Source organism: Nothobranchius furzeri, chromosome 17, assembly GCF_043380555.1.
Source record: "Nothobranchius furzeri strain GRZ-AD chromosome 17, NfurGRZ-RIMD1, whole genome shotgun sequence".
NCBI lineage: Eukaryota > Metazoa > Chordata > Actinopteri > Cyprinodontiformes > Nothobranchiidae > Nothobranchius > Nothobranchius furzeri.
The window spans coordinates 17416005-17486012 of NC_091757.1; positions in this window are offsets into that span (position 1 = coordinate 17416005).

The following is a 70008-nucleotide window of genomic DNA, read 5'->3' on the forward strand; positions in this document are numbered from 1 at the left end:
ACACATGTCAACCCTGGGTCTGACAGAGGGCCTCCAGGAGAGAGGCCCAAGCAAGACGCGCCCCGAGGAGTGTCTTGCCACATGTCACCACTGGGTCTGACTGAGCGCCTCCAGGAGAGAGGCCCAAGCAAGACGCGCCCCGAGGAACGTCAGGCCACATGTCACTACTCAGTCTGACTGAGCGCCTCCAGGAGAGAGGCCCAAGCAAGACGCGCCCCGAGGAGCGTCTTGCCACATGTCAGCACTGGGTCTGACTGAGCGCCTCCAGGAGAGAGGCCCCAGCAAGACGCGCCCCGAGGAGCGTCTTGCCTTATGTCAGCACTCGGTCTGACTGAGCGCCTCCAGGAGAGAGGCCCAAGCAAGACGCGCCCCGAGGAGCGTCTTGCCACATGTCAACAATGGGTCTGACTGAGGGCGTCCAGGAGAGAGGCCCAAGCAAGATGCGCCCGGAGGAGCGTCTTGCCACATGTCAACACTGGGTCTGACAGAGGGCCTCCAGGAGAGAGGCCCAAGCAAGACGTGCCCTGTGGAGCGTCTTGCCACATGTCACCTCTGGTTCTGACTGAGCGCCTCCAGGAGAGAGGCCCAAGCAAGACGCGCCCCGAGGAGCGTCTTGTCACATGTCAACAATGGGTCTTTCTGAGCGCCTCCAGGAGAGAAGCCCAAGCAAGACGCGCCCCGAGGAGCGTCTTGCCACATGTCAACAATGGGTCTGACTGAGGGCCTCCAGGAGAGAAGCCCAAGCAACACGCGGCCTGAGGAGCGTCTTGCCACATGTCAGCACTCGGTCTGACTGAGCGCCTCCAGGAGAGAGGCCCAAGCAAGACGCGCCCCGAGGAGCGTCTTGCCACATGTCAACAATGGGTCTGACTGAGGGCCTCCAGGAGAGAGGCCCAAGCAAGATGCGCCCGGAGGAGTGTCTTGCCACATGTCAACACTGGGTCTGACAGAGGGCCTCCAGGAGAGAGGCCCAAGCAAGAAGCGCCCCGAGGAGCGTCTTGACACATGTCAACACTGGGTCTGACAGAGGGCCTCCAGGAGAGAGGCCCAAGCAAGACGCGCCCCGAGGAGCGTCTTGACACATGTCAACACTGGGTCGGACTGAGGGCCTCCATGAGAGAAGCCCAAGCAAGACGCGCCCCGAGGAGAGTCTTGCCACATGTCAACACTCGGTCTGACCGAGGGCATTCAGGAGAGAGGCCCAAGCAATGCGCGCCCCGAGGAGCGTCTTGCCACATGTCACCACTGGGTCTGAATGAGCGCCTCCAGGAGAGAGGCCCAACAAAGACGCGCCCCGAGGAGTGTCTTGCCACATGCCAACACTGGGTCTGACTGAGCATCTCCAGGAGAGACGCCCAAGCAAGACGCGCCCCAAGGAGCGTCTTGCCACGTGTCAACACTGGGTCTGACTGAGCGCCTCCAGGAGAGAGGCCCAAGCAAGACGCGCCCCGAGGAGCGTCTTTCCACGTGTCACCACTGGGTCTGACTGAGCGCCTCCAGGAGAGAGGCCCAAGCAAGACGCGCCCCGAGGAGAGTCTTGCCACATGTCAACACTGGCTCTGACTGAGCGCCTCCAGGAGAGAGGCCCAAGCAAGACGCTCTCCGAGGAGCGTCTTGCCACATGTCAACAATGGGTCTGACTGAGGGCCTCCAGGAGAGAGGCCCAAGCAAGATGCGCCCGGAGGAGCGTCTTTCCACATGTCAACACTGGGTCTGACAGAGGGCCTCCAGTAGAGAGGCCCAAGCAAGACGCGCCCCGAGGAGCGTCTTTCCACATGACACCTCTGGTTCTGACTGAGCGCCTCCAGGAGAGAGGCCCAAGCAAGACGCGCCCCGAGGAGCATCTTGTCACATGTCAACACTGGGTCTGTCTGAGCGCCTCCAGGAGAGAAGCCCAAGCAAGACGCGCCCCGAGGAGCGTCTTGCACATGTCAACAATGGGTCTGACTGAGGGCCTCCAGGAGAGAAGCCCAAGCAAGACTGCGCCCCGAGGAGCGTCTTGACACATGTCAACACTGGGTCTGACAGAGGGCCTCCAGGAGAGAGGCCCAAGCAAGATGCGCCCGGAGGAGCATCTTGCCACATGTCAACACTGGGTCTGACAGAGGGACTCCAGGAGAGAGGCCCAAGCAAGACGCGCCCTGTGGAGCGTCTTGCCACATGTCACCTCTGGTTCTGACTGAGCGCCTCCAGGAGAGAGGCCCAAGCAAGACGCGCCCCGAGGAGCGTCTTGTAACGTGTCAACACTGGGTCTTTCTGAGCGCCTCCAGGAGAGAAGCCCAAGCAAGACGCGCCCCGAGGAGCGTCTTGCCACATGTCAGCACTCGGTCTGACTGAGCGCCTCCAGGAGAGAGGCCCAAGCAAGACGCGCCCCGAGGAGCGTCTTGCCACATGTCAACAATGGGTCTGACTGAGGGCCTCCAGGAGAGAAGCCCAAGCAACACGCGGCCCGAGGAGCGTCTTGCCACATGTCAGCACTCGGTCTGACTGAGCGCCTCCAGGAGAGAGGCCCAAGCAAGACGCGCCCCGAGGAGCGTCTTGCCACATGTCAACAATGGGTCTGACTGAGGGCCTCCAGGAGAGAGGCCCAAGCAAGATGCGCCCGGAGGAGCGTCTTGCCACATGTCAACACTGGGTCTGACAGAGGGCGTCCAGGAGAGAGGCCCAAGCAAGACGCGCCCCGAGGAGCGTCTTGTCACATGTCAACACTGGGTCTTTCTGAGCGCCTCCAGGAGAGAAGCCCAAGCAAGACGCGCCCCGAGGAGCGTCTTGCCACATGTCAGCACTCGGTCTGACTGAGCGCCTCCAGGAGAGAGGCCCAAGCAAGACGCGCCCCGAGGAGCGTGTTGCCACATGTCAACAATGGGTCTGAAAGAGGGCATCCAGGAGAGAAGCCCAAGCAACACGCGGCCCGAGGAGCGTCTTGCCACATGTCACACTCGGTCTGACTGAGCGCCTCCAGGAGAGAGGCCCAAGCAATACGCGCCCCGAGGAATGTCAGGCCACATGTCACTACTCAGTCTGACTGAGCGCCTCCAGGAGAGAGGCCCAAGCAAGACGCGGCCCGAGGAGCGTCTTGACACATGTCAACAATGGGTCTTACTGAGGGCCTCCAGGAGAGAAGCCCAAGCAAGACGCGTCCCGAGGAGCTTCTTTCCACATGTCAGCACTCGGTCTGACTGAGCGCCTCCAGGAGAGAGGCCAAAGCAAGACGCGCCCCGAGGAGCGTCTTGACACATGTCAACACTGGGTCTGACAGAGGGCCTCCATGAGAGAGGCCCAAGCAAGACGCGCCCCGAGGAGTGTCTTGCCACATGTCAACACTGGGTCTGACAGAGGGCCTCCATGAGAGAGGCCCAAGCAAGACGCGCCCCAAGGAGTGTCTTGCCACATGTCACCACTTGGTCTGACTGAGCGCCTCCAGGAGAGAGGCCCAAGCAACACGCGCCCCGAGGAGCGTCAGGCCACATGTCACCACTTGGTCTGACTGAGCGCCTCCAGGAGAGAGGCCCAAGTAAGATGTGCCCCGAGGAGCGTCTTGCCACGTGTCAACACTGGGTCTGATTGAGGGCCTTCTGGAGAGAGGCCCAAGCAAGACGCGCCCCGAGGAGCGTCTTTCCACATGTCAGCACTCGGTCTGACTGAGCGCCTCCAGGAGAGAGGCCCAAGCAAGACGCGCCCCGAGGAGCGTCTTGCCACATGTCAACAATGGGTCTGACTGAGGGCCTCCAGGAGAGAAGCCCAAGCAACACGCGGCCCGAGGAGCGTCTTGCCACATGTCAACACTGGGTCTGACTGAGGGCCTCCATGAGAGGAGCCCAAGCAAGACGCGCCCCGAGGAGAGTCTTGCCACATGTCAACACTCGGTCTGACAGAGGGCCTCCAGGAGAGAGGCCCAAGCAAGACGCGCCCCGAGGAGTGTCTTGCCACAGGTCACCACTGGTTCTGACTGAGCGCCTCCAGGAGAGAGGCCCAAGCAAGACGGGCCCGAGGAGCGTCTTGTCTCATGTCAACACTGGGTCTTTCTGAGCGCCTCCAGGAGAGAAGCCCAAGCAAGACGCGCCCCGAGGAGCGTCTTTCCACATGTCAGCACTCGGTCTGACTGAGCGCCTCCAGGAGAGAGGCCCAAGCAAGACGCGCCCCGAGGAGCGTCTTGCCACATGTGAACAATGGGTCTGACTGAGGGCCTCCAGGAGAGAAGCCCAAGAAACACGCGGCCCGAGGAGCGTCTTGCCACATGTCAGCACTCGGTCTGACTCAGCGCCTCCAGGAGAGAGGCCAAAGTAAGACGCGCCCTGAGGAGCGTCTTGCCACGTGTCAACACTGGGTCTTATTGAGGGCCTTCTGGAGAGAGGCCCAAGCAAGACGCGCCCCTAGGAGTGTCTTGCCAAATGTCAACACTGGGTCAGACTGAGCGCCTCAGGGAGAGAGGTCCAAGCACGACGCGCCCCGAGGAGCGTCTTGCCACATGTCACTACTCGGTCTGACTGAGCGCCTCAGTGAGAGAGGTCCAAGCAAGACTCGCCCCGAGGAGCGTCTTGCCACATGTCAACACTGGGTCTGACTGAGTGCCTCCAGGAGAGAAGCCCAAGCAACACGCGGCCTGAGGAGCGTCTTGCCACATGTCAGCACTCGGTCTGACTGAGCGCCTCCAGGAGAGAGGCCCAAGCAAGACGCGCCCCGAGGAGCGTCTTGCCACATGTCAACAATGGGTCTGACTGAGGGCCTCCAGGAGAGAGGCCCAAGCAAGATGCGCCCGGAGGAGCGTCTTGCCACATGTCAACACTGGGTCGGACAGAGGGCCTCCAGGAGAGAGGCCCAAGCAAGAAGCGCCCCGAGGAGCGTCTTGACACATGTCAACACTGGGTCTGACAGAGGGCCTCCAGGAGAGAGGCCCAAGCAAGACGCGCCCCGAGGAGCGTCTTGACACATGTCAACACTGGGTCGGACTGAGGGCCTCCATGAGAGAAGCCCAAGCAAGACGCGCCCCGAGGAGAGTCTTGCCACATGTCAACACTCGGTCTGACAGAGGGCATTCAGGAGAGAGGCCCAAGCAATACGCGCCCCGAGGAGCGTCTTGCCACATGTCACCACTGGGTCTGAATGAGCGCCTCCAGGAGAGAGGCCCAACAAAGACGCGCCCCGAGGAGTGTCTTGCCACATGCCAACACTGGGTCTGACTGAGCATCTCAAGGAGAGAGGCCCAAGCAAGACGCGCCCCAAGGAGCGTCTTGCCACGTGTCAACACTGGGTCTGACTGAGCGCCTCCAGGAGAGAGGCCCAAGCAAGACGCGCCCCGAGGAGCGTCTTTCCACGTGTCACCACTGGGTCTGACTGAGCGCCTCCAGGAGAGAGGCCCAAGCAAGACGCGCCCCGAGGAGAGTCTTGCCACATGTCAACACTGGCTCTGACTGAGCGCCTCCAGGAGAGAGGCCCAAGCAAGACGCGCCCCGAGGAGCGTCTTGCCACATGTCAACAATGGGTCTGACTGAGGGCCTCCAGGAGAGAGGCCCAAGCAAGATGCGCCCGGAGGAGCGTCTTTCCACATGTCAACACTGGGTCTGACAGAGGGCCTCCAGGAGAGAGGCCCAAGCAAGACGCGCCCCGAGGAGCGTCTTTCCACATGACACCTCTGGTTCTGACTGAGCGCCTCCAGGAGAGAGGCCCAAGCAAGACGCGCCCCGAGGAGCATCTTGTCACATGTCAACACTGGGTCTGTCTGAGCGCCTCCAGGAGAGAAGCCCAAGCAAGACGCGCCCCGAGGAGCGTCTTGCACATGTCAACAATGGGTCTGACTGAGGGCCTCCAGGAGAGAAGCCCAAGCAAGACTGCGCCCCGAGGAGCGTCTTGACACATGTCAACACTGGGTCTGACAGAGGGCCTCCAGGAGAGAGGCCCAAGCAAGACGCGCCCCGAGGAGTGTCTTGCCACATGTCACCTCTGGTTCTGACTGAGCGCCTCCAGGAGAGAGGCCCAAGCAAGACGCGCCCCGAGGAGCGTCTTGTCACATGTCAACACTGGGTCTTTCTGAGCGCCTCCAGGAGAGAAGCCCAAGCAACACGCGGCCCGAGGAGCGTCTTGCCACATGTCAACACTGGGTCTGACTGAGGGCCTCCATGAGAGGAGCCCAAGCAAGACGCGCCCCGAGGAGAGTCTTGCCACATGTCAACACTCGGTCTGACAGAGGGCCTCCAGGAGAGAGGCCCAAGCAAGACGCGCCCCGAGGAGTGTCTTGCCACAGGTCACCACTGGTTCTGACTGAGCGCCTCCAGGAGAGAGGCCCAAGCAAGACGGGCCCGAGGAGCGTCTTGTCTCATGTCAACACTGGGTCTTTCTGAGCGCCTCCAGGAGAGAAGCCCAAGCAAGACGCGCCCCGAGGAGCGTCTTTCCACATGTCAGCACTCGGTCTGACTGAGCGCCTCCAGGAGAGAGGCCCAAGCAAGACGCGCCCCGAGGAGCGTCTTGCCACATGTCAACAATGGGTCTGACTGAGGGCCTCCAGGAGAGAAGCCCAAGAAACACGCGGCCCGAGGAGCGTCTTGCCACATGTCAGCACTCGGTCTGACTCAGCGCCTCCAGGAGAGAGGCCAAAGCAAGACGCGCCCCGAGGAGCGTCTTGCCACATGTCAACAATGGGTCTGACTGAGGGCCTCCAGGAGAGAAGCCCAAGCAAGACGCGCCCTGAGGAGCGTCTTGCCACATGTCAACACTGGGTCTGACAGAGGGCCTCCATGAGAGAGGCCCAAGCAAGACGCGCCCCGAGGAGTGTCTTGCCACATGTCACCACTTGGTCTGACTGAGCGCCTCCAGGAGAGAGGCCCAAGTAAGACGCGCCCTGAGGAGCGTCTTGCCACGTGTCAACACTGGGTCTTATTGAGGGCCTTCTGGAGAGAGGCCCAAGCAAGACGCGCCCCTAGGAGTGTCTTGCCAAATGTCAACACTGGGTCAGACTGAGCGCCTCAGGGAGAGAGGTCCAAGCACGACGCGCCCCGAGGAGCGTCTTGCCACATGTCACTACTCGGTCTGACTGAGCGCCTCAGTGAGAGAGGTCCAAGCAAGACTCGCCCCGAGGAGCGTCTTGCCACATGTCAACACTGGGTCTGACTGAGTGCCTCCAGGAGAGAAGCCCAAGCAACACGCGGCCTGAGGAGCGTCTTGCCACATGTCAGCACTCGGTCTGACTGAGCGCCTCCAGGAGAGAGGCCCAAGCAAGACGCGCCCCGAGGAGCGTCTTGCCACATGTCAACAATGGGTCTGACTGAGGGCCTCCAGGAGAGAGGCCCAAGCAAGATGCGCCCGGAGGAGCGTCTTGCCACATGTCAACACTGGGTCGGACAGAGGGCCTCCAGGAGAGAGGCCCAAGCAAGAAGCGCCCCGAGGAGCGTCTTGACACATGTCAACACTGGGTCTGACAGAGGGCCTCCAGGAGAGAGGCCCAAGCAAGACGCGCCCCGAGGAGCGTCTTGACACATGTCAACACTGGGTCGGACTGAGGGCCTCCATGAGAGAAGCCCAAGCAAGACGCGCCCCGAGGAGAGTCTTGCCACATGTCAACACTCGGTCTGACAGAGGGCATTCAGGAGAGAGGCCCAAGCAATACGCGCCCCGAGGAGCGTCTTGCCACATGTCACCACTGGGTCTGAATGAGCGCCTCCAGGAGAGAGGCCCAACAAAGACGCGCCCCGAGGAGTGTCTTGCCACATGCCAACACTGGGTCTGACTGAGCATCTCAAGGAGAGAGGCCCAAGCAAGACGCGCCCCAAGGAGCGTCTTGCCACGTGTCAACACTGGGTCTGACTGAGCGCCTCCAGGAGAGAGGCCCAAGCAAGACGCGCCCCGAGGAGCGTCTTTCCACGTGTCACCACTGGGTCTGACTGAGCGCCTCCAGGAGAGAGGCCCAAGCAAGACGCGCCCCGAGGAGAGTCTTGCCACATGTCAACACTGGCTCTGACTGAGCGCCTCCAGGAGAGAGGCCCAAGCAAGACGCGCCCCGAGGAGCGTCTTGCCACATGTCAACAATGGGTCTGACTGAGGGCCTCCAGGAGAGAGGCCCAAGCAAGATGCGCCCGGAGGAGCGTCTTTCCACATGTCAACACTGGGTCTGACAGAGGGCCTCCAGGAGAGAGGCCCAAGCAAGACGCGCCCCGAGGAGCGTCTTTCCACATGACACCTCTGGTTCTGACTGAGCGCCTCCAGGAGAGAGGCCCAAGCAAGACGCGCCCCGAGGAGCGTCTTGTCACATGTCAACACTGGGTCTTTCTGAGCGCCTCCAGGAGAGAAGCCCAAGCAAGACGCGCCCCGAGGAGCGTCTTGCCACATGTCAGCACTCGGTCTGACTGAGCGCCTCCAGGAGAGAGGCCCAAGCAAGACGCGCCCCGAGGAGCGTCTTGCCACATGTCAACAATGGGTCTGACTGAGGGCCTCCAGGAGAGAAGCCCAAGCAACACGCGGCCCGAGGAGCGTCTTGCCACATGTCAGCACTCGGTCTGACTGAGCGCCTCCAGGAGAGAGGCCCAAGCAAGACCCGCCCCGAGGAGCGTCTTGCCACATGTCAACAATGGGTCTGACTGAGGGCCTCCAGGAGAGAGGCCCAAGCAAGACGCGCCCTGAGGAGCGTCTTGCCACATGTCAACAATGGGTCTGACTGAGGGCCTCCAGGAGAGAGGCCCAAGCAAGATGCGCCCGGAGGAGCGTCTTGCCACATGTCAACACTGGGTCTGACAGAGGGCGTCCAGGAGAGAGGCCCAAGCAAGACGCGCCCCGAGGAGCGTCTTGCCACATGTCAACAATGGGTCTGACTGAGGGCCTCCAGGAGAGAGGCCCAAGCAAGATGCGCCCCGAGGAGCGTCTTGTCACATGTCAACACTGGGTCTTTCTGAGCGCCTCCAGGAGAGAAGCCCAAGCAAGACGCGCCCCGAGGAGCGTCTTGCCACATGTCAGCACTCGGTCTGACTGAGCGCCTCCAGGAGAGAGGCCCAAGCAAGACGCGCCCCGAGGAGCGTGTTGCCACATGTCAACAATGGGTCTGACTGAGGGCCTCCAGGAGAGAAGCCCAAGCAACACGCGGCCCGAGGAGCGTCTTGCCACATGTCAGCACTCGGTCTGACTGAGCGCCTCCAAGAGAGAGGCCCAAGCAATACGCGCCCCGAGGAATGTCAGGCCACATGTCACTACTCAGTCTGACTGCGCGCCTCCAGGAGAGAGGCCCAAGCAAGACGCGGCCCGAGGAGCGTCTTGACACATGTCAACAATGGGTCTTACTGATGGCCTCCAGGAGAGAAGCCCAAGCAAGACGCGTCCCGAGGAGCTTCTTTCCACATGTCAGCACTCGGTCTGACTGAGCGCCTCCAGGAGAGAGGCCAAAGCAAGACGCGCCCCGAGGAGCGTCTTGACACATGTCAACACTGGGTCTGACAGAGGGCCTCCATGAGAGAGGCCCAAGCAAGACGCGCCCCGAGGAGTGTCTTGCCACATGTCAACACTGGGTCTGACAGAGGGCCTCCATTGGAGAGGCCCAAGCAAGACGCGCCCCAAGGAGTGTCTTGCCACATGTCACCACTAGGTCTGACTGAGCGCCTCCAGGAGAGAGGCCCAAGCAACACGCGCCCCGAGGAGCGTCAGGCCACATGTCACTACTCAGTCTGACTGAGCGCCTCCAGGAGAGAGGCCCAAGTAAGACGTGCCCCGAGGAGCGTCTTGCCACGTGTCAACACTGGGTCTGATTGAGGGCCTTCTGGAGAGAGGCCCAAGCAAGACGCGCCCCTAGGAGTGTCTTGCCAAATGTCAACACTGGGTCTGACTGAGCGCCTCAAGGAGAGAGGTCCAAGCAAGACGCGCCCCGAGGAGCGTCTTGCCACATGTCACTACTCGGTCTGACTGAGCGCCTCAGTGAGAGAGGTCCAAGCAAGACTCGCCCCGAGGAGCGTCTTGCCACATGTCAACACTGGGTCTGACTGAGTGCCTCGATGAGAGAAGCCCCAGCAAGACGCGCCCCGATGAGCGTCTTGCCACATGTCACTACTCGGTCTGTTTGAGCGCCTCCAGGAGAGAGACCCAAGCAAGACGTGCCCCGAGGAGCGTCTTGCCACATGTCAACAATGGGTCTGACTGAGGGCCTCCAGGAGAGAAGCCCAAGCAAGACGCGCCCCGAGGAGCGTGTTGCCACATGTCAACACTGGGTCTGACTGAGCGCCTCCAGGAGAGAGGCCCAAGCAAGACACGCCCCGAGGAGCGTCTTGACACATGTCAACACTGGGTCTGACTGAGGGCCTCCATGAGAGAAGCCCAAGCAAGACGCGCCCCGAGGAGAGTCTTGCCACATGTCAACACTCGGTCTGACAGAGGGCCTCCAGGAGAGAGGCCCAAGCAAGACGCGCCCCGAGGAGTGTCTTGCCACAGGTCACCACTGGGTCTGACTGAGCGCCTCCAGGAGAGAGGCCCAAGCAAGACGCGCCCCGAGGAGCGTCTTGTCTCATGTCAACACTGGGTCTTTCTGAGCGCCTCCAGGAGAGAAGCCCAAGCAAGACGCGCCCCGAGGAGCGTCTTTCCACATGTCAGCACTCGGTCTGACTGAGCGCCTCCAGGAGAGAGGCCCAAGCAAGACGCGCCCCGAGGAGCGTCTTGCCACATGTCAACAATGGGTCTGACTGAGGGCCTCCAGGAGAGAAGCCCAAGCAACACGCGGCCCGAGGAGCGTCTTGCCACATGTCAACACTGGGTCTGACTGAGGGCCTCCATGAGAGATGCCCAAGCAAGACGCGCCCCGAGGAGAGTCTTGCCACATGTCAACACTCGGTCTGACAGAGGGCCTCCAGGAGAGAGGCCCAAGCAAGACGCGCCCCGAGGAGTGTCTTGCCACAGGTCACCACTGGGTCTGAATGAGCGCCTCCAGGAGAGAGGCCCAAGCAAGACGCGCCCCGAGGAGCGTCTTGTCTCATGTCAACACTGGGTCTTTCTGAGCGCCTCCAGGAGAGAAGCACAAGCAAGACGCGCCCCGAGGAGCGTCTTTCCACATGTCAGCACTCGGTCTGACTGAGCGCCTCCAGGAGAGAGGCCCAAGCAAGACGCGCCCCGAGGAGCGTCTTGCCACATGTCAACAATGGGTCTGACTGAGGGCCTCCAGGAGAGAAGCCCAAGAAACACGCGGCCCGAGGAGCGTCTTGCCACATGTCAGCACTCGGTCTGACTGAGCGCCTCCAGGAGAGAGGCCAAAGCAAGACGCGCCCCGAGGAGCGTCTTGCCACATGTCAACAATGGGTCTGACTGAGGGCCTCCAGGAGAGAAGCCCAAGCAAGACGCGCCCCGAGGAGCGTCTTGCCACATGTCAACACTGGGTCTGACAGAGGGCCTCCATGAGAGAGGCCCAAGCAAGACGCGCCCCGAGGAGTGTCTTGCCACATGTCACCACTTGGTCTGACTGAGCGCCTCCAGGAGAGAGGCCCAAGTAAGACGCACCCTGAGGAGCGTCTTGCCACGTGTCAACACTGGGTCTTATTGAGGGCCTTCTGGAGAGAGGCCCAAGCAAGACGCGCCCCTAGGAGTGTCTTGCCAAATGTCAACACTAGGTCAGACTGAGCGCCTCAGGGAGAGAGGTCCAAGCACGACGCGCCCCGAGGAGCGTCTTGCCACATGTCACTACTCGGTCTGACTGAGCGCCTCAGTGAGAGAGGTCCAAGCAAGACTCGCCCCGAGGAGCGTCTTGCCACATGTCAACACTGGGTCTGACTGAGTGCCTCCAGGAGAGAAGCCCAAGCAACACGCGGCCTGAGGAGCATCTTGCCACATGTCAGCACTCGGTCTGACTGAGCGCCTCCAGGAGAGAGGCCCAAGCAAGACGCGCCCCGAGGAGCGTCTTGCCACATGTCAACAATGGGTCTGACTGAGGGCCTCCAGGAGAGAGGCCCAAGCAAGATGCGCCCGGAGGAGCGTCTTGCCACATGTCAACACTGGGTCTGACAGAGGGCCTCCAGGAGAGAGGCCCAAGCAAGAAGCGCCCCGAGGAGCGTCTTGACACATGTCAACACTGGGTCTGACAGAGGGCCTCCAGGAGAGAGGCCCAAGCAAGACGCGCCCCGAGGAGCGTCTTGACACATGTCAACACTGGGTCGGACTGAGGGCCTCCATGAGAGAAGCCCAAGCAAGACGCGCCCCGAGGAGAGTCTTGCCACATGTCAACACTTGGTCTGACAGAGGGCATTCAGGAGAGAGGCCCAAGCAATACGCGCCCCGAGGAGCGTCTTGCCACATGTCACCACTGGGTCTGAATGAGCGCCTCCAGGAGAGAGGCCCAACAAAGACGCGCCCCGAGGAGTGTCTTGCCACATGCCAACACTGGGTCTGACTGAGAATCTCCAGGAGAGAGGCCCAAGCAAGACGCGCCCCAAGGAGCGTCTTGCCACGTGTCAACACTGGGTCTGACTGAGCGCCTCCAGGAGAGAGGCCCAAGCAAGACGCGCCCCGAGGAGCGTCTTTCCACGTGTCACCACTGGGTCTGACTGAGCGCCTCCAGGAGAGAGGCCCAAGCAAGACGCGCCCCGAGGAGCGTCTTGCCACATGTCAACAATGGGTCTGACTGAGGGCCTCCAGGAGAGAGGCCCAAGCAAGATGCGCCCGGAGGAGCGTCTTGCCACATGTCAACACTGGGTCTGACAGAGGGCGTCCAGGAGAGAGGCCCAAGCAAGACGCGCCCCGAGGAGCGTCTTGCCACATGTCACCTCTGGTTCTGACTGAGCGCCTCCAGGAGAGAGGCCCAAGCAAGACGCGCCCCGAGGAGCGTCTTGTCACATGTCAACACTGGGTCTTTCTGAGCGCCTCCAGGAGAGAAGCCCAAGCAAGACGCGCCCCGAGGAGCGTCTTGCCACATGTCAGCACTCGGTCTGACTGAGCGCCTCCAGGAGAGAGGCCCAAGCAAGACGCTCCCCGAGGAGCGTGTTGCCACATGTCAACAATGGGTCTGACTGAGGGCCTCCAGGAGAGAAGCCCAAGCAACACGCGGCCCGAGGAGCGTCTTGCCACATGTCAGCACTCGGTCTGACTGAGCGCCTCCAGGAGAGAGGCCCAAGCAATACGCGCCCCGAGGAATGTCAGGCCACATGTCACTACTCAGTCTGACTGAGCGCCTCCAGGAGAGAGGCCCAAGCAAGACGCGGCCCGAGGAGCGTCTTGAAACATGTCAACAATGGGTCTTACTGATGGCCTCCAGGAGAGAAGCCCAAGCAAGACGCGTCCCGAGGAGCTTCTTTCCACATGTCAGCACTCGGTCTGACTGAGCGCCTCCAGGAGAGAGGCCAAAGCAAGACGCGCCCAGAGGAGCGTCTTGCCACGTGTCACCACTGGGTCTGACTGAGCGCCTCCAGGAGAGAGGCCCAAGCAAGACGTGCCCCGAGGAGCGTCTTGCCACATGTCAACAATGGATCTGACTGAGGGCCTCCAGGAGAGAATCCCAAGCAAGACACGCCCCGAGGAGCGTCTTGACACATGTCAACACTGGGTCGGACTGAGGGCCTCCATGAGAGAAGCCCAAGCAAGATGCGCCCCGAGGAGAGTCTTGCCACATGTCAACAGTCGGTCTGACAGAGGGCATTCAGGAGAGAGGCCCAAGCAAGACGCGCCCCGAGGAGCGTCTTGCCACATGTCAGCACTGGGTCTGACTGAGCGCCTCCAGGAGAGAGGCCCAAGCAAGACGCGCCCCGAGGAGAGACTTGTCACATGTCACTACTCGGTCTGTTTGAGCGCCTCCAGGAGAGAGGCCCAAGCAAGACGTGCCCCGAGGAGCGTCTTGCCACATGTCAACAATGGGTCTGACTGAGGGCTTGCCACATGTCACAATGGGTCTGACTGAGCGCCTCCAGGAGAGAGGCCCAACCAAGACGCGCCCTGAGGAGCGTCTTGCCACATGCCAACACTGGGTCTGACAGAGGGCCTCCAGGAGAGAGGCCCAAGCAAGACGCGCCCTGAGGAGCGTCTTGCCACATGTCAACACTGGGTCTGACAGAGGGCCTCCAGGAGAGAGGCCCAAGCAAGACACGCCCCGAGGAGCGTCTTGCCACATGTCAACACTGGGTCTGACTGAGCGCCTCCAGGAGAGAGGCCCAAGCAAGACACGCCCCGAGGAGAGACTTGTCACATGTCAACACTGGGTTTTTCTGAGCGCCTCCAGGAGAGAAGCCCAAGCAAGACGCGCCCTGAGGAGCGTCTTTCCACATGTCAGCACTCGGTCTGACTGAGCGCCTCCAGGAGAGAGGCCAAAGCAAGACGCGCCCCGAGGAGCGTCTTGCCACATGACAACAATGGGTATGACTGAGGGCCTCCAGGAGAGAAGCCCAAGCAAGACGCGCCCCGAGGAGCGTCTTGACAGATGTCAACACTGGGTCTGACAGAGGGCATCCAGGAGAGAGGCCCAAGCAATACGCGCCCCGAGGAGCATCTTGCCACGTGTCAACACTGGTTCTGACTTAGCGCCTCCAGAAGAGAGGCCCAAGCAAGATGCGCCCCGAGGAGCGTCTTGCCACGTGTCACCACTGGGTCTGACTGAGCTCCTCCAGGAGAGAGGCCCAAGCAAGACGCGCCCAGAGGAGCGTCTTGCCACGTGTCACCACTGGGTCTGATTGAGCACCTCCTGGAGAGAGGCCCCAGCAAGACGCGCCCCGAGGAGCGTCTTGCCTTATGTCAACACTGGGTCTGACTGAGTGCCTCCATGAGAGAAGCACCAGCAATACGCGCCCCGAGGAGCGTCTTGCCACGTGTCAACAATGGGTATGACTGAGGGCCTCCAGGAGAGAAGCCCAAGCAAGACGCGCCCCGAGGAGCGTCTTGACACATGTCAGCACTCGGTCTGACTGAGCGCCTCCAGGAGAGAGGCCCAAGCAAGACGCGCCCCGAGGAGTGTCTTGCCACATGTCACCACTTGGTCTGACTGAGCACCTCCAGGAGAGAGGCCCAAGCAACAAGCGCCCCGAGGAGCGTCAGGCCACATGTCACTACTCAGTCTGACTGAGCGCCTCCAGGAGAGAGGCCCAAGCAAGACGTGCCCCGAAGAGCATCTTGCCACATGTCAACACTGGGTCTGACTGAGTGCCTCCATGAGAGAAGCCACAGCAAGACGCGCCCCGAGGAGCGTCTTGACACATGTCAACACTGGGTCTGACAGAGGGCCTCCATGAGAGAGGCCCAAGCAAGACGCGCCCTGAGGAGCGTCTTGACACATGTCAACACTGGGTCTGACAGAGGGCCTCCATGAGAGAGGCCCAAGCAAGACGCGCCCCGAGGACTGTCTTGCCAAATGTCAACACTGGGTCTGACTGAGCGTCTCAGGGAGAGAGTTCCAAGCAAGACGCGCCCCGAGGAGCGTCTTGCCACATGTCAACACTGGGTCTGACTGAGTGCCTCCATGAGAGAAGCACCAGCAAGACGTGCCCCGAGGAGCGTCTTGCCACATGTCACTACTCGGTCTGTTTGAGCGCCTCCAGGAGAGAGGCCCAAGCAAGACGTGCCCCGAGGAGCGTCTTGCCACATGTCAACAATGGGTCTGACTGAGGGCTTGCCACATGTCACAATGGGTCTGACTGAGCGCCTCCAGGAGAGAGGCCCAACCAAGACGCGCCCTGAGGAGCGTCTTGCCACATGCCAACACTGGGTCTGACAGAGGGCCTCCAGGAGAGAGGCCCAAGCAAGACGCGCCCTGAGGAGCGTCTTGCCACATGTCAACACTGGGTTTGACTGAGCGCCTCCAGGAGAGAGGCCCCAGCAAGACGCGCCCTGAGGAGCGTCTTGCCACATGCCAACACTGGGTCTGACAGAGGGCCTCCAGGAGAGAGGCCCAAGCAAGACGCGCCCTGAGGAGCGTCTTGCCACATGTCAACACTGGGTCTGACTGAGCGCCTCCAGGAGAGAGGCCCGAGGAGCGTCTTGCCACATGTCACCTCTGGGTCTGACTGAGCGCCTCCAGGAGAGATGCGCAAGCAAGAAACGCCCGAGGAGCGTCTTGACACATGTCAACACTGGGTTTGACTGAGCGCCTCCAGGAGAGAGGCCCCAGCAAGACGCGCCCCAAGGAGCGTCTTGCCACATGTCAGCACTCGGTCTGACTGAGCGCCTCCAGGAGAGAGGCCCAAGCAAGAAGAGCCCCGAGGAGCGTCTTGCCACATGTCAACACTGGGTCTAATTTAGCGCCTCCAGGAGAGAGGTCCAAGCAACACGCGCCCCGAGGAGCGTCTTGCCACATGTCAACACTGGGTCTGACTGAGTGCCTCCTTGAGAGAAGCCCCAGCAAGACGCGCCCCGAGGAGCATCTTGCCACATGTCACTACTCGGTCTGACTGAGCGCCTCCAGGAGAGAGGCCCAAGCAAGACGTGCCCCGAGGAGTGTCTTGCCATATGTCTCCTCTGGGTCTGACTGAGCGCCTCCAGGAGAGAAGCCCAAGCAAGAAGCGCCCCGAGGAGCGTCTTGCCACATGTCAACACTGGGTCTGACTGAGCGCCTCCAGGAGAGAGGCCCAAGCAAGACACGCCCCGAGGAGCGTCTTGACACATGTCAACAATGGGTCTGACTTAGGGCCTCCATGAGAGAAGCCCAAGCAAGACGCGCCCCGAGGAGAGTCTTGCCACATGTCAACACTGGGTCTGACAGAGGGCATCCAGGAGAGAGGCCCAAGCAATACGCGCCCCGAGGAGCGTCTTGCCACGTGTCAACACTGGGTCTGACTTAGCGCCTCCAGAAGAGAGGCCCAAGCAAGATGCGCCCCGAGGAGTGTCTTGCCACGTGTCACCACTGGGTCTGACTGAGCTCCTCCAGGAGAGAGGCCCAAGCAAGACGCGCCCAGAGGAGCGTCTTGCCACGTGTCACCACTGGGTCTGATTGAGCACCTCCAGGAGAGAGGCCCCAGCAAGACGCGCCCCGAGGAGCGTCTTGCCTTATGTCAGCACTCGGTCTGACTGAGCGCCTCCAGGAGAGAGGCCCAAGCAAGACGCGCCCCGAGGAGCGTCTTGCCACATGTCACTACTCGGTCTAACTGAGCGCCTCCAGGAGAGAGGTCCAAGCAAGACGCGCCCCGAGGAGCGTCTTGCCAAATGTCACTAATCGGTCTGACTGAGCGCCTCCAGGAGAGAGGTCCAAGCAAGACGCGCCCCGAGGAGCGTCTTGCCACATGTCACTATTCGGTCTGACTGAGCGCCTCCAGGAGAGAGGCCCAAGCAAGAAGTGCCCCGAGGAGCGTCTTGCCACATGTCAACAATGGATCTGACTGAGGGCCTCCAGGAGAGAATCCCAAGCAAGACACGCCCCGAGGAGCGTCTTGACACATGTCAACACTGGGTCGGACTGAGGGCCTCCATGAGAGAAGCCCAAGCAAGATGCGCCCCGAGGAGAGTCTTGCCACATGTCAACAGTCGGTCTGACAGAGGGCATTCAGGAGAGAGGCCCAAGCAATACGCGCCCCGAGGAGCGTCTTGCCACATGTCACCACTGGGTCTGAATGAGCACCTCCAGGAGAGAGGCCCAAGCAAGACGCGCCCCGAGGAGCGTCTTGCCACATGTCAACACTGGGTCTGACTGAGCGCCTCCAGGAGAGAGGCCCCAGCAAGACGCGCCCCGAGGAGCGTCTTGCCTTATGTCAGCACTCGGTCTGACTGAGCGCCTCCAGGAGAGAGGCCCAAGCAAGACGTGCCCCGAGGAGCGTCTTGCCACATGTCAACAATGGGTCTGACTGAGGGCTTGCCACATGTCACAATGGGTCTGACTGAGCGCCTCCAGGAGAGAGGCCCAACCAAGACGCGCCCTGAGGAGCGTCTTGCCACATGCCAACACTGGGTCTGACAGAGGGCCTCCAGGAGAGAGGCCCAAGCAAGACGCGCCCTGAGGAGCGTCTTGCCACATGTCAACACTGGGTCTGACAGAGGGCCTCCAGGAGAGAGGCCCAAGCAAGACACGCCCCGAGGAGCGTCTTGCCACATGTCAACACTGGGTCTGACTGAGCGCCTCCAGGAGAGAGGCCCAAGCAAGACACGCCCCGAGGAGAGACTTGTCACATGTCAACACTGGGTTTTTCTGAGCGCCTCCAGGAGAGAAGCCCAAGCAAGACGCGCCCTGAGGAGTGTCTTTCCACATGTCAGCACTCGGTCTGACTGAGCGCCTCCAGGAGAGAGGCCAAAGCAAGACGCGCCCCGAGGAGCGTCTTGCCACATGACAACAATGGGTATGACTGAGGGCCTCCAGGAGAGAAGCCCAAGCAAGACGCGCCCCGAGGAGCGTCTTGACAGATGTCAACACTGGGTCTGACAGAGGGCCTCCAGGAGAAAGGCCCAAGCAAGACGCGCCCCGAGGAGCGTCTTGCAACATGTCAGCACTCGGTCTGACTGAGCGCCTCCAGGAGAGAGGCCCAAGCAAGACGCGCCCCAAGGAGGGTCTTGACACATGCCAACACTGGGTCTGACTGAGCGCCTCCAGGAGAGAGGCCCGAGGAGCGTCTTGCCACATGTCACCTCTGGGTCTGACTGAGCGCCTCCAGGAGAGAGGCGCAAGCAAGAAACGCCCGAGGAGCGTCTTGACACATGTCAACACTGGGTTTGACTGAGCGCCTCCAGGAGAGAGGCCCCAGCAAGACGCGCCCCGAGGAGCGTCTTGCCACATGTCAGCACTCGGTCTGACTGAGCGCCTCCAGGAGAGAGGCCCAAGCAAGAAGAGCCCCGAGGAGCTTCTTGCCACATGTCAACAATGGGTCAGACTGAGCGCCTCCAGGAGAGAGGCCCAAGCAAGACGTGCCCCGAGGAGTGTCTTGCCATATGTCTCCTCTGGGTCTGACTGAGCGCCTCCAGGAGAGAAGCCCAAGCAAGAAGTGCCCCGAGGAGCGTCTTGCCACATGTCAACACTGGGTCTGACTGAGCGCCTCCAGGAGAGAGGCCCAAGCAAGACACGCCCCGAGGAGCGTCTTGACACATGTCAACAATGGGTCTGACTTAGGGCCTCCATGAGAGAAGCCCAAGCAAGACGCGCCCCGAGGAGAGTCTTGCCACATGTCAACACTGGGTCTGACAGAGGGCATCCAGGAGAGAGGCCCAAGCAATACGCGCCCCGAGGAGCGTCTTGCCACGTGTCAACACTGGGTCTGACTTAGCGCCTCCAGAAGAGAGGCCCAAGCAAGATGCGCCCCGAGGAGCGTCTTGCCACGTGTCACCACTGGGTCTGACTGAGCTCCTCCAGGAGAGAGGCCCAAGCAAGACGCGCCCAGAGGAGCGTCTTGCCACGTGTCACCACTGGGTCTGATTGAGCACCTCCAGGAGAGAGGCCCCAGCAAGACGCGCCCCGAGGAGCGTCTTGCCTTATGTCAGCACTCGGTCTGACTGAGCGCCTCCAGGAGAGAGGCCCAAGCAAGACGCGCCCCGAGGAGCGTCTTGCCACTTGTCACTACTCGGTCTAACTGAGCGCCTCCAGGAGAGAGGTCCAAGCAAGACGCGCCCTGAGGAGCGTCTTGCCAAATGTCACTAATCGGTCTGACTGAGCGCCTCCAGGAGAGAGGTCCAAGCAAGACGCGCCCCGAGGAGCGTCTTGCCACATGTCACTATTCGGTCTGACTGAGCGCCTCCAGGAGAGAGGCCCAAGCAAGACGTGCCCCGAGGAGCGTCTTGCCACATGTCAACAATGGATCTGACTGAGGGCCTCCAGGAGAGAATCCCAAGCAAGACACGCCCCGAGGAGCGTCTTGACACATGTCAACACTGGGTCGGACTGAGGGCCTCCATGAGAGAAGCCCAAGCAAGATGCGCCCCGAGGAGAGTCTTGCCACATGTCAACAGTCGGTCTGACAGAGGGCATTCAGGAGAGAGGCCCAAGCAATACGCGCCCCGAGGAGCGTCTTGCCACATGTCACCACTGGGTCTGAATGAGCGCCTCCAGGAGAGAGGCCCAAGCAAGACGCGCCCCGAGGAGCGTCTTGCCACATGTCAACACTGGGTCTGACTGAGCGCCTCCAGGAGAGAGGCCCAAGCAAGACGCGCCCCGAGGAGCGTCTTGCCACATGTCAGCACTGGCTCTGACTGAGCGCCTCCAGGAGAGAGGCCCAAGCAAGACGCGCCCCGAGGAGAGACTTGTCACATGTCAACACTGGGTCTTTCTGAGCGCCTCCAGGAGAGAAGCCCAAGCAAGACACGCCCCGAGGAGCGTCTTTCCACATGTCAGCACTCGGTCTGACTGAGCGCCTCCAGGAGAGAGGCCAAAGCAAGACGCGCCCCGAGGAGCGTCTTGCCACATGTCAACAATGGGTATGACTGAGGGCCTCCAGGAGAGAAGCCCAAGCAAGACGCGCCCCGAGGAGCGTCTTGACACATGTCAACACTGGGTCTGACAGAGGGCCTCCAGGAGAGAGGCCCAAGCAAGACGCGCCCCGAGGAGTGTCTTGCCATATGTCACCACTTGGTCTGACTGAGCGCCTCCAGGAGAGAGGCCCAAGCAACACGCGCCCCGAGGAGCGTCAGGCCACATGTCACTACTCAGTCTGACTGAGCGCCTCCAGGAGAGAGGCCCAAATAAGACGCGCCCCGAGGAGCGTCTTGCCACATGTGAAAACTGGGTCTGACTGAGCGCCTCCAGGAGAGAGGCCCAAGCAAGACGCGCCCCGAGGAGCGTCTTGCAACATGTCAGCACTCGGTCTGACTGAGCGCCTCCAGGAGAGAGGCCCAAGCAAGACGCGCCCCGAGGAGGATCTTGACACATGTCTCCTCTGGGTCTGACTGAGCGCCTCCAGGAGAGAGGCCCAAGCAAGACGTGCCCCGACGAGCATCTTGCCACATGTCAACACTGGGTCTGACTGAGTGCCTCCATGAGAGAAGCCCCAGCAAGACGCAGCCCTGAGGAGCGTCTTGCCACATGTCAACACTGGGTCTGACTGAGCACCTCCAGGAGAGAGGCCCAAGCAAGACGCGCCCCGAGGAGCGTCTTGACACATGTCAACACTGGGTCTGACTTAGGGCCTCCATGAGAGAAGCCCAAGCAAGACGCGCCCCGAGGAGAGTCTTGCCACATGTCAACACTGGGTCTGACAGAGGGCATCCAGGAGAGAGGCCCAAGCAATACGCGCCCCGAGGAGCGTCTTGCCACGTGTCAACACTGGGTCTGACTTAGCGCCTCCAGGAGAGAGGCCCAAGCAAGATGCGCCCCGAGGAGCGTCTTGCCACGTGTCACCACTGGGTCTGACTGAGCTCCTCCAGGAGAGAGGCCCAAGCAAGACGCGCCCAGAGGAGCGTCTTGCCACGTGTCACCACTGGGTCTGATTGAGCACCTCCAGGAGAGAGGCCCCAGCAAGAGCGTCCCGAGGAGCGTCTTGCCTTATGTCAGCACTCGGTCTGACTGAGCGCCTCCAGGAGAGAGGCCCAAGCAAGACGCGCCCCGAGGAGCGTCTTGCCACATGTCACTTCTCGGTCTAACTGAGCGCCTCCAGGAGAGAGGTCCAAGCAAGACGCGCCCCGAGGAGCGTCTTGCCAAATGTCACTAATCGGTCTGACTGAGCGCCTCCAGGAGGGAGGTCCAAGCAACACGTGCCCCGAGGAGCGTCTTGCCACATGTCAACACTGGGTCTGACAAGTGCCTCCAGGAGAGAGGCCCAAGCAAGACACGCCCCGAAGAGCGTCTTGACACATGTCAACACTGGGTCGGACTGAGGGCCTCCATGAGAGAAGCCCAAGCAAGACGCGCCCCGATGAGAGTCTTGCCACATGTCAACAGTCGGTCTGACAGAGGGCATTCAGGAGAGAGGCCCAAGCAATACGCGCCCCGAGGAGCGTCTTGCCACATGTCACCACTGGGTCTGAATGAGAGCCTCCAGGAGAGAGGCCCAAGCAAGACGCGCCGCGAGGAGCGTCTTGCCACATGTCAACACTGGGTCTGACTGAGCACCTCCAGGAGAGAGGCCCAAGCAAGACGCGCCCCGAGGAGCGTCTTGCCACATGTCAGCACTGGGTCTGACTGAGCGCCTCCAGGAGAGAGGCCCAAGCAAGACGCGCCCCGAGGAGAGACTTGTCACATGTCAACACTGGGTCTTTCTGAGCGCCTCCAGGAGAGAAGCCCAAGCAAGACACGCCCCGAGGAGCGTCTTTCCACATGTCAGCACTCGGTCTGACTGAGCGCCTCCAGGAGAGAGGCCAAAGCAAGACGCGCCCCGAGGAGCGTCTTGCCACATGTCAACAATGGGTATGACTGAGGGCCTCCAGGAGAGAAGCCCAATTAAGACGCGCCCCGAGGAGCGTCTTGACACATGTCAACACTGGGTCTGACAGAGGGCCTCCAGGAGAGAGGCCCAAGCAAGACGCGCCCCGAGGAGTGTCTTGCCATATGTCGCCACTTGGTCTGACTGAGCGCTTCCAGGAGAGAGGCCCAAGCAACACGCGCCCCGAGGAGCGTCAGGCCACATGTCACTACTCAGTCTGACTGAGCGCCTCCAGGAGAGAGGCCCAAGTAAGACGCGCCCCGAGGAGCGTCTTGCCACGTGTCAACACTGGGTCTGATTGAGGGGCTTCTGGAGAGAGGCCCAAGCAAGACGCGCCCTGAGGAGCGTCTTGCCACATGTCACTACTCGGTCTGACTGAGCGCCTCCAGGAGAGAGGCCCAAGCAAGACGTGCCCCGAGGAGCGTCTTGCCACATGTCAACACTGGGTCTGACTGAGGGCCTCCAGGAGAGAGGCCCAAATAAGACGCGCCCCGAGGAGCGTCTTGCCACATGTGAAAACTGGGTCTGACTGAGCGCCTCCAGGAGAGAGGCCCAAGCAAGACGCGCCCCGAGGAGCGTCTTGCAACATGTCAGCACTCGGTCTGACTGAGCGCCTCCAGGAGAGAGGCCCAAGCAAGACGCGCCCCGAGGAGGGTCTTGACACATGTCTCCTCTGGGTCTGACTGAGCGCCTCCAGGAGAGAGGCCCAAGCAAGACGTGCCCCAACGAGCATCTTGCCACATGTCAACACTGGGTCTGACTGAGTGCCTCCATGAGAGAAGCCCCAGCAAGACGCAGCCCCGAGGAGCGTCTTGCCACATGTCAACACTGGGTCTGACTGAGCACCTCCAGGAGAGAGGCCCAAGCAAGACGCGCCCCGAGGAGCGTCTTGCCACATGTCAACACTGGGTCTGACTGAGCGCCTCCAAGAGAGAGGCCCGAGGAGCGTCTTGCCAAATGTCACCTCTGGGTCTGACTGAGCGCCTCCAGGAGAGAGGCGCAAGCAAGAAACGCCCGAGGAGCGTCTTGACACATGTCAACACTGGGTTTGACTGAGCGCCTCCAGGAGAGAGGCCCCAGCAAGACGCGCCCCGAGGAGCGTCTTGCCACATGTCAGCACTCGGTCTGACTGAGCGCCTCCAGGAGAGAGGCCCAAGCAAGAAGCGCCCCGAGGAGCTTCTTGCCACATGTCAACAATGGGTCTGACTGAGGGCCTCCAGGAGAGAAGGCCAAGCAAGACGCACCCCAAGGAGCGTCTTGCCACATGACAACACTGGGTCTAATTGAGCGCCTCCAGGAGAGAGGTCCAAGCAACACGCGCCCCGAGGAGCGTCTTACCACATGTCAACACTGGGTCTGACTGAGTGCCTCCATGAGAGAAGCCCCAGCAAGACGCGCCCCGAGGAGCGTTTTGCCACATGTCACTACTAGGTCTGACTGAGCGCCTCCAGGAGAGAGGCCCAAGCAAGACGTGCCCCGAGGAGCGTCTTGCCACATGTCAACAATGGGTCTGACTGAGGGCCTCCAGGAGAGAAGCCCAAGCAAGAAGCGCCCCGAGGAGCGTCTTGCAACATGTCAACACTGGGTCTGACTGAGCGCCTCCAGGAGAGAGGCCCAAGCAAGACACGCCCCGAGGAGCGTCTTGACACATGTCAACACTGGGTCTGACTTAGGGCCTCCATGAGAGAAGCCCAAGCAAGACACGCCCCGAGGAGAGTCTTGCCACATGTCAACACTGGGTCTGACAGAGGGCATCCAGGAGAGAGGCCCAAGCAATACGCGCCCCGAGGAGCGTCTTGCCACATGTCAACAATGGGTCTGACTGAGGGCCTCCAGGAGAGAAGCCAAAGCAAGACGCGCCCCGAGGAGCTTCTTTCCACATGTCAACAATGGGTCTTACTGAGGGCCTCCATGAGAGAAGCCCAAGCAAGACGCGCCCCGAGGAGCGTCTTGCCTTATGTCAGCACTCGGTCTGACTGAGCGCCTCCAGGAGAGAGGCCCAAGCAAGACGCGCCCCGAGGAGCGTCTTGCCACATGTCACTACTCGGTCTGACTGAGCGCCTCCAGGAGAGAGGCCCAAGCAAGACGTGCCCCGAGGAGCGTCTTGCCACATGTCAACAATGGGTCTGACTGAGGGCTTGCCACATGTCACAATGGGTCTGACTGAGCGCCTCCAGGAGAGAGGCCCAACCAAGACACGCCCTGAGGAGCGTCTTGCCACATGCCAACACTGGGTCTGACAGAGGGCCTCCAGGAGAGAGGCCCAAGCAAGACGCGCCCTGAGGAGCGTCTTGCCACATGTCAACACTGGGTCTGACAGAGGGCCTCCAGGAGAGAGGCCCAAGCAAGACACGCCCCGAGGAGCGTCTTGCCACATGTCAACACTGGGTCTGACTGAGCGCCTCCAGGAGAGAGGCCCAAGCAAGACACGCCCCGAGGAGAGACTTGTCACATGTCAACACTGGGTTTTTCTGAGCGCCTCCAGGAGAGAAGCCCAAGCAAGACGCGCCCTGAGGAGTGTCTTTCCACATGTCAGCACTCGGTCTGACTGAGCGCCTCCAGGAGAGAGGCCAAAGCAAGACGCGCCCCGAGGAGCGTCTTGCCACATGACAACAATGGGTATGACTGAGGGCCTCCAGGAGAGAAGCCCAAGCAAGACGCGCCCCAAGGAGCGTCTTGACAGATGTCAACACTGGGTCTGACAGAGGGCCTCCAGGAGAAAGGCCCAAGCAAGACGCGCCCCGAGGAGCGTCTTGCAACATGTCAGCACTCGGTCTGACTGAGCGCCTCCAGGAGAGAGGCCCAAGCAAGACGCGCCCCAAGGAGGGTCTTGACACATGCCAACACTGGGTCTGACTGAGCGCCTCCAGGAGAGAGGCCCGAGGAGCGTCTTGCCACATGTCACCTCTGGGTCTGACTGAGCGCCTCCAGGAGAGAGGCGCAAGCAAGAAACGCCCGAGGAGCGTCTTGACACATGTCAACACTGGGTTTGACTGAGCGCCTCCAGGAGAGAGGCCCCAGCAAGACGCGCCCCGAGGAGCGTCTTGCCACATGTCAGCACTCGGTCTGACTGAGCGCCTCCAGGAGAGAGGCCCAAGCAAGAAGAGCCCCGAGGAGCTTCTTGCCACATGTCAACAATGGGTCAGACTGAGCGCCTCCAGGAGAGAGGCCCAAGCAAGACGTGCCCCGAGGAGTGTCTTGCCATATGTCTCCTCTGGGTCTGACTGAGCGCCTCCAGGAGAGAAGCCCAAGCAAGAAGTGCCCCGAGGAGCGTCTTGCCACATGTCAACACTGGGTCTGACTGAGCGCCTCCAGGAGAGAGGCCCAAGCAAGACACGCCCCGAGGAGCGTCTTGACACATGTCAACAATGGGTCTGACTTAGGGCCTCCATGAGAGAAGCCCAAGCAAGACGCGCCCCGAGGAGAGTCTTGCCACATGTCAACACTGGGTCTGACAGAGGGCATCCAGGAGAGAGGCCCAAGCAATACGCGCCCCGAGGAGCGTCTTGCCACGTGTCAACACTGGGTCCAACTTAGCGCCTCCAGAAGAGAGGCCCAAGCAAGATGCGCCCCGAGGAGCGTCTTGCCACGTGTCACCACTGGGTCTGACTGAGCTCCTCCAGGAGAGAGGCCCAAGCAAGACGCGCCCAGAGGAGCATCTTGCCACGTGTCACCACTGGGTCTGATTGAGCACCTCCAGGAGAGAGGCCCCAGCAAGACGCGCCCCGAGGAGCGTCTTGCCTTATGTCAGCACTCGGTCTGACTGAGCGCCTCCAGGAGAGAGGCCCAAGCAAGACGCGCCCCGAGGAGCGTCTTGCCACTTGTCACTACTCGGTCTAACTGAGCGCCTCCAGGAGAGAGGTCCAAGCAAGACGCGCCCCGAGGAGCGTCTTGCCAAATGTCACTAATCGGTCTGACTGAGCGCCTCCAGGAGAGAGGTCCAAGCAAGACGCGCCCCGAGGAGCGTCTTGCCACATGTCACTATTCGGTCTGACTGAGCGCCTCCAGGAGAGAGGCCCAAGCAAGACGTGCCCCGAGGAGCGTCTTGCCACATGTCAACAATGGATCTGACTGAGGGCCTCCAGGAGAGAATCCCAAGCAAGACACGCCCCGAGGAGCGTCTTGACACATGTCAACACTGGGTCGGACTGAGGGCCTCCATGAGAGAAGCCCAAGCAAGATGCGCCCCGAGGAGAGTCTTGCCACATGTCAACAGTCGGTCTGACAGAGGGCATTCAGGAGAGAGGCCCAAGCAATACGCGCCCCGAGGAGCGTCTTGCCACATGTCACCACTGGGTCTGAATGAGCGCCTCCAGGAGAGAGGCCCAAGCAAGACGCGCCCCGAGGAGCGTCTTGCCACATGTCAACACTGGGTCTGACTGAGCGCCTCCAGGAGAGAGGCCCAAGCAAGACGCGCCCCGAGGAGCGTCTTGCCACATGTCAGCACTGGCTCTGACTGAGCGCCTCCAGGAGAGAGGCCCAAGCAAGACGCGCCCCGAGGAGAGACTTGTCACATGTCAACACTGGGTCTTTCTGAGCGCCTCCAGGAGAGAAGCCCAAGCAAGACACGCCCCGAGGAGCGTCTTTCCACATGTCAGCACTCGGTCTGACTGAGCGCCTCCAGGAGAGAGGCCAAAGCAAGACGCGCCCCGAGGAGCGTCTTGCCACATGTCAACAATGGGTATGACTGAGGGCCTCCAGGAGAGAAGCCCAAGCAAGACGCGCCCCGAGGAGCGTCTTGACACATGTCAACACTGGGTCTGACAGAGGGCCTCCAGGAGAGAGGCCCAAGCAAGACGCGCCCCGAGGAGTGTCTTGCCATATGTCACCACTTGGTCTGACTGAGCGCCTCCAGGAGAGAGGCCCAAGCAACACGCGCCCCGAGGAGCGTCAGGCCACATGTCACTACTCAGTCTGACTGAGCGCCTCCAGGAGAGAGGCCCAAATAAGACGCGCTCCGAGGAGCGTCTTGCCACATGTGAAAACTGGGTCTGACTGAGCGCCTCCAGGAGAGAGGCCCAAGCAAGACGCGCCCCGAGGAGCGTCTTGCAACATGTCAGCACTCGGTCTGACTGAGCGCCTCCAGGAGAGAGGCCCAAGCAAGACGCGCCCCGAGGAGGGTCTTGACACATGTCTCCTCTGGGTCTGACTGAGCGCCTCCAGGAGAGAGGCCCAAGCAAGACGTGCCCCGACGAGCATCTTGCCACATGTCAACACTGGGTCTGACTGAGTGCCTCCATGAGAGAAGCCCCAGCAAGACGCAGCCCTGAGGAGCGTCTTGCCACATGTCAACACTGGGTCTGACTGAGCACCTCCAGGAGAGAGGCCCAAGCAAGACGCGCCCCGAGGAGCGTCTTGACACATGTCAACACTGGGTCTGACTTAGGGCCTCCATGAGAGAAGCCCAAGCAAGACGCGCCCCGAGGAGAGTCTTGCCACATGTCAACACTGGGTCTGACAGAGGGCATCCAGGAGAGAGGCCCAAGCAATACGCGCCCCGAGGAGCGTCTTGCCACGTGTCAACACTGGGTCTGACTTAGCGCCTCCAGGAGAGAGGCCCAAGCAAGACGCGCCCAGAGGAGCGTCTTGCCACGTGTCACCACTGGGTCTGATTGAGCACCTCCAGGAGAGAGGCCCCAGCAAGAGCGTCCCGAGGAGCGTCTTGCCTTATGTCAGCACTCGGTCTGACTGAGCGCCTCCAGGAGAGAGGCCCAAGCAAGACGCGCCCCGAGGAGTGTCTTGCCACATGTCACTACTCGGTCTAACTGAGCGCCTCCAGGAGAGAGGTCCAAGCAAGACGCGCCCCGAGGAGCGTCTTGCCAAATGTCACTAATCGGTCTGACTGAGCGCCTCCAGGAGGGAGGTCCAAGCAACACGTGCCCCGAGGAGCGTCTTGCCACATGTCAACACTGGGTCTGACAAGTGCCTCCAGGAGAGAGGCCCAAGCAAGACACGCCCCGAAGAGCGTCTTGACACATGTCAACACTGGGTCGGACTGAGGGCCTCCATGAGAGAAGCCCAAGCAAGACGCGCCCCGAGGAGAGTCTTGCCACATGTCAACAGTCGGTCTGACAGAGGGCATTCAGGAGAGAGGCCCAAGCAATACGCGCCCCGAGGAGCGTCTTGCCACATGTCACCACTGGGTCTGAATGAGAGCCTCCAGGAGAGAGGCCCAAGCAAGACGCGCCCCGAGGAGCGTCTTGCCACATGTCAACACTGGGTCTGACTGAGCACCTCCAGGAGAGAGGCCCAAGCAAGACGCGCCCCGAGGAGCGTCTTGCCACATGTCAGCACTGGGTCTGACTGAGCGCCTCCAGGAGAGAGGCCCAAGCAAGACGCGCCCCGAGGAGAGACTTGTCACATGTCAACACTGGGTCTTTCTGAGCGCCTCCAGGAGAGAAGCCCAAGCAAGACACGCCCCGAGGAGCGTCTTTCCACATGTCAGCACTCGGTCTGACTGAGCGCCTCCAGGAGAGAGGCCAAAGCAAGACGCGCCCCGAGGAGCGTCTTGCCACATGTCAACAATGGGTATGACTGAGGGCCTCCAGGAGAGAAGCCCAATTAAGACGCGCCCCGAGGAGCGTCTTGACACATGTCAACACTGGGTCTGACAGAGGGCCTCCAGGAGAGAGGCCCAAGCAAGACGCGCCCCGAGGAGTGTCTTGCCATATGTCGCCACTTGGTCTGACTGAGCGCTTCCAGGAGAGAGGCCCAAGCAACATGCGCCCCGAGGAGCGTCAGGCCACATGTCACTACTCAGTCTGACTGAGCGCCTCCAGGAGAGAGGCCCAAGTAAGACGCGCCCCGAGGAGCGTCTTGCCACGTGTCAACACTGGGTCTGATTGAGGGGCTTCTGGAGAGAGGCCCAAGCAAGACGCGCCCTGAGGAGCGTCTTGCCACATGTCACTACTCGGTCTGACTGAGCGCCTCCAGGAGAGAGGCCCAAGCAAGACGTGCCCCGAGGAGCGTCTTGCCACATGTCAACACTGGGTCTGACTGAGGGCCTCCAGGAGAGAGGCCCAAATAAGACGCGCCCCGAGGAGCGTCTTGCCACATGTGAAAACTGGGTCTGACTGAGCGCCTCCAGGAGAGAGGCCCAAGCAAGACGCGCCCCGAGGAGCGTCTTGCAACATGTCAGCACTCGGTCTGACTGAGCGCCTCCAGGAGAGAGGCCCAAGCAAGACGCGCCCCGAGGAGGGTCTTGACACATGTCTCCTCTGGGTCTGACTGAGCGCCTCCAGGAGAGAGGCCCAAGCAAGACGTGCCCCAACGAGCATCTTGCCACATGTCAACACTGGGTCTGACTGAGTGCCTCCATGAGAGAAGCCCCAGCAAGACGCAGCCCCGAGGAGCGTCTTGCCACATGTCAACACTGGGTCTGACTGAGCACCTCCAGGAGAGAGGCCCAAGCAAGACGCGCCCCGAGGAGCGTCTTGCCACATGTCAACACTGGGTCTGACTGAGCGCCTCCAAGAGAGAGGCCCGAGGAGCGTCTTGCCAAATGTCACCTCTGGGTCTGACTGAGCGCCTCCAGGAGAGAGGCGCAAGCAAGAAACGCCCGAGGAGCGTCTTGACACATGTCAACACTGGGTTTGACTGAGCGCCTCCAGGAGAGAGGCCCCAGCAAGACGCGCCCCGAGGAGCGTCTTGCCACATGTCAGCACTCGGTCTGACTGAGCGCCTCCAGGAGAGAGGCCCAAGCAAGAAGCGCCCCGAGGAGCTTCTTGCCACATGTCAACAATGGGTCTGACTGAGGGCCTCCAGGAGAGAAGGCCAAGCAAGACGCACCCAAAGGAGCGTCTTGCCACATGACAACACTGGGTCTAATTGAGCGCCTCCAGGAGAGAGGTCCAAGCAACACGCGCCCCGAGGAGCGTCTTACCACATGTCAACACTGGGTCTGACTGAGTGCCTCCATGAGAGAAGCCCCAGCAAGACGCGCCCCGAGGAGCGTTTTGCCACATGTCACTACTAGGTCTGACTGAGCGCCTCCAGGAGAGAGGCCCAAGCAAGACGTGCCCCGAGGAGCGTCTTGCCACATGTCAACAATGGGTCTGACTGAGGGCCTCCAGGAGAGAAGCCCAAGCAAGAAGCGCCAAGAGGAGCGTCTTGCAACATGTCAACACTGGGTCTGACTGAGCGCCTCCAGGAGAGAGGCCCAAGCAAGACACGCCCCGAGGAGCGTCTTGACACATGTCAACACTGGGTCTGACTTAGGGCCTCCATGAGAGAAGCCCAAGCAAGACACGCCACGAGGAGAGTCTTGCCACATGTCAACACTGGGTCTGACAGAGGGCATCCAGGAGAGAGGCCCAAGCAATACGCGCCCCGAGGAGCGTCTTGCCACATGTCAACAATGGGTCTGACTGAGGGCCTCCAGGAGAGAAGCCAAAGCAAGACGCGCCCCGAGGAGCTTCTTTCCACATGTCAACAATGGGTCTTACTGAGGGCCTCCATGAGAGAAGCCCAAGCAAGACGCGCCCCGAGGAGCGTCTTGCCACATGTCAACACTGGGTCTAATTGAGCGCCTCCAGGAGAGAGGTCCAAGCAACACGCGCCCCGAGGAGCGTCTTACCACATGTCAACACTGGGTCTGACTGAGTGCCTCCATGAGAGAAGCCCCAGCAAGACGCGCCCCGAGGAGCGTCTTGCCACATGTCACTACTAGGTCTGACTGAGTGCCTCCAGGAGAGAGGCCCAAGCAAGACGTGCCCCGAGGAGCGTCTTGCCACATGTCAACAATGGGTCTGACTGAGGGCCTCCAGGAGAGAAGCCCAAGCAAGAAGCGCCCCGAGGAGCGTCTTGCAACATGTCAACACTGGGTCTGACTGAGCGCCTCCAGGAGAGAGGCCCAAGCAAGACATGCCCCGAGGAGCGTCTTGACACATGTCAACACGGGGTCTGACTTAGGGCCTCCATGAGAGAAGCCCAAGCAAGACGTGCCCCGAGGAGAGTCTTGCCACATGTCAACACTGGGTCTGACAGAGGGCATCCAGGAGAGAAGCCCAAGCAATACGCGCCCCGAGGAGCGTCTTGCCACATGTCAACAATGGGTCTGACTGAGGGCCTCCAGGAGAGAAGCCAAAGCAAGACGCGCCCCGAGGAGCTTCTTTCCACATGTCAACAATGGGTCTTACTGAGGGCCTCCATGAGAGAAGCCCAAGCAAGACGCGCCCCGAGAAGAGTCTTGCCACATGTCAACACTGTGTCTGACTGAGCGCCTCCAGGAGAGAGGCCCAAGCAAGACGCGCCCGGAGGAGCGTCTTGCCACGTGTCAACACTGGGTCTGACTTAGCGCCTCCAGGAGAGAGGCCCAAGCAAGATGCGCCCCGAGGAGCGTCTTGCCACGTGTCACCACTGGGTCTGATTGAGCACCTCCAGGAGAGAGGCCCAAGCAAGACGTGCCCCGAGGAGCGTCTTGCCACATGTCAACAATGGGTCTGACTGAGGGCCTCCAGGAGAGAATCCCAAGCAAGACGCGCCCAGAGGAGCGTCTTGCCACATGTCAACACTGAGTCTGACTGAGCGCCTCCAGGAGAGAGGCCCAAGCAAGACACGCCCCGAGGAGCGTCTTGACACATGTCAACACTGGGTCGGACTGAGGGCCTCCATGAGAGAAGCCCAAGCAAGACGCGCCCCGAGGAGCGTCTTGCCACATGTCACTACTCGGTTTGACTGAGCGCCTCCAGGAGAGAGGCCCAAGCAAGAAGTGCCCCGAGGAGCACCTTGCCACATGTCAACACTGGGTCTGACTGAGGGCCTCCAGGAGAGAGGCCCAAATAAGACGCGCCCCGAGGAGCGTCTTGCCACATGTGAAAACTGGGTCTGACTGAGCGCCTCCAGGAGAGAGGCCCAAGCAAGACGCGCCCCGAGGAGCGTCTTGCAACATGTCAGCACTCGGTCTGACTGAGCGCCTCCAGGAGAGAGGCCCAAGCAAGACGCGCCCCGAGGACGGTCTTGACACATGTCTCCTCTGGGTCTGACTGAGCGCCTCCAGGAGAGAGGCCCAAGCAAGACGTGCCCCGACGAGCATCTTGCCACATGTCAACACTGGGTCTGACTGAGTGCCTCCATGAGAGAAGCCCCAGCAAGACGCAGCCCCGAGGAGCGTCTTGCCACATGTCAACACTGGGTCTGACTGAGCACCTCCAGGAGAGAGGCCCAAGCAAGACGCGCCCCGAGGAGCGTCTTGCCACATGTCAACACTGGGTCTGACTGAGCACCTCCAAGAGAGAGGCCCGAGGAGCGTCTTGCCAAATGTCACCTCTGGGTCTGACTGAGCGCCTCCAGGAGAGAGGCGCAAGCGAGAAACTCCCGAGGAGCGTCTTGACACATGTCAACACTGGGTTTGACTGAGCGCCTCCAGGAGAGAGGCCCCAGCAAGACGCGCCCCGAGGAGCGTCTTGCCACATGTCAGCACTCGGTCTGACTGAGCGCCTCCAGGAGAGAGGCCCAAGCAAGAAGCGCCCCGAGGAGCTTCTTGCCACATGTCAACAATGGGTCTGACTGAGGGCCTCCAGGAGAGAAGCCCAAGCAAGACGCGCCCCGAGGAGCGTCTTGCCACATGTCAACACTGGGTCTAATTGAGCGCCTCGAGGAGAGAGGTCCAAGCAACACGCGCCCCGAGGAGCGTCTTACCACATGTCAACACTGGGTCTGACTGAGTGCCTCCATGAGAGAAGCCCCAGCAAGACGCGCCCCGAGGAGCCTCTTGCCACATGTCACTACTCGGTCTGACTGAGCGCCTCCAGGAGAGAGGCCCAAGCAAGACGTGCCCCGAGGAGCGTCTTGCCACATGTCAACAATGGGTCTGACTGAGGGCCTCCAGGAGAGAAGCCCAAGCACGAAGCGCCCCGAGGAGCGTCTTGCAACATGTCAACACTGGGTCTGACTGAGCGCCTCCAGGAGAGAGGCCCAAGCAAGACACGCCCCGAGGAGCGTCTTGACACATGTCAACAATGGGTCTGACTTAGGGCCTCCATGAGAGAAGCCCAAGCAAGACGCGCCCCGAGGAGAGTCTTGCCACATGTCAACACTGGGTCTGACAGAGGGCATCCAGGAGAGAGGCCCAAGCAATACGCGCCCCGAGGAGCGTCTTGCCACATGTCAACAATGGGTCTGACTGAGGGCCTCCAGGAGAGAAGCCAAAGCAAGACGCGCCCCGAGGAGCTTCTTTCCACATGTCAACAATGGGTCTTACTGAGGGCCTCCATGAGAGAAGCCCAAGCAAGACGCGCCCCGAGGAGCGTCTTGCCACATGTCAACACTGGGTCTAAATGAGCGCCTCCAGGAGAGAGGTCCAAGCAACACGCGCCCCGAGGAGCGTCTTACCACATGTCAACACTGGGTCTGACTGAGTGCCTCCATGAGAGAAGCCCCAGCAAGACGCGGCCCGAGGAGCGTCTTGCCACATGTCACTACTAGGTCTGACTGAGCGCCTCCAGGAGAGAGGCCCAAGCAAGACGTGCCCCGAGGAGCGTCTTGCCACATGTCAACAATGGGTCTGACTGAGGGCCTCCAGGAGAGAAGCCCAAGCAAGAAGCGCCCCGAGGAGCGTCTTGCAACATGTCAACACTGGGTCTGACTGAGCGCCTCCATGAGAGAAGCCCAAGCAAGACGCGCCCCGAGGAGAGTCTTGCCACATGTCAACACTGGGTCTGACAGAGGGCATCCAGGAGAGAGGCCCAAGCAATACGCGCCCCGAGGAGCGTCTTGCCACATGTCAACAATGGGTCTGACTGAGGGCCTCCAGGAGAGAAGCCAAAGCAAGACGCGCCCCGAGGAGCTTCTTTCCACATGTCAACAATGGCTCTTACTGAGGGCCTCCATGAGAGAAGCCCAAGCAAGACGCGCCCCGAGGAGAGTCTTGCCACATGTCAACACTGTGTCTGACTGAGCGCCTCCAGGAGAGAGGCCCAAGCAAGACGCGCCCCGAGGAGCGTCTTGCCACGTGTCAACACTGGGTCTGACTTAGCGCCTCCAGGAGAGAGGCCCAAGCAAGATGCGCCCCGAGGAGCGTCTTGCCACGTGTCACCACTGGGTCTGACTGAGCTCCTCCAGGAGAGAGGCCCAAGCAAGACGCGCCCAGAGGAGCGTCTTGCCATGTGTCACCACTGGGTCTGATTGAGCACCTCCAGGAGAGAGGCCCCAGCAAGACGCGCCCCGAGGAGCGTCTTGCCTTATGTCAGCACTCGGTCTGACTGAGCGCCTCCAAGAGAGAGGCCCAAGCAAGACGCGCCCCGAGGAGCGTCTTGCCACATGTCACTACTCGGTCTAACTGAGCGCCTCCAGGAGAGAGGTCCAAGCAAGACGCGCCCCGAGGAGCGTCTTGCCAAATGTCACTACTCGGTCTGACTGAGCGCCTCCAGGAGGGAGGTCCAAGCAAGACGCGCCCCGAGGAGCGTCTTGCCACATGTCACTACTCGGTCTGACTGAGCGAATCCAGGAGAGAGGCCCAAGCAAGACGTGCCCCGAGGAGCGTCTTGCCACATGTCAACAATGGGTCTGACTGAGGGCCTCCAGGAGAGAATCCCAAGCAAGACGCGCCCAGAGGAGCGTCTTGCCACATGTCAACACTGAGTCTGACTGAGCGCCTCCAGGAGAGAGGCCCAAGCAAGAAACGCCCCGAGGAGCGTCTTGACACATGTCAACACTGGGTCGGACTGATGGCCTCCATGAGAGAAGCCCAAGCAAGACGCGCCCCGAGGAGAGTCTTGCCACATGTCAACACTCGGTCTGACAGAGGGCATTCAGGAGAGAGGCCCAAGCAATACGCGCCCCGAGGAGCGTCTTGCCACATGTCACCACTGGGTCTGAATGAGCGCCTCCAGGAGAGAGGCCCAAGCAAGACGCGCCCCGATGAGTGTCTTGCCACATGTCAACACTGGGTCTGACTGAGCGCCTCCAGGAGAGAGGCCCAAGCAAGACTCGCCCCGAGGAGCGTCTTGCCACATGTCAGCACTGGGTCTGACTGAGCGCCTCCAGGAGAGAGGCCCCAGCAAGACGCGCCCCGAGGAGCGTCTTGCCTTATGTCAGCACTCGGTCTGACTGAGCGCCTCCAGGAGAGAGGCCCAAGCAAGACGCGCCCCGAGGAGCGTCTTGCCACATGTCAACAATGGGTCTGACTGAGGGCCTCCAGGAGAGAGGCCCAAGCAAGATGCGCCCGGAGGAGCGTCTTGCCACATGTAAACACTGGGTCTGACAGAGGGCCTCCAGGAGAGAGGCCCAAGCAAGACGCGCCCCGAGGAGCGTCTTGCCACATGTCACCTCTGGTTCTGACTGAGCGCCTCCAGGAGAGAGGCCCAAGCAAGACGCGCCCCGAGGAGCGTCTTGTCACATGTCAACACTGGGTCTGTCTGAGCGCCTCCAGGAGAGAAGCCCAAGCAAGACGCGCCCCGAGGAGCGTCTTGCCACATGTCAACAATGGGTCTGACTGAGGGCCTCCAGGAGAGAAGCCCAAGCAAGACGCGCCCCGAGGAGCGTCTTGACACATGTCAACACTGGGTCTGACAGAGGGCCTCCAGGAGAGAGGCCCAAGCAAGACGCGCCCCGAGGAGTGTCTTGCCACATGTCACCACTGGGTCTGACTGAGCGCCTCCAGGAGAGAGGCCCAAGCAAGACGCGCCCCGAGGAGCGTCTTGCCACATGTAAGCACTGGGTCCTACTGACCGCCTCCAGGAAGAGGCCCCAGCAAGACGCGCCCCGAGGAGCGTCTTGCCTTATGTCAGCACTCGGTCTGACTGAGCGCCTCCAGGAGAGAGGCCCAAGCAAGACGCGCCCCGAGGAGCGTCTTGCCACATGTCAACAATGGGTCTGACTGAGGGCCTCCAGGAGAGAGGCCCAAGCAAGATGCGCTCGGAGGAGCGTCTTGCCACATGTCAACACTGGGTCTGACAGAGGGCCTCCAGGAGAGAGGTCCAAGCAAGACGCGCCCCGAGGAGCGTCTTGCCACATGTCACCTCTGGTTCTGACTGAGCGCCTCCAGGAGAGAGGCCCAAGCTAGACGCGCCCCGAGGAGCGTCTTGCCACATGTCAACAATGGGTCTGACTGAGGGCCTCCAGGAGAGAAGCCCAAGCAACACGCGGCCCGAGGAGCGTCTTGCCACATGTCAACACTGAGTCTGACTGAGCGCCTCCAGGAGAGAGGCCCAAGCAAGACACGCCCCGAGGAGCGTCTTGACACATGTCAACACTGGGTCGGACTGATGGCCTCCATGAGAGAAGCCCAAGCAAGACGCACCCTGAGGAGAGTCTTGCCACATGTCAACACTCGGTCTGACAGAGGGCATTCAGGAGAGAGGCCCAAGCAATACGCGCCCCGAGGAGCGTCTTGCCACATGTCACCACTGGGTCTGAATGAGCGCCTCCAGGAGAGAGGCCCAAGCAAGACGCGCCCCGAGGAGCGTCTTGCCACATGTCAACAATGGGTCTGACTGAGGGCCTCCAGGAGAGAGGCCCAAGCAAGATGCGCCCGGAGGAGCGTCTTGCCCCATGTAAACACTGGGTCTGACAGAGGGCCTCCAGGAGAGAGGCCCAAGCAAGACGCGCCCCGAGGAGCGTCTTGCCAAATGTCACCTCTGGTTCTGACTGAGCGCCTCCAGGAGAGAGGCCCAAGCAAGACGCGCCCCGAGGAGCGTCTTGTCACATTTCAACACTGGGTCTGTCTGAGCGTCTCCAGGAGAGAAGCCCAAGCAAGACGCGCCCCGAGGAGCGTCTTGCCACATGTCAACAATGGGTCTGACTGAGGGCCTCCAGGAGAGAAGCCCAAGCAAGACGCTCCCCGAGGAGCGTCTTGACACATGTCAACACTGGGTCTGACAGAGGGCCTCCAGGAGAGAGGCCCAAGCAAGACGCGCCCCGAGCAGTGTTTTGCCACATGTCACCACTGGGTCTGACTGAGCGCCTCCAGGAGAGAGGCCCAAGCAAGACGCGCCCCGAGGAGCGTCAGGCCACATGTCACTACTCAGTCTGACTAAGCGCCTCCAGGAGAGAGGCCCAAGCAAGACGCGCCCCGAGGAGCGTCTTGCCACATGTAAGCACTGGGTCCTACTGAGCGCCTCCAGGAGAGAGGCCCCAGCAAGACGCGCCCCGAGGAGCGTCTTGCCTTATGTCAGCACTCGGTCTGACTGAGCCCCTCCAGGAGAGAGGTCCAAGCAAGACGCGCCCCGAGGAGCGTCTTGCCACATGTCAACAATGGGTCTGACTGAGGGCCTCCAGGAGAGCGGCCCAAGCAAGATGCGCTCGGAGGAGCGTCTTGCCACATGTCAACACTGGGTCTGACAGAGGGCCTCCAGGAGAGAGGTCCAAGCAAGACACGCCCCGAGGAGCGTCTTGCCACATGTCAACACTGGGTCTGACTGAGCACCTCCAAGAGAGAGGCCCGAGGAGCGTCTTGCCAAATGTCACCTCTGGGTCTGACTGAGCGCCTCCAGGAGAGAGGCGCAAGCGAGAAACTCCCGAGGAGCGTCTTGACACATGTCAACACTGGGTTTGACTGAGCGCCTCCAGGAGAGAGGCCCCAGCAAGACGCGCCCCGAGGAGCGTCTTGCCACATGTCAGCACTCGGTCTGACTGAGCGCCTCCAGGAGAGAGGCCCAAGCAAGAAGCGCCCCGAGGAGCTTCTTGCCACATGTCAACAATGGGTCTGACTGAGGGCCTCCAGGAGAGAAGCCCAAGCAAGACGCGCCCCGAGGAGCGTCTTGCCACATGTCAACACTGGGTCTAATTGAGCGCCTCGAGGAGAGAGGTCCAAGCAACACGCGCCCCGAGGAGCGTCTTACCACATGTCAACACTGGGTCTGACTGAGTGCCTCCATGAGAGAAGCCCCAGCAAGACGCGCCCCGAGGAGCCTCTTGCCACATGTCACTACTCGGTCTGACTGAGCGCCTCCAGGAGAGAGGCCCAAGCAAGACGTGCCCCGAGGAGCGTCTTGCCACATGTCAACAATGGGTCTGACTGAGGGCCTCCAGGAGAGAAGCCCAAGCAAGAAGCGCCCCGAGGAGCGTCTTGCAACATGTCAACACTGGGTCTGACTGAGCGCCTCCAGGAGAGAGGCCCAAGCAAGACACGCCCCGAGGAGCGTCTTGACACATGTCAACAATGGGTCTGACTTAGGGCCTCCATGAGAGAAGCCCAAGCAAGACGCGCCCCGAGGAGAGTCTTGCCACATGTCAACACTGGGTCTGACAGAGGGCATCCAGGAGAGAGGCCCAAGCAATACACGCCCCGAGGAGCGTCTTGCCACATGTCAACACTGGGTCTAAATGAGCGCCTCCAGGAGAGAGGTCCAAGCAACACGCGCCCCGAGGAGCGTCTTACCACATGTCAACACTGGGTCTGACTGAGTGCCTCCATGAGAGAAGCCCCAGCAAGACGCGGCCCGAGGAGCGTCTTGCCACATGTCACTACTAGGTCTGACTGAGCGCCTCCAGGAGAGAGGCCCAAGCAAGACGTGCCCCGAGGAGCGTCTTGCCACATGTCAACAATGGGTCTGACTGAGGGCCTCCAGGAGAGAAGCCCAAGCAAGAAGCGCCCCGAGGAGCGTCTTGCAACATGTCAACACTGGGTCTGACTGAGCACCTCCATGAGAGAAGCCCAAGCAAGACGCGCCCCGAGGAGAGTCTTGCCACATGTCAACACTGGGTCTGACAGAGGGCATCCAGGAGAGAGGCCCAAGCAATACGCGCCCCGAGGAGCGTCTTGCCACATGTCAACAATGGGTCTGACTGAGGGCCTCCAGGAGAGAAGCCAAAGCAAGACGCGCCCCGAGGAGCTTCTTTCCACATGTCAACAATGGCTCTTACTGAGGGCCTCCATGAGAGAAGCCCAAGCAAGACGCGCCCCGAGGAGAGTCTTGCCACATGTCAACACTGTGTCTGACTGAGCGCCTCCAGGAGAGAGGCCCAAGCAAGACGCGCCCCGAGGAGCGTCTTGCCACGTGTCAACACTGGGTCTGACTTAGCGCCTCCAGGAGAGAGGCCCAAGCAAGATGCGCCCCGAGGAGCGTCTTGCCACGTGTCACCACTGGGTCTGACTGAGCTGCTCCAGGAGAGAGGCCCAAGCAAGACGCGCCCAGAGGAGCGTCTTGCCATGTGTCACCACTGGGTCTGATTGAGCACCTCCAGGAGAGAGGCCCCAGCAAGACGCGCCCCGAGGAGCGTCTTGCCTTATGTCAGCACTCGGTCTGACTGAGCGCCTCCAAGAGAGAGGCCCAAGCAAGACGCGCCCCGAGGAGCGTCTTGCCACATGTCACTACTCGGTCTAACTGAGCGCCTCCAGGAGAGAGGTCCAAGCAAGACGCGCCCCGAGGAGCGTCTTGCCAAATGTCACTACTCGGTCTGACTGAGCGCCTCCAGGAGGGAGGTCCAAGCAAGACGCGCCCCGAGGAGCGTCTTGCCACATGTCACTACTCGGTCTGACTGAGCGCCTCCAGGAGAGAGGCCCAAGCAAGACGTGCCCCGAGGAGCGTCTTGCCACATGTCAACAATGGGTCTGACTGAGGGCCTCCAGGAGAGAATCCCAAGCAAGACGCGCCCAGAGGAGCGTCTTGCCACATGTCAACACTGAGTCTGACTGAGCGCCTCCAGGAGAGAGGCCCAAGCAAGAAACGCCCCGAGGAGCGTCTTGACACATGTCAACACTGGGTCGGACTGATGGCCTCCATGAGAGAAGCCCAAGCAAGACGCGCCCCGAGGAGAGTCTTGCCACATGTCAACACTCGGTCTGACAGAGGGCATTCAGGAGAGAGGCCCAAGCAATACGCGCCCCGAGGAGCGTCTTGCCACATGTCACCACTGGGTCTGAATGAGCGCCTCCAGGATAGAGGCCCAAGCAAGACGCGCCCCGATGAGTGTCTTGCCACATGTCAACACTGGGTCTGACTGAGCACCTCCAGGAGAGAGGCCCAAGCAAGACTCGCCCCGAGGAGCGTCTTGCCACATGTCAGCACTGGGTCTGACTGAGCGCCTCCAGGAGAGAGGCCCCAGCAAGACGCGCCCCGAGGAGTGTCTTGCCTTATGTCAGCACTCGGTCTGACTGAGCGCCTCCAGGAGAGAGGCCCAAGCAAGACGCGCCCCGAGGAGCGTCTTGCCACATGTCAACAATGGGTCTGACTGAGGGCCTCCAGGAGAGAGGCCCAAGCAAGATGCGCCCGGAGGAGCGTCTTGCCACATGTAAACACTGGGTCTGACAGAGGGCCTCCAGGAGAGAGGCCCAAGCAAGACGCGCCCCGAGGAGCGTCTTGCCACATGTCACCTCTGGTTCTGACTGAGCGCCTCCAGGAGAGAGGCCCAAGCAAGACGCGCCCCGAGGAGCGTCTTGTCACATGTCAACACTGGGTCTGTCTGAGCGCCTCCAGGAGAGAAGCCCAAGCAAGACGCGCCCCGAGGAGCGTCTTGCCACATGTCAACAATGGGTCTGACTGAGGGCCTCCAGGAGAGAAGCCCAAGCAAGACGCGCCCCGAGGAGCGTCTTGACACATGTCAACACTGGGTCTGACAGAGGGCCTCCAGGAGAGAGGCCCAAGCAAGACGCGCCCCGAGGAGTGTCTTGCCACATGTCACCACTGGGTCTGACTGAGCGCCTCCAGGAGAGAGGCCCAAGCAAGACGCGCCCCGAGGAGCGTCTTGCCACATGTAAGCACTGGGTCCTACTGACCGCCTCCAGGAGAGAGGCCCCAGCAAGACGCGCCCCGAGGAGCGTCTTGCCTTATGTCAGCACTCGGTCTGACTGAGCGCCTCCAGGAGAGAGGCCCAAGCAAGACGCGCCCCGAGGAGCGTCTTGCCACATGTCAACAATGGGTCTGACTGAGGGCCTCCAGGAGAGAGGCCCAAGCAAGATGCGCTCGGAGGAGCGTCTTGCCACATGTCAACACTGGGTCTGACAGAGGGCCTCCAGGAGAGAGGTCCAAGCAAGACGCGCCCCGAGGAGCGTCTTGCCACATGTCACCTCTGGTTCTGACTGAGCGCCTCCAGGAGAGAGGCCCAAGCTAGACGCGCCCCGAGGAGCGTCTTGCCACATGTCAACAATGGGTCTGACTGAGGGCCTCCAGGAGAGAAGCCCAAGCAACACGCGGCCCGAGGAGCGTCTTGCCACATGTCAACACTGAGTCTGACTGAGCGCCTCCAGGAGAGAGGCCCAAGCAAGACACGCCCCGAGGAGCGTCTTGACACATGTCAACACTGGGTCGGACTGATGGCCTCCATGAGAGAAGCCCAAGCAAGACGCACCCTGAGGAGAGTCTTGCCACATGTCAACACTCGGTCTGACAGAGGGCATTCAGGAGAGAGGCCCAAGCAATACGCGCCCCGAGGAGCGTCTTGCCACATGTCACCACTGGGTCTGAATGAGCGCCTCCAGGAGAGAGGCCCAAGCAAGACGCGCCCCGAGGAGCGTCTTGCCACATGTCAACAATGGGTCTGACTGAGGGCCTCCAGGAGAGAGGCCCAAGCAAGATGCGCCCGGAGGAGCGTCTTGCCCCATGTAAACACTGGGTCTGACAGAGGGCCTCCAGGAGAGAGGCCCAAGCAAGACGCGCCCCGAGGAGCGTCTTGCCACATGTCACCTCTGGTTCTGACTGAGCGCCTCCAGGAGAGAGGCCCAAGCAAGACGCGCCCCGAGGAGCGTCTTGTCACATTTCAACACTGGGTCTGTCTGAGCGTCTCCAGGAGAGAAGCCCAAGCAAGACGCGCCCCGAGGAGCGTCTTGCCACATGTCAACAATGGGTCTGACTGAGGGCCTCCAGGAGAGAAGCCCAAGCAAGACGCTCCCCGAGGAGCGTCTTGACACATGTCAACACTGGGTCTGACAGAGGGCCTCCAGGAGAGAGGCCCAAGCAAGACGCGCCCCGAGCAGTGTCTTGCCACATGTCACCACTGGGTCTGACTGAGCGCCTCCAGGAGAGAGGCCCAAGCAAGACGCGCCCCGAGGAGCGTCAGGCCACATGTCACTACTCAGTCTGACTAAGCGCCTCCAGGAGAGAGGCCCAAGCAAGACGCGCCCCGAGGAGCGTCTTGCCACATGTAAGCACTGGGTCCTACTGAGCGCCTCCAGGAGAGAGGCCCCAGCAAGACGCGCCCCGAGGAGCGTCTTGCCTTATGTCAGCACTCGGTCTGACTGAGCCCCTCCAGGAGAGAGGCCCAAGCAAGACGCGCCCCGAGGAGCGTCTTGCCACATGTCAACAATGGGTCTGACTGAGGGCCTCCAGGAGAGCGGCCCAAGCAAGATGCGCTCGGAGGAGCGTCTTGCCACATGTCAACACTGGGTCTGACAGAGGGCCTCCAGGAGAGAGGTCCAAGCAAGACACGCCCCGAGGAGCGTCTTGCCACATGTCACCTCTGGTTCTGACTCAGCGCCTCCAGGAGAGAGGCCCAAGCAAGACGTGCCCCGAGGAGCGTCTTGTCACATGTCAACACTCGGTCTTTCTGAGCGCCTCCAGGAGAGAAGCCCAAGCAAGACGCGCCCCGAGGAGCGTCTTGCCACATGTCAGCACTCGGTCTGACTGAGCGCCTCCAGGAGAGAGGCCCAAGCAAGACGCGCCCCGAGGAGCGTCTTGCCACATGTCAACAATGGGTCTGACTGAGGGCCTCCAGGAGAGAAGCCCAAGCAACACGCGGCCCGAGGAGCGTCTTGCCACATGTCAGCACTCGGTCTGACTGAGCGCCTCCAGGAGAGAGGCCAAAGCAAGACGCGCCCCGAGGAGCGTCTTGACACATGTCAACACTGGGTCTGACAGCGGGCCTCCAGGAGAGAGGCCCAAGCAAGACGCGCCCCGAGAAGTGTCTTGCCACATGTCACCACTTGGTCTGACTGAGCGCCTCCAGGAGAGAGGCCCAAGCAACACGCGCCCCGAGGAGCGTCAGGCCACTTGTCACTACTCATTCTGACTGAGCGCCTCCAGGAGAGAGGCCCAAGCAAGACGCGCCCCGAGGAGCGTCTTGCCACATGTCAACACTGGGTCTGATTGAGGGCCTTCTGGAGAGAGGCCCAAGCAAGACGCGCCCCGAGGAGCGTCTTGCCACATGTCACCACTTGGTCTGACTGAGCGCCTCCAGGAGAGAGGCCCAAGCAACACGCGCCCCGAGGAGCGTCAGGCCACATGTCACTACTCAGTCTGACTGAGCGCCTCCAGGAGAGAGGCCCAAGCAAGACGCGCCCATAGGAGCGTCTTGACACATGTCAACACTGGGTCTGACAGAGGGCCTCCATGAGAGAGGCCCAAGCAAGACGCGCCCCGAGGAGTGTCTTGCCACATGTCAACACTGGGTCTGACAGAGGGCCTCCAGGAGAGAGGCCCAAGCAAGACGCGCCCCGAGGAATGTCTTCCCACATGTCACCACTTGGTCTGACTGAGCGCCTCCAGGAGAGAGGCCCAAGCAACACGCGCCCTGAGGAGCGTCAGGCCACATGTCACTACTCAGTCTGACTGAGCGCCTCCAGGAGAGAGGCCCAAGCAAGACGCGCCCCGAGGAGCGTCTTGCCACGTGTCAACACTGGGTCTGATTGAGGGCCTTCTGGAGAGAGGCCCAAGCAAGACGCGCCCCGAGGAGCGTCTTGCCACATGTCAACAATGGTTCTTACTGAGGATCTCCAGGAGAGAAGCCCAAGCAAGACGCGCCCTGAGGAGCTTCTTGCCACATGTCAGCACTCGGTCTGACTGAGCGCCTCCAGGAGAGAGGCCAAAGCAAGACGGCCCCCGAGGAGCGTCTTGACACATGTCAACACTGGGTCTGACAGAGGGCCTCCATGAGAAAGGCCCAAGCAAGACGCGCTCGAGGAGTGTCTTGCCAAATGTCAACACTGGGTCTGACTGAGCGCCTCATGGAGAGAGGTCCAAGCAAGACGCGCCCCGAGGAGCGTCTTGCCACATGTCAACACTGGGTCTGACTGAGTGCCTCCATGAGAGAAGCCCCAGCAAGACACGCCCCGAGGAGCGTCTTGCCACATGTCACTGCTCGGTCTGTTTGAGCGCCTCCAGGAGAGAGGCCCAAGCAAGACGTGCCCCGAGGAGTGTCTTGCCACATGTCAACAATGGGTCTGACTGAGGGCCTCCAGGAGAGAATCCCAAGCAAGACGCGCCCCGAGGAGCGTCTTGCCACATGTCAACACTCGGTCTGACAGAGGGCATTCAGGAGAGAGGCTTAAGCAATACGCGCCCCGAGGAGCGTCTTGCCACATGTCACCACTGGGTCTGAATGAGCGCCTCCAGGAGAGAGGCCCAAGCAAGACGCGCCCCGATGAGTGTCTTGCCACATGTCAACACTGGGTCTGACTGAGCGCCTCCAGGAGAGAGGCCCAAGCAAGACTCGCCCCGAGGAGCGTCTTGCCACATGTCAGCACTGGGTCTGACTGAGCGCCTCCAGGAGAGAGGCCCCAGCAAGACGCGCCCCGAGGAGCGTCTTGCCTTATGTCAGCACTCGGTCTGACTGAGCGCCTCCAGGAGAGAGGCCCAAGCAAGACGCGCCCCGAGGAGCGTCTTGCCACATGTCAACAATGGGTCTGACTGAGGGCCTCCAGGAGAGAGGCCCAAGCAAGATGCGCCCGGAGGAGCGTCTTGCCACATGTCAACAATGGGTCTGACTGAGGGCCTCCAGGAGAGAGGCCCAAGCAAGATGCGCCCGGAGGAGCGTCTTGCCACATGTAAACACTGGGTCTGACAGATGGCCTCCAGGAGAGAGGCCCAAGCAAGACGCCCCCCGAGGAGCGTCTTGCCACATGTCACCTCTGGTTCTGACTGAGCGCCTCCAGGAGAGAGGCCCAAGCAAGACGCGCCCCGAGGAGCGTCTTGTCACATGTCAACACTGGGTCTGTCTGAGCGCCTCCAGGAGAGAGGCCCAAGCAAGACGCGCCCCGAGGAGCGTCTTGCCTTATGTCAGCACTCGGTCTGACTGAGCGCCTCCAGGAGAGAGGCCCAAGCAAGACGCGCCCCGAGGAGCTTCTTGCCACATGTCAACAATGGGTCTGACTGAGGGCCTCCAGGAGAGAGGCCCAAGCAAGATGCGCTCGGAGGAGCGTCTTGCCACATGTCAACACTGGGTCTGACAGAGGGCCTCCAGGAGAGAGGTCCAAGCAAGACGCGCCCCGAGGAGCGTCTTGCCACATGTCACCTCTGGTTCTGACTGAGCGCCTCCAGGAGAGAGGCCCAAGCAAGACGTGCCCCGAGAAGCGTCTTGTCACATGTCAACACTCGGTCTTTCTGAGCGCCTCCAGGAGAGAAGCCCAAGCATGACGCGCCCCGAGGAGCGTCTTGCCACATGTCAGCACTCGGTCTGACTGAGCGCCTCCAGGAGAGAGGCCCAAGCAAGACGCGCCCCGAGGAGCGTCTTGCCACATGTCAACAGTGGGTCTGACTGGGGGCCTCCAGGAGAGAAGCCCAAGCAACACGCGGTCCGAGGAGCTTCTTGCCACATGTCAGCACTCGGTCTGACTGAGCGCCTCCAGGAGAGAGGCCAAAGCAAGACGCGCCCCGAGGAGCGTCTTGACACATGTCAACACTGGGTCTGACAGCGGGCCTCCAGGAGAGAGGCCCCAGCAAGACGCGCCCCGAGAAGTGTCTTGCCACATGTCACCACTTGGTCTGACTGAGCGCCTCCAGGAGAGAGGCCCAAGCAACACGCGCCCTGAGGAGCGTCAGGCCACATGTCACTACTCATTCTGACTGAGCGCCTCCAGGAGAGAGGCCCAAGCAGGACGCGCCCCGAGGATCGTCTTGCCACATGTCAACACTGGGTCTGATTGAGGGCCTTCTGGAGAGAGGCCCAAGCAAGACGCGCCCCGAGGAGCGTCTTGCCACATGTCACCACTTGGTCTGACTGAGCGCCTCCAGGAGAGAGGCCCAAGCAACACGCGCCCCGAGGAGCGTGAGGCCACATGTCACTACTCAGTCTGACTGAGCGCCTCCAGGAGAGAGGCCCAAGCAAGACGCGCCCCGAGGAGCGTCTTGACACATGTCAACACTGGGTCTGACAGAGGGCCTCCATGAGAGAGGCCCAAGCAAGACGCGCCCCGAGGAGTGTCTTGCCACATGTCAACACTGGGTCTGACAGAGGGCCTCCAGGAGAGAGGCCCAAGCAAGACGCGCCCCGAGGAGTGTCTTGCCACATGTCAAAACTTGGTCTGACTGAGCGCCTCCAGGAGAGAGGCCCAAGCAACACGCGCCCTGAGGAGCGTCAGGCCACATGTCACTACTCAGTCTGACTGAGCGCCTCCAGGAGAGAGGCCCAAGCAAGACGCGCCCCGAGGAGCGTCTTGCCACGTGTCAACACTGGGTCTGATTGAGGGCCTTCTGGAGAGAGGCCCAAGCAAGACGCGCCCCGAGGAGCGTCTTGCCACATGTCAACAATGGTTCTTACTGAGGGCCTCCAGGAGAGAAGCCCAAGCAAGACGCGCCCTGAGGAGCTTCTTGCCACATGTCAGCACTCGGTCTGACTGAGCGCCTCCAGGAGAGAGGCCAAAGCAAGACGGCCCCCGAGGAGCGTCTTGACACATGTCAACACTGGGTCTGACAGAGGGCCTCCATGAGAAAGGCCCAAGCAAGACGCGCTCGAGGAGTGTCTTGCCAAATGTCAACACTGGGTCTGACTGAGCGCCTCATGGAGAGAGGTCCAAGCAAGACGCGCCCCGAGGAGCGTCTTGCCACATGTCAACACTGGGTCTGACTGAGTGCCTCCATGAGAGAAGCCCCAGCAAGACACGCCCCGAGGAGCGTCTTGCCACATGTCACTGCTCGGTCTGTTTGAGCGCCTCCAGGAGAGAGGCCCAAGCAAGACGTGCCCCGAGGAGTGTCTTGCCACATGTCAACAATGGGTCTGACTGAGGGCCTCCAGGAGAGAATCCCAATTAAGACGCGCCCCGAGGAGCGTCTTGCCACATGTCAACACTGGGTCTGACTGAGCGCCTCCAGGAGAGAGGCCCAAGCAAGACACGCCCCGAGGAGTGTCTTGACACATGTCAACACTGGGTCTGACTGAGGGCCTCCATGAGAGAAGCCCAAGCAAGACGCGCCCCGAGGAGCGTCTTGCCACATGTCACCACTGGGTCTGACTGAGCGCCTCCAGGAGAGAGGCCCAACCAAGACGCGCCCTGAGGAGCGTCTTGCCACATGCCAACACTGGGTCTGACAGGGGGCCTCCAGGAGAGAGGCCCAAGCAAGACGCGCCCCGAGGAGTGTCTTGCCACATGTCACCACTGGGTCTGACTGAGCGCCTCCAGGAGTGAGGCCCAAGCAAGACGCGCCCCGAGGAGCGTCTTGTCACATGTCAACACTGGGTCTTTCTGAGCCCCTCCAGGAGATAAGCCCAAGCAAGAAGCGCCCCGAGGAGCGTCTTTCCACATGTCAGCACTCGGTCTGACTGAGCGCCTCAAGGAGAGAGGCCCAAGCAAGACGCGCCCAAAGGAGCGTCTTGCAACATGTCAACAATGGGTCTGACTGAGCGCCTCCAGGAGAGAGGCCCAAGCAACACGCGCCCCGAGGAGCGTCAGGCCACATGTCACTACTCAGTCTGACTGAGCGCCTCCAGGAGAGAGGCCCAAGCAAGACGCGCCCCGAGGAGCGTCTTGCCACGTGTCAACACTGGGTCTGATTGAGGGCCTTCTGGAGAGAGGCCCAAGCAAGACGCGCACCGAGGAGCGTCTTGCCACATGTCACCACTTGGTCTGACTGAGCGCCTCCAGGAGAGAGGCCCAAGCAACACGCGCCCCGAGGAGCGTCAGGCCACATGTCACTACTCATTCTGACTGAGCGCCTCCAGGAGAGAGGCCCAAGCAAGACGCGCCCCGAGGAGCGTCTTGACACATGTCAACACTGGGTCTGACAGAGGGCCTCCATGAGAGAGGCCCAAGCAAGACGCGCCCCGAGGAGTGTCTTGCCACATGTCAACACTGGGTCTGACAGAGGGCCTCCAGGAGAGAGGCCCAAGCAACACGCGCCCTGAGGAGCGTCAGGCCACATGTCACTACTCAGTCTGACTGAGCGCCTCCAGGAGAGAGGCCCAAGCAAGTCGCGCCCCGAGGAGCGTCTTGCCACGTGTCAACACTGGGTCTGATTGAGGGCCTTCTGGAGAGAGGCCCAAGCAAGACGCGCCCCGAGGAGCGTCTTGCCACATGTCAACAATGGTTCTTACTGAGGGCCTCCAGGAGAGAAGCCCAAGCAAGACGCGCCCTGAGGAGCTTTTTGCCACATGTCAGCACTCGGTCTGACTGAGCGCCTCCAGGAGAGAGGCCAAAGCAAGACGGCCCCCGAGGAGCGTCTTGACACATGTCAACACTGGGTCTGACAGAGGGCCTCCATGAGAAAGGCCCAAGCAAGACGCGCTCGAGGAGTGTCTTGCCAAATGTCAACACTGGGTCTGACTGAGCGCCTCATGGAGAGAGGTCCAAGCAAGACGCGCCCCGAGGAGCGTCTTGCCACATGTCAACACTGGGTCTGACTGAGTGCCTCCATGAGAGAAGCCCCAGCAAGACACGCCCCGAGGAGCGTCTTGCCACATGTCACTGCTCGGTCTGTTTGAGCGCCTCCAGGAGAGAGGCCCAAGCAAGACGTGCCCCGAGGAGTGTCTTGCCACATGTCAACAATGGGTCTGACTGAGGGCCTCCAGGAGAGAATCCCAATTAAGACGCGCCCCGAGGAGCGTCTTGCCACATGTCAACACTGGGTCTGACTGAGCGCCTCCAGGAGAGAGGCCCAAGCAAGACACGCCCCGAGGAGTGTCTTGACACATGTCAACACTGGGTCTGACTGAGGGCCTCCATGAGAGAAGCCCAAGCAAGACGCGCCCCGAGGAGCGTCTTGCCACATGTCACCACTGGGTCTGACTGAGCGCCTCCAGGAGAGAGGCCCAACCAAGACGCGCCCTGAGGAGCGTCTTGCCACATGCCAACACTGGGTCTGACAGGGGGCCTCCAGGAGAGAGGCCCAAGCAAGACGCGCCCCGAGGAGTGTCTTGCCACATGTCACCACTGGGTCTGACTGAGCGCCTCCAGGAGTGAGGCCCAAGCAAGACGCGCCCCGAGGAGCGTCTTGTCACATGTCAACACTGGGTCTTTCTGAGCCCCTCCAGGAGATAAGCCCAAGCAAGACGCGCCCCGAGGAGCGTCTTTCCACATGTCAGCACTCGGTCTGACTGAGCGCCTCAAGGAGAGAGGCCCAAGCAAGAAGCGCCCAAAGGAGCGTCTTGCAACATGTCAACAATGGGTCTGACTGAGCGCCTCCAGGAGAGAGGCCCAAGCAACACGCGCCCCGAGGAGCGTCAGGCCACATGTCACTACTCAGTCTGACTGAGCGCCTCCAGGAGAGAGGCCCAAGCAAGACGCGCCCCGAGGAGCGTCTTGCCACGTGTCAACACTGGGTCTGATTGAGGGCCTTCTGGAGAGAGGCCCAAGCAAGACGCGCACCGAGGAGCGTCTTGCCACATGTCACCACTTGGTCTGACTGAGCATCTCCAGGAGAGAGGCCCAAGCAACACGCGCCCCGAGGAGCGTCAGGCCACATGTCACTACTCAGTCTGACTGAGCGCCTCCAGGAGAGAGGCCCAAGCAAGACGCGCCCAGAGGAGCGTCTTGCCACATGTCAACAATGGGTCTTACTTAGGGCCTCCAGGAGAGAAGCCCAAGCAAGACGCGCCCCGAGGAGCTTCTTGCCACATGTCAGCACTCGGTCTGACTGAGCGCCTCCAGGAGAGAGGCCAAAGCAAGACGCGCCCCGAGGAGCGTCTTGACACATGTCAACACTGGGTCTGACAGAGGGCCTCCATGAGAGAGGCCCAAGCAAGACGCGCCCCGAGGATTGTCTTGCTACATGTCAACACTGGGTCTGACAGAGGGCCTCCAGGAGAGAGGCCCAAGCAAGACGCACCCCGAGGAGTGTCTTGCCACATGTCACCTCTGGTTCTGACTGAGCGCCTCCAGGAGAGAGGCCCAAGCTAGACGCGCCCCGAGGAGCGTCTTGCCACATGTCAACAATGGGTCTGACTGAGGGCCTCAAGGAGAGAAGCCCAAGCAACACGCGGCCCGAGGAGCGTCTTGCCACATGTCAACACTGAGTCTGACTGAGCGCCTCCAGGAGAGAGGCCCAAGCAAGATACGCCCCGAGGAGCGTCTTGACACATGTCAACACTGGGTCGGACTGATGGCCTCCATGAGAGAAGCCCAAGCAAGACGCGCCCTGAGGAGAGTCTTGCCACATGTCAACACTCGGTCTGACAGAGGGCATTCAGGAGAGAGGCCCAAGCAATACGCGCCCCGAGGAGCGTCTTGCCACATGTCACCACTGGGTCTGAATGAGCGCCTCCAGGAGAGAGGCCCAAGCAAGACGCGCCCCGAGGAGCGTCTTGCCACATGTAAACAATGGGTCTGACTGAGGGCCTCCAGGAGAGAGGCCCAAGCAAGATGCGCCCGGAGGAGCGTCTTGCCACATGTAAACACTGGGTCTGACAGAGGGCCTCCAGGAGAGAGGCCCAAGCAAGACGCGCCCCGAGGAGCGTCTTGCCACATGTCACCTCTGGTTCTGACTGAGCGCCTCCAGGAGAGAGGCCCAAGCAAGACGCGCCCCGAGGAGCGTCTTGTCACATGTCAACACTGGGTCTGTCTGAGCGCCTCCAGGAGAGAAGCCCAAGAAAGACGCGCCCCGAGGAGCGTCTTGCCACATGTCAACAATGGGTCTGACTGAGGGCCTCCAGGAGAGAAGCCCAAGCAAGACGCTCCCCGAGGAGCGTCTTGACACATGTCAACACTGGGTCTGACAGAGGGCCTCCAGGAGAGAGGCCCAAGCAAGACGCGCCCCGAGCAGTGTCTTGCCACATGTCACCACTGGGTCTGACTGAGCGCCTCCAGGAGAGAGGCCCAAGCAAGACGCGCCCCGAGGAGCGTCTTGCCACATGTAAGCACTGGGTCCTACTGAGCGCCTCCCGGAGAGAGGCCCCAGCAAGACGCGCCCCGAGGAGCGTCTTGCCTTATGTCAGCACTCGGTCTGACTGAGCCCCTCCAGGAGAGAGGCCCAAGCAAGACGCGCCCCGAGGAGCGTCTTGCCACATGTCAACAATGGGTCTGACTGAGGGCCTCCAGGAGAGCGGCCCAAGCAAGATGCGCTCGGAGGAGCGTCTTGCCACATGTCAACACTGGGTCTGACAGAGGGCCTCCAGGAGAGAGGTCCAAGCAAGACACGCCCCGAGGAGCGTCTTGCCACATGTCACCTCTGGTTCTGACTCAGCGCCTCCAGGAGAGAGGCCCAAGCAAGACGTGCCCCGAGGAGCGTCTTGCCACATGTCAACACTCGGTCTTTCTGAGCGCCTCCAGGAGAGAAGCCCAAGCAAGACGCGCCCCGAGGAGCGTCTTGCCACATGTCAGCACTCGGTCTGACTGAGCGCCTCCAGGAGAGAGGCCCAAGCAAGACGCGCCCCGAGGAGCGTCTTGCCACATGTCAACAATGGGTCTGACTGAGGGCCTCCAGGAGAGAAGCCCAAGCAACACGCGGCCCGAGGAGCGTCTTGCCACATGTCAGCACTCGGTCTGACTGAGCGCCTCCAGGAGAGAGGCCAAAGCAAGACGCGCCCCGAGGAGCTTCTTGCCACATGTCAGCACTCGGTCTGACTGAGCGCCTCCAGGAGAGAGGCCAAAGCAAGACGCGCCCCGAGGAGCGTCTTGACACATGTCAACACTGGGTCTGACAGAGGGCCTCCATGAGAGAGGCCCAAGCAAGACGCGCCCCGAGGATTGTCTTGCTACATGTCAACACTGGGTCTGACAGAGGGCCTCCAGGAGAGAGGCCCAAGCAAGACGCACCCCGAGGAGTGTCTTGCCACATGTCACCTCTGGTTCTGACTGAGCGCCTCCAGGAGAGAGGCCCAAGCTAGACGCGCCCCGAGGAGCGTCTTGCCACATGTCAACAATGGGTCTGACTGAGGGCCTCAAGGAGAGAAGCCCAAGCAACACGCGGCCCGAGGAGCGTCTTGCCACATGTCAACACTGAGTCTGACTGAGCGCCTCCAGGAGAGAGGCCCAAGCAAGACACGCCCCGAGGAGCGTCTTGACACATGTCAACACTGGGTCGGACTGATGGCCTCCATGAGAGAAGCCCAAGCAAGACGCGCCCTGAGGAGAGTCTTGCCACATGTCAACACTCGGTCTGACAGAGGGCATTCAGGAGAGAGGCCCAAGCAATACGCGCCCCGAGGAGCGTCTTGCCACATGTCACCACTGGGTCTGAATGAGCGCCTCCAGGAGAGAGGCCCAAGCAAGACGCGCCCCGAGGAGCGTCTTGCCACATGTAAACAATGGGTCTGACTGAGGGCCTCCAGGAGAGAGGCCCAAGCAAGATGCGCCCGGAGGAGCGTCTTGCCACATGTAAACACTGGGTCTGACAGAGGGCCTCCAGGAGAGAGGCCCAAGCAAGACGCGCCCCGAGGAGCGTCTTGCCACATGTCACCTCTGGTTCTGACTGAGCGCCTCCAGGAGAGAGGCCCAAGCAAGACGCGCCCCGAGGAGCGTCTTGTCACATGTCAACACTGGGTCTGTCTGAGCGCCTCCAGGAGAGAAGCCCAAGCAAGACGCGCCCCGAGGAGCGTCTTGCCACATGTCAACAATGGGTCTGACTGAGGGCCTCCAGGAGAGAAGCCCAAGCAAGACGCTCCCCGAGGAGCGTCTTGACACATGTCAACACTGGGTCTGACAGAGGGCCTCCAGGAGAGAGGCCCAAGCAAGACGCGCCCCGAGCAGTGTCTTGCCACATGTCACCACTGGGTCTGACTGAGCGCCTCCAGGAGAGAGGCCCAAGCAAGACGCGCCCCGAGGAGCGTCAGGCCACATGTCACTACTCAGTCTGACTAAGCGCCTCCAGGAGAGAGGCCCAAGCAAGACGCGCCCCGAGGAGCGTCTTGCCACATGTAAGCACTGGGTCCTACTGAGCGCCTCCCGGAGAGAGGCCCCAGCAAGACGCGCCCCGAGGAGCGTCTTGCCTTATGTCAGCACTCGGTCTGACTGAGCCCCTCCAGGAGAGAGGCCCAAGCAAGACGCGCCCCGAGGAGCGTCTTGCCACATGTCAACAATGGGTCTGACTGAGGGCCCCCAGGAGAGCGGCCCAAGCAAGATGCGCTCGGAGGAGCGTCTTGCCACATGTCAACACTGGGTCTGACAGAGGGCCTCCAGGAGAGAGGTCCAAGCAAGACACGCCCCGAGGAGCGTCTTGCCACATGTCACCTCTGGTTCTGACTCAGCGCCTCCAGGAGAGAGGCCCAAGCAAGACGTGCCCCGAGGAGCGTCTTGTCACATGTCAACACTCGGTCTTTCTGAGCGCCTCCAGGAGAGAAGCCCAAGCAAGACGCGCCCCGAGGAGCGTCTTGCCACATGTCAGCACTCGGTCTGACTGAGCGCCTCCAGGAGAGAGGCCCAAGCAAGACGCGCCCCGAGGAGCGTCTTGCCACATGTCAACAATGGGTCTGACTGAGGGCCTCCATGAGAGAAGCCCAAGCAACACGCGGCCCGAGGAGCGTCTTGCCACATGTCAGCACTCGGTCTGACTGAGCGCCTCCAGGAGAGAGGCCAAAGCAAGACGCGCCCCGAGGAGCGTCTTGACACATGTCAACACTGGGTCTGACAGCGGGCCTCCAGGAGAGAGGCCCAAGCAAGACGCGCCCGAGAAGTGTCTTGCCACATGTCACCACTTGGTCTGACTGAGCGCCTCCAGGAGAGAGGCCCAAGCAACACGCGCCCCGAGGAGCGTCAGGCCACTTGTCACTACTCATTCTGACTGAGCGCCTCCAGGAGAGAGGCCCAAGCAAGACGCGCCCCGAGGAGCGTCTTGCCACATGTGAACACTGGGTCTGATTGAGGGCCTTCTGGAGAGAGGCCCAAGCAAGACGCGCCCCGAGGAGCGTCTTGCCACATGTCACCACTTGGTCTGACTGAGCGCCTCCAGGAGAGAGGCCCAAGCAACACGCGCCCCGAGGAGCGTCAGGCCACATGTCACTACTCAGTCTGACTGAGCGCCTCCAGGAGAGAGGCCCAAGCAAGACGCGCCCCGAGGAGCGTCTTGACACATGTCAACACTGGGTCTGACAGAGGGACTCCATGAGAGAGGCCCAAGCAAGAAGCGCCCCGAGGAGTGTCTTGCCACATGTCAACACTGGGTCTGACAGAGGGCCTCCAGGAGAGAGGCCCAAGCAAGACGCGCCCCGAGGAATGTCTTCCCACATGTCACCACTTGGTCTGACTGAGCGCCTCCAGGAGAGAGGCCCAAGCAACACGTGCCCTGAGGAGCGTCAGGCCACATGTCACTACTCAGTCTGACTGAGCGCCTCCAGGAGAGAGGCCCAAGCAAGACGCGCCCCGAGGAGCGTCTTGCCACGTGTCAACACTGGGTCTGATTGAGGGCCTTCTGGAGAGAGGCCCAAGCAAGACGGCCCCCGAGGAGCGTCTTGCCACATGTCAACACTGGGTCTGACTGAGTGCCTCCATGAGAGAAGCCCAAGCAAGACGCTCCCCGAGGAGCGTCTTGACACATGTCAACACTGGGTCTGACAGAGGGCCTCCAGGAGAGAGGCCCAAGCAAGACGCGCCCCGAGCAGTGTCTTGCCACATGTCACCACTGGGTCTGACTGAGCGCCTCCAGGAGAGAGGCCCAAGCAAGACGCGCCCCGAGGAGCGTCTTGCCACATGTCAACAATGGTTCTTACTGAGGATCTCCAGGAGAGAAGCCCAAGCAAGACGCGCCCTGAGGAGCTTCTTGCCACATGTCAGCACTCGGTCTGACTGAGCGCCTCCAGGAGAGAGGCCAAAGCAAGACGGCCCCCGAGGAGCGTCTTGACACATGTCAACACTGGGTCTGACAGAGGGCCTCCATGAGAAAGGCCCAAGCAAGACGCGCTCGAGGAGTGTCTTGCCAAATGTCAACACTGGGTCTGACTGAGCGCCTCATGGAGTGAGGTCCAAGCAAGACGCGCCCCGAGGAGCGTCTTGCCACATGTCAACACTGGGTCTGACTGAGTGCCTCCATGAGAGAAGCCCCAGCAAGACACGCCCCGAGGAGCGTCTTGCCACATGTCACTGCTCGGTCTGTTTGAGCGCCTCCAGGAGAGAGGCCCAACCAAGACGTGCCCCGAGGAGTGTCTTGCCACATGTCAACAATGGGTCTGACTGAGGGCCTCCAGGAGAGAATCCCAAGCAAGACGCGCCCCGAGGAGCGTCTTGCCACATGTCAACACTCGGTCTGACAGAGGGCATTCAGGAGAGAGGCCCAAGCAATACGCGCCCCGAGGAGCGTCTTGCCACATGTCACCACTGGGTCTGAATGAGTGCCTCCAGGAGAGAGGCCCAAGCAAGACGCGCCCCGATGAGTGTCTTGCCACATGTCAACACTGGGTCTGACTGAGCGCCGCCAGGAGAGAGGCCCAAGCAAGACTCGCCCCGAGGAGCGTCTTGCCACATGTCAGCACTGGGTCTGACTGAGCGCCTCCAGGAGAGAGGCCCCAGCAAGACGCGCCCCGAGGAGCGTCTTGCCTTATGTCAGCACTCGGTCTGACTGAGCGCCTCCAGGAGAGAGGCCCAAGCAAGACGCGCCCCGAGGAGCGTCTTGCCACATGTCAACAATGGGTCTGACTGAGGGCCTCCAGGAGAGTGGCCCAAGCAAGATGCGCCCGGAGGAGCGTCTTGCCACATGTCAACAATGGGTCTGACTGAGGGCCTCCAGGAGAGAGGCCCAAGCAAGATGCGCCCGGAGGAGCGTCTTGCCACATGTAAACACTAGGTCTGACAGAGGGCCTCCAGGAGAGAGGCCCAAGCAAGACGCCCCCCGAGGAGCGTCTTGCCACATGTCACCTCTGGTTCTGACTGAGCGCCTCCAGGAGAGAGGCCCAAGCAAGACGCGCCCCGAGGAGCGTCTTGTCACATGTCAACACTGGGTCTGTCTGAGCGCCTCCAGGAGAGAGGCCCAAGCAAGACGCGCCCCGAGGAGCGTCTTGCCTTATGTCAGCACTCGGTCTGACTGAGCGCCTCCAGGAGAGAGGCCCAAGCAAGACGCGCCCCGAGGAGCGTCTTGCCACATGTCAACAATGGGTCTGACTGAGGGCCTCCAGGAGAGAGGCCCAAGCAAGATGCGCTCGGAGGAGCGTCTTGCCACATGTCAACACTGGGTCTGACAGAGGGCCTCCAGGAGAGAGGTCCAAGCAAGACGCGCCCCGAGGAGCGTCTTGCCACATGTCACCTCTGGTTCTGACTGAGCGCCTCCAGGAGAGAGGCCCAAGCAAGACGCGCCCTGAGGAGCGTCTTGCCACATGTCAACACTGGGTCTGACAGAGGGCCTCCAGGAGAGAGGCCCAAGCAAGACACCCCCCGAGGAGCGTCTTGCCACATGTCAACACTGGGTCTGACTGAGCGCCTCCAGGAGAGAGGCCCAAGCAAGACACGCCCCGAGGAGAGACTTGTCACATGTCAACACTGGGTCTTTCTGAGCGCCTCCAGGAGAGAAGCCCAAGCAAGACGCGCCCTGAGGAGCGTCTTTCCACATGTCAGCACTCGGTCTGACTGAGCGCCTCCAGGAGAGAGGCCAAAGCAAGACGCGCCCCGAGGAGCGTCTTGCCACATGACAACAATGGGTATGACTGAGGGCCTCCAGGAGAGAAGCCCAAGCAAGACACGCCCCGAGGAGCGTCTTGACAGATGTCAACACTGGGTCTGACAGAGGGCCTCCAGGAGAAAGGCCCAAGCAAGACGCGCCCCGAGGAGCGTCTTGCAACATGTCAGCACTCGGTCTGACTGAGCGCCTCCAGGAGAGAGGCCCAAGCAAGACGCGCCCCAAGGAGGGTCTTGACACATGCCAACAATGGGTCTGACTGAGCGCCTCCAGGAGAGAGGCCCGAGGAGCGTCTTGCCACATGTCACCTCTGGGTCTGACTGAGCGCCTCCAGGAGAGAGGCGCAAGCAAGAAACGCCCGAGGAGCGTCTTGACACATGTCAACACTGGGTTTGACTGAGCGCCTCCAGGAGAGAGGCCCCAGCAAGACGCGCCCCGAGGAGCGTCTTGCCACATGTCAGCACTCGGTCTGACTGAGCGCCTCCAGGAGAGAGGCCCAAGCAAGAAGAGCCCCGAGGAGCTTCTTGCCACATGTCAACAATGGGTCTGACTGAGGGCCTCCAGGAGAGAAGCCCAAGCAAGACGCGCCCCGAGGAGCGTCTTGCCACATGTCAACACTGGGTCTAATTTAGCGCCTCCAGGAGAGAGGTCCAAGCAACACGCGCCCCGAGGAGCGTCTTGCCACATGTCAACACTGGGTCTGACTGAGTGCCTCCTTGAGAGAAGCCCCAGCAAGACGCGCCCCGAGGAGCATCTTGCCACATGTCACTACTCGGTCTGACTGAGCGCCTCCAGGAGAGAGGCCCAAGCAAGACGTGCCCCGAGGAGTGTCTTGCCATATGTCTCCTCTGGGTCTGACTGAGCGCCTCCAGGAGAGAAGCCCAAGCAAGAAGCGCCCCGAGGAGCGTCTTGCCACATGTCAACACTGGGTCTGACTGAGCGCCTCCAGGAGAGAGGCCCAAGCAAGACACGCCCCGAGGAGCGTCTTGACACATGTCAACAATGGGTCTGACTTAGGGCCTCCATGAGAGAAGCCCAAGCAAGACGCGCCCCGAGGAGAGTCTTGCCACATGTCAACACTGGGTCTGACAGAGGGCATCCAGGAGAGAGGCCCAAGCAATACGCGCCCCGAGGAGCGTCTTGCCACGTGTCAACACTGGGTCTGACTTAGCGCCTCCAGAAGAGAGGCCCAAGCAAGATGCGCCCCGAGGAGTGTCTTGCCACGTGTCACCACTGGGTCTGACTGAGCTCCTCCAGGAGAGAGGCCCAAGCAAGACGCGCCCAGAGGAGCGTCTTGCCACGTGTCACCACTGGGTCTGATTGAGCACCTCCAGGAGAGAGGCCCCAGCAAGACGCGCCCCGAGGAGCGTCTTGCCTTATGTCAGCACTCGGTCTGACTGAGCGCCTCCAGGAGAGAGGCCCAAGCAAGACGCGCCCCGAGGAGCGTCTTGCCACATGTCACTACTCGGTCTAACTGAGCGCCTCCAGGAGAGAGGTCCAAGCAAGACGCGCCCCGAGGAGCGTCTTGCCAAATGTCACTAATCGGTCTGACTGAGCGCCTCCAGGAGAGAGGTCCAAGCAAGACGCGCCCCGAGGAGCGTCTTGCCACATGTCACTATTCGGTCTGACTGAGCGCCTCCAGGAGAGAGGCCCAAGCAAGACGTGCCCCGAGGAGCGTCTTGCCACATGTCAACAATGGATCTGACTGAGGGCCTCCAGGAGAGAATCCCAAGCAAGACACGCCCCGAGGAGCGTCTTGACACATGTCAACACTGGGTCGGACTGAGGGCCTCCATGAGAGAAGCCCAAGCAAGATGCGCCCCGAGGAGAGTCTTGCCACATGTCAACAGTCGGTCTGACAGAGGGCATTCAGGAGAGAGGCCCAAGCAATACGCGCCCCGAGGAGCGTCTTGCCACATGTCACCACTGGGTCTGAATGAGCACCTCCAGGAGAGAGGCCCAAGCAAGACGCGCCCCGAGGAGCGTCTTGCCACATGTCAACACTGGGTCTGACTGAGCGCCTCCAGGAGAGAGGCCCCAGCAAGACGCGCCCCGAGGAGCGTCTTGCCTTATGTCAGCACTCGGTCTGACTGAGCGCCTCCAGGAGAGAGGCCCAAGCAAGACGCGCCCCGAGGAGCGTCTTGCCACATGTCACTACTCGGTCTGACTGAGCGCCTCCAGGAGAGAGGCCCAAGCAAGACGTGCCCCGAGGAGCGTCTTGCCACATGTCAACAATGGGTCTGACTGAGGGCTTGCCACATGTCACAATGGGTCTGACTGAGCGCCTCCAGGAGAGAGGCCCAACCAAGACGCGCCCTGAGGAGCGTCTTGCCACATGCCAACACTGGGTCTGACAGAGGGCCTCCAGGAGAGAGGCCCAAGCAAGACGCGCCCTGAGGAGCGTCTTGCCACATGTCAACACTGGGTCTGACAGAGGGCCTCCAGGAGAGAGGCCCAAGCAAGACACGCCCCGAGGAGCGTCTTGCCACATGTCAACACTGGGTCTGACTGAGCGCCTCCAGGAGAGAGGCCCAAGCAAGACACGCCCCGAGGAGAGACTTGTCACATGTCAACACTGGGTTTTTCTGAGCGCCTCCAGGAGAGAAGCCCAAGCAAGACGCGCCCTGAGGAGTGTCTTTCCACATGTCAGCACTCGGTCTGACTGAGCGCCTCCAGGAGAGAGGCCAAAGCAAGACGCGCCCCGAGGAGCGTCTTGCCACATGACAACAATGGGTATGACTGAGGGCCTCCAGGAGAGAAGCCCAAGCAAGACGCGCCCCGAGGAGCGTCTTGACAGATGTCAACACTGGGTCTGACAGAGGGCCTCCAGGAGAAAGGCCCAAGCAAGACGCGCCCCGAGGAGCGTCTTGCAACATGTCAGCACTCGGTCTGACTGAGCGCCTCCAGGAGAGAGGCCCAATCAAGACGCGCCCCAAGGAGGTTCTTGACACATGCCAACACTGGGTCTGACTGAGCGCCTCCAGGAGAGAGGCCCGAGGAGCGTCTTGCCACATGTCACCTCTGGGTCTGACTGAGCGCCTCCAGGAGAGAGGCGCAAGCAAGAAACGCCCGAGGAGCGTCTTGACACATGTCAACACTGGGTTTGACTGAGCGCCTCCAGGAGAGAGGCCCCAGCAAGACGCGCCCCGAGGAGCATCTTGCCACATGTCAGCACTCGGTCTGACTGAGCGCCTCCAGGAGAGAGGCCCAAGCAAGAAGAGCCCCGAGGAGCTTCTTGCCACATGTCAACAATGGGTCAGACTGAGCGCCTCCAGGAGAGAGGCCCAAGCAAGACGTGCCCCGAGGAGTGTCTTGCCATATGTCTCCTCTGGGTCTGACTGAGCGCCTCCAGGAGAGAAGCCCAAGCAAGAAGTGCCCCGAGGAGCGTCTTGCCACATGTCAACACTGGGTCTGACTGAGCGCCTCCAGGAGAGAGGCCCAAGCAAGACACGCCCCGAGGAGCGTCTTGACACATGTCAACAATGGGTCTGACTTAGGGCCTCCATGAGAGAAGCCCAAGCAAGACGCGCCCCGAGGAGAGTCTTGCCACATGTCAACACTGGGTCTGACAGAGGGCATCCAGGAGAGAGGCCCAAGCAATACGCGCCCCGAGGAGCGTCTTGCCACGTGTCAACACTGGGTCTGACTTAGCGCCTCCAGAAGAGAGGCCCAAGCAAGATGCGCCCCGAGGAGCGTCTTGCCACGTGTCACCACTGGGTCTGACTGAGCTCCTCCAGGAGAGAGGCCCAAGCAAGACGCGCCCAGAGGAGCGTCTTGCCAAGTGTCACCACTGGGTCTGATTGAGCACCTCCAGGAGAGAGGCCCCAGCAAGACGCGCCCCGAGGAGCGTCTTGCCTTATGTCAGCACTCGGTCTGACTGAGCGCCTCCAGGAGAGAGGCCCAAGCAAGACGCGCCCCGAGGAGCGTCTTGCCACTTGTCACTACTCGGTCTAACTGAGCGCCTCCAGGAGAGAGGTCCAAGCAAGACGCGCCCCGAGGAGCGTCTTGCCAAATGTCACTAATCGGTCTGACTGAGCGCCTCCAGGAGAGAGGTCCAAGCAAGACGCGCCCCGAGGAGCGTCTTGCCACATGTCACTATTCGGTCTGACTGAGCGCCTCCAGGAGAGAGGCCCAAGCAAGACGTGCCCCGAGGAGCGTCTTGCCACATGTCAACAATGGATCTGACTGAGGGCCTCCAGGAGAGAATCCCAAGCAAGACACGCCCCGAGGAGCGTCTTGACACATGTCAACACTGGGTCGGACTGAGGGCCTCCATGAGAGAAGCCCAAGCAAGATGCGCCCCGAGGAGAGTCTTGCCACATGTCAACAGTCGGTCTGACAGAGGGCATTCAGGAGAGAGGCCCAAGCAATACGCGCCCCGAGGAGCGTCTTGCCACATGTCACCACTGGGTCTGAATGAGCGCCTCCAGGAGAGAGGCCCAAGCAAGACGCGCCCCGAGGAGCGTCTTGCCACATGTCAACACTGGGTCTGACTGAGCGCCTCCAGGAGAGAGGCCCAAGCAAGACGCGCCCCGAGGAGCGTCTTGCCACATGTCAGCACTGGCTCTGACTGAGCGCCTCCAGGAGAGAGGCCCAAGCAAGACGCGCCCCGAGGAGAGACTTGTCACATGTCAACACTGGGTCTTTCTGAGCGCCTCCAGGAGAGAAGCCCAAGCAAGACACGCCCCGAGGAGCGTCTTTCCACATGTCAGCACTCGGTCTGACTGAGCGCCTCCAGGAGAGAGGCCAAAGCAAGACGCGCCCCGAGGAGCGTCTTGCCACATGTCAACAATGGGTATGACTGAGGGCCTCCAGGAGAGAAGCCCAAGCAAGACGCGCCCCGAGGAGCGTCTTGACACATGTCAACACTGGGTCTGACAGAGGGCCTCCAGGAGAGAGGCCCAAGCAAGACGCGCCCCGAGGAGTGTCTTGCCATATGTCACCACTTGGTCTGACTGAGCGCCTCCAGGAGAGAGGCCCAAGCAACACGCGCCCCGAGGAGCGTCAGGCCACATGTCACTACTCAGTCTGACTGAGCGCCTCCAGGAGAGAGGCCCAAATAAGACGCGCCCCGAGGAGCGTCTTGCCACATGTGAAAACTGGGTCTGACTGAGCGCCTCCAGGAGAGAGGCCCAAGCAAGACGCGCCCCGAGGAGCGTCTTGCAACATGTCAGCACTCGGTCTGACTGAGCGCCTCCAGGAGAGAGGCCCAAGCAAGACGCGCCCCGAGGAGGGTCTTGACACATGTCTCCTCTGGGTCTGACTGAGCGCCTCCAGGAGAGAGGCCCAAGCAAGACGTGCCCCGACGAGCATCTTGCCACATGTCAACACTGGGTCTGACTGAGTGCCTCCATGAGAGAAGCCCCAGCAAGACGCAGCCCTGAGGAGCGTCTTGCCACATGTCAACACTGGGTCTGACTGAGCACCTCCAGGAGAGAGGCCCAAGCAAGACGCGCCCCGAGGAGCGTCTTGACACATGTCAACACTGGGTCTGACTTAGGGCCTCCATGAGAGAAGCCCAAGCAAGACGCGCCCCGAGGAGAGTCTTGCCACATGTCAACACTGGGTCTGACAGAGGGCATCCAGGAGAGAGGCCCAAGCAATACGCGCCCCGAGGAGCGTCTTGCCACGTGTCAACACTGGGTCTGACTTAGCGCCTCCAGGAGAGAGGCCCAAGCAAGACGCGCCCCGAGGAGCGTCTTGCCACGTGTCACCACTGGGTCTGACTGAGCTCCTCCAGGAGAGAGGCCCAAGCAAGACGCGCCCAGAGGAGCGTCTTGCCACGTGTCACCACTGGGTCTGATTGAGCACCTCCAGGAGAGAGGCCCCAGCAAGAGCGTCCCGAGGAGCGTCTTGCCTTATGTCAGCACTCGGTCTGACTGAGCGCCTCCAGGAGAGAGGCCCAAGCAAGACGCGCCCCGAGGAGCGTCTTGCCACATGTCACTACTCGGTCTAACTGAGCGCCTCCAGGAGAGAGGTCCAAGCAAGACGCGCCCCGAGGAGCGTCTTGCCAAATGTCACTAATCGGTCTGACTGAGCGCCTCCAGGAGGGAGGTCCAAGCAACACGTGCCCCGAGGAGCGTCTTGCCACATGTCAACACTGGGTCTGACAAGTGCCTCCAGGAGAGAGGCCCAAGCAAGACACGCCCCGAAGAGCGTCTTGACACATGTCAACACTGGGTCGGACTGAGGGCCTCCATGAGAGAAGCCCAAGCAAGACGCGCCCCGAGGAGAGTCTTGCCACATGTCAACAGTCGGTCTGACAGAGGGCATTCAGGAGAGAGGCCCAAGCAATACGCGCCCCGAGGAGCGTCTTGCCACATGTCACCACTGGGTCTGAATGAGAGCCTCCAGGAGAGAGGCCCAAGCAAGACGCGCCCCGAGGAGCGTCTTGCCACATGTCAACACTGGGTCTGACTGAGCACCTCCAGGAGAGAGGCCCAAGCAAGACGCACCCCGAGGAGCGTCTTGCCACATGTCAGCACTGGGTCTGACTGAGCGCCTCCAGGAGAGAGGCCCAAGCAACACGCGCCCCGAGGAGAGACTTGTCACATGTCAACACTGGGTCTTTCTGAGCGCCTCCAGGAGAGAAGCCCAAGCAAGACACGCCCCGAGGAGCGTCTTTCCACATGTCAGCACTCGGTCTGACTGAGCGCCTCCAGGAGAGAGGCCAAAGCAAGACGCGCCCCGAGGAGCGTCTTGCCACATGTCAACAATGGGTATGACTGAGGGCCTCCAGGAGAGAAGCCCAATTAAGACGCGCCCCGAGGAGCGTCTTGACACATGTCAACACTGGGTCTGACAGAGGGCCTCCAGGAGAGAGGCCCAAGCAAGACGCGCCCCGAGGAGTGTCTTGCCATATGTCGCCACTTGGTCTGACTGAGCGCTTCCAGGAGAGAGGCCCAAGCAACACGCGCCCCGAGGAGCGTCAGGCCACATGTCACTACTCAGTCTGACTGAGCGCCTCCAGGAGAGAGGCCCAAGTAAGACGCGCCCCGAGGAGCGTCTTGCCACGTGTCAACACTGGGTCTGATTGAGGGGCTTCTGGAGAGAGGCCCAAGCAAGACGCGCCCTGAGGAGCGTCTTGCCACATGTCACTACTCGGTCTGACTGAGCGCCTCCAGGAGAGAGGCCCAAGCAAGACGTGCCCCGAGGAGCGTCTTGCCACATGTCAACACTGGGTCTGACTGAGGGCCTCCAGGAGAGAGGCCCAAATAAGACGCGCCCCGAGGAGCGTCTTGCCACATGTGAAAACTGGGTCTGACTGAGCGCCTCCAGGAGAGAGGCCCAAGCAAGACGCGCCCCGAGGAGCATCTTGCAACATGTCAGCACTCGGTCTGACTGAGCGCCTCCAGGAGAGAGGCCCAAGCAAGACGCGCCCCGAGGAGGGTCTTGACACATGTCTCCTCTGGGTCTGACTGAGCGCCTCCAGGAGAGAGGCCCAAGCAAGACGTGCCCCAACGAGCATCTTGCCACATGTCAACACTGGGTCTGACTGAGTGCCTCCATGAGAGAAGCCCCAGCAAGACGCAGCCCCGAGGAGCGTCTTGCCACATGTCAACACTGGGTCTGACTGAGCACCTCCAGGAGAGAGGCCCAAGCAAGACGCGCCCCGAGGAGCGTCTTGCCACATGTCAACACTGGGTCTGACTGAGCGCCTCCAAGAGAGAGGCCCGAGGAGCGTCTTGCCAAATGTCACCTCTGGGTCTGACTGAGCGCCTCCAGGAGAGAGGCGCAAGCAAGAAACGCCCGAGGAGCGTCTTGACACATGTCAACACTGGGTTTGACTGAGCGCCTCCAGGAGAGAGGCCCCAGCAAGACGCGCCCCGAGGAGCGTCTTGCCACATGTCAGCACTCGGTCTGACTGAGCGCCTCCAGGAGAGAGGTCCAAGCAACACGTGCCCCGAGGAGCGTCTTACCACATGTCAACACTGGGTCTGACTGAGTGCCTCCATGAGAGAAGCCCCAGCAAGACGCGCCCCGAGGAGCGTTTTGCCACATGTCACTACTAGGTCTGACTGAGCGCCTCCAGGAGAGAGGCCCAAGCAAGACGTGCCCCGAGGAGCGTCTTGCCACATGTCAACAATGGGTCTGACTGAGGGCCTCCAGGAGAGAAGCCCAAGCAAGAAGCGCCCCGAGGAGCGTCTTGCAACATGTCAACACTGGGTCTGACTGAGCGCCTCCAGGAGAGAGGCCCAAGCAAGACACGCCCCGAGGAGCGTCTTGACACATGTCAACACTGGGTCTGACTTAGGGCCTCCATGAGAGAAGCCCAAGCAAGACACGCCCCGAGGAGAGTCTTGCCACATGTCAACACTGGGTCTGACAGAGGGCATCCAGGAGAGAGGCCCAAGCAATACGCGCCCCGAGGAGCGTCTTGCCACATGTCAACAATGGGTCTGACTGAGGGCCTCCAGGAGAGAAGCCAAAGCAAGACGCGCCCCGAGGAGCTTCTTTCCACATGTCAACAATGGGTCTTACTGAGGGCCTCCATGAGAGAAGCCCAAGCAAGACGCGCCCCGAGGAGCGTCTTGCCACATGTCAACACTGGGTCTAATTGAGCGCCTCCAGGAGAGAGGTCCAAGCAACACGCGCCCCGAGGAGCGTCTTGCCACATGTCACCTCTGGTTCTGACTGAGCGCCTCCAGGAGAGAGGCCCAAGCAAGACGCGCCCCGAGGAGCGTCTTGCCACATGTCAACAATGGGTCTGACTGAGGGCCTCCAGGAGAGAAGCCCAAGCAAGACGCGCCCGGAGGAGCGTCTTGCCACGTGTCAACACTGGGTCTGACTTAGCGCCTCCAGGAGAGAGGCCCAAGCAAGATGCGCCCCGAGGAGCGTCTTGCCACGTGTCACCACTGGGTCTGATTGAGCACCTCCAGGAGAGAGGCCCCAGCAAGACGCGCCCCGAGGAGCGTCTTGCCTTATGTCAGCACTCAGTCTGACTGAGCGCCTCCAAGAGAGAGGCCCAAGCAAGACGCGCCCCGAGGAGCGTCTTGCCACATGTCACTACTCGGTCTAACTGAGCGCCTCCTGGAGAGAGGTCCAAGCAAGACGCGCCCCGAGGAGCGTCTTGCCAAATGTCACTACTCGTTCTGACTGAGCGCCTCCAGGAGGGAGGTCCAAGCAAGACTCGCCCCGAGGAGCGTCTTGCCACATGTCACTACTCGGTCTGACTGAGCGCCTCCAGGAGAGAGGCCCAAGCAAGACGTGCCCCGAGGAGCGTCTTGCCACATGTCAACAATGGGTCTGACTGAGGGCCTCCAGGAGAGAATCCCAAGCAAGACGCGCCCAGAGGAGCGTCTTGCCACATGTCAACACTGAGTCTGACTGAGCGCCTCCAGGAGAGAGGCCCAAGCAAGACACGCCCCGAGGAGCGTCTTGACACATGTCAACACTGGGTCGGACTGAGGGCCTCCATGAGAGAAGCCCAAGCAAGACGCGCCCCGAGGAGCGTCTTGCCACATGTCACTACTCGGTCTAACTGAGCGCCTCCAGGAGAGAGGTCAGACCGAGTAGTGACATGTGGCAAGACGCTCCTCGGGGCACGTCTTGCTTGGACCTCCCTCCTGGAAGCGCTCAGTCAGACCCAGTGTTGACATGTGGCAAGACGCTCCTCGGGGCGCGTCTTGCTTGGGCCTCTCTCCTGGAGGCGCTCATTCAGACCCAGTGGTGACATGTGGCAAGACGCTCCTCGGGGCGCGTATTGCTTGGGCCTCTCTCCTGAATGCCCTCTGTCAGACCGACTGTTGACATGTGGCAAGACTCTCCTCGGGGCGCATCTTGCTTGGGCTTCTCTCATGGAGGCCCTCAGTCCGACCCAGTGTTGACATGTGTCAAGACGCTCCTCGGGGCGTGTCTTGCTTGGGATTCTCTCCTGGAGGCCCTCAGTCAGATCCATTGTTGACATGTGGCAAGACGCTCCTCGGGGCACGTCTTGCTTGGGCCTCTCTCCTGGAGGCGCTCAGTCAGACCGAATAGTGACATGTGGCAAGACGCTCCTCGGGGCGCGTCTTGCTTGGACCTCTCTCCTGGAGGCGCTCAGTCAGACCGATTAGTGACATTTGGCAAGACGCTCCTCGGGGCGCGTCTTGCTTGGACCTCTCTCCTGGAGGCGCTCAGTTAGACCGAGTAGTGACAAGTGGCAAGACGCTCCTCGGGGCGCGTCTTGCTTGGGCCTCTCTCCTGGAGGCGCTCAGTCAGACCGAGTGCTGACATAAGGCAAGACGCTCCTCGGGGCGCGTCTTGCTGGGGCCTCTCTCCTGGAGGTGCTCAATCAGACCCAGTGGTGACACGTGGCAAGACGCTCCTCTGGGCGCGTCTTGCTTGGGCCTCTCTCCTGGAGGAGCTCAGTCAGACCCAGTGGTGACACGTGGCAAGACGCTCCTCGGGGCGCATCTTGCTTGGGCCTCTCTTCTGGAGGCGCTAAGTCAGACCCAGTGTTGACACGTGGCAAGACGCTCCTCGGGGCGCGTATTGCTTGGGCCTCTCTCCTGGATGCCCTCTGTCAGACCCAGTGTTGACATGTGGCAAGACTCTCCTCGGGGCGCGTCTTGCTTGGGCTTCTCTCATGGAGGCCCTAAGTCAGACCCATTGTTGACATGTGTCAAGACGCTCCTCGGGGCGTGTCTTGCTTGGGCCTCTCTCCTGGAGGCGCTCAGTCAGACCCAGTGTTGACATGTGGCAAGACGCTCCTCGGGGCGCTTCTTGCTTGGGCTTCTCTCCTGGAGGCGCTCAGTCAGACCCAGATGAGACATATGGCAAGACACTCCTCGGGGCACGTCTTGCTTGGGCCTCTCTCCTGGAGGCGCTCAGTCAGACCGAGTAGTGACATGTGGCAAGATGCTCCTCGGGGCGCGTCTTGCTGGGGCTTCTCTCAAGGAGGCACTCAGTCAGACCCAGTGTTGACATGTGGCAAGACGCTCCTCGGGGCGCGTGTTGCTTGGACCTCTCTCCTGGAGGCGCTAAATTAGACCCAGTGTTGACATGTGGCAAGACGCTCCTCGGGGCGCGTCTTGCTTGGGCTTCTCTCCTGGAGGCCCTCAGTCAGACCCATTGTTGACATGTGGCAAGAAGCTCCTCGGGGCTCTTCTTGCTTGGGCCTCTCTCCTGGAGGCGATCAGTCAGACCGAGTGCTGACATGTGGCAAGACGCTCCTCGGGGCGCGTCTTGCTGGGGCCTCTCTCCTGGAGGCGCTCAGTCAAACCCAGTGTTGACATGTGTCAAGACGCTCCTCGGGCGTTTCTTGCTTGCGCCTCTCTCCTGGAGGCGCTCAGTCAGACCCAGAGGTGACATGTGGCAAGACGCTCCTCGGGCCTCTCTCCTGGAGGCGCTCAGTCAGACCCAGTGTTGGCATGTGTCAAGACCCTCCTTGGGGCGCGTCTTGCTTGGGCCTCTCTCCTGGAGGCGCTCAGTCAGACCGAGTGCTGACATGTTGCAAGACGCTCCTCGGGGCGCGTCTTGCTTGGGCCTTTCTCCTGGAGGCCCTCTGTCAGACCCAGTGTTGACATCTGTCAAGACGCTCCTCGGGGCGTGTCTTGCTTGGGCTTCTCTCCTGGAGGCCCTCAGTCATACCCATTGTTGTCATGTGGCAAGACGCTCCTCGGGGCGCGTCTTGCTTTGGCCTCTCTCCTGGAGGCGCTCAGTCAGACCGAGTGCTGACATGTGGAAAGACGCTCCTCAGGGCGCGTCTTGCTTGGGCTTCTCTCCTGGAGGCGCTCAGAAAGACCCAGTGTTGACATGTGACAAGTCTCTCCTCGGGGCGTGTCTTGCTTGGGCCTCTCTCCTGGAGGCGCTCAGTCAGACCCAGTGTTGACATGTGGCAAGACGCTCCTCGGGGGGTGTCTTGCTTGGGCCTCTCTCCTGGAGGCCCTCTGTCAGACCCAGTGTTGACATGTGGCAAGACGCTCCTCAGGGCGCGTCTTGCTTGGGCCTCTCTCCTGGAGGCGCTCAGTCAGAACCAGAGGTGACATGTGGCAAGACGCTCCTCGGGGCGCGTCTTGCTTGGACCTCTCTCCTGGAGGCCCTCTGTCAGACCCAGTGTTGACATGTGGCAAGACGCTCCTCCGAGCGCATCTTGCTTGGGCCTCTCTCCTGGAGGCCCTCAGTCAGACCCATTGTTGACATGTGGCAAGACGCTCCTCGGGGCGCGTCTTGCTTTGGCCTCTCTCCTGGAGGCGCTCAGTCAGACCGAGTGCTGACATAAGGCAAGACGCTCCTCGGGGCGCGTCTTGCTTGGGCCTCTCTCCTGGAGGCGCTCAGACAGACCCAGTGTTGACATGTGACAAGACGCTCCTCGGGGCGCGTCTTGCTTGGGCCTCTCTCCTGGAGGCGCTCAGTCAGAACCAGAGGTGACATGTGGCAAGACGCTCCTCGGGGGGCGTCTTGCTTGGGCCTCTCTCCTGGAGGCCCTCTGTCAGACCTAGTGTTTACATGTGGCAAGACGCTCCTCCGGGCGCATCTTGCTTGGGCCTCTCTCCTGGAGGCCCTCAGTCAGACCCATTGTTGACATGTGGCAAGACGCTCCTCCGGGCGCATCTTGCTTGGGCCTCTCTCCTGGAGGCCCTCAGTCAGACCCATTGTTGACATGTGGCAAGACGCTCCTCGGGGCGCGTCTTGCTTGGGCCTCTCTCCTGGAGGCGCTCAGTCAGACCGAGTGCTGACATAAGGCAAGACGCTCCTCGGGGCGCGTCTTGCTGGGGCCTCTCTCCTGGAGGCGCTCAGTCAGACCCAGTGCTGACATGTGGCAAGACGCTCCTCGGGGCGAGTCTTGCTTGGGCCTCTCTCCTGGCGGCGCTCAGTCAGACCCAGTGTTGACATGTGGCAAGACATTCATCGGGGCGCGTCTTGCTTGGGCCTCTCTCCTGGAGGCGCTCATTCAGACCCAGTGGTGACATGTGGCAAGACGCTCCTCGGGGCGCGTATTGCTTGGGCCTCTCTCCTGAATGCCCTCTGTCAGACCGAGTGTTGACATGTGGCAAGACGCTCCTCGGGGCGCGTCTTGCTTGGGATTCTCTCCTGGAGGCCCTCAGTCAGACCCATTGTTGACATGTGGCAAGACACTCCTCGGGGCACGTCTTGGTTGGGCCTCTCTCCTGGAGGCGCTCAAACAGACCGAGCAGTGACATGTGGCAAGACGCTCCTCGGGGCGTGTCTTGCTGGGGCTTCTCTCATGGAGGCACTCAGTCAGACCCAGTGTTGACATGTGGCAAGACGCTCCTCGGGGCGCGTCTTGCTTGGACCTCACTCCATGAGGCGCTCAG